This window comes from Varanus komodoensis, unplaced genomic scaffold (assembly GCF_004798865.1).
Source record: "Varanus komodoensis strain SLA01 unplaced genomic scaffold, ASM479886v1 scaffold29_1, whole genome shotgun sequence".
Classification (NCBI taxonomy): Eukaryota; Metazoa; Chordata; class Lepidosauria; order Squamata; family Varanidae; genus Varanus; species Varanus komodoensis.
In genome coordinates, this window is record NW_025335759.1 from 10096086 (window position 1) to 10165973 (window position 69888).

Sequence of the window (69888 nt, forward strand, 5' to 3'; positions counted from 1 at the left end):
TATAAAATATCACTCCATATAAAAAGCCCTGGAATTGTAATCCCAGCTGAAGAGACAAAATCACTCCCTTATAGGGCGTGTGTTCCCATATTAGTTTTCTTAAAAATACAAGCACATTATCAGCAAAATATCAAGGCACTTGGAAGAAGTGGAACACAGAGGAGAGCAGAGGTCAGCCTTGGAGGATCGCTGAAGGGGAGTTGGCATTGCTTGCTCACGCCCACATGCTTTGGCTTCTCCCTTGGCTGCCTCCCCTCCCCTCCCCTCCCCTCCCCTCCCCACTCAGCACTCTTCCCCCTCCCCCCACCACCCCCGGTCCCCAACTCCCCCCCGCAACCCCCCCCCCCACTCCTAAGTTCAGCCCCTTCCCTTCAAAGCTGGAATTCTACAGGGGAACATTCTCCGCAGTGGGCAAAATGGCCAACAGATAGAAGGCAGCAGCAGGTGGCCACAGGGGCCAAACGCAATTCCAGAGGAGGTCCAAGCAAAGAGGTGTGTGTGTGTCGGGGGGAGGGGAGCAGGCACTCCCCCAAGCCCTTCCCGCAAAATACCGCAGCAGGGATTCCCCCCAGCACCTTGAAGGTGCTGGGTTACTCACTGCCGGAGCGCCCCCTGCTGTCCATTTTGTGGAACGGTGTGTCACAAAACCGGCAGCGAGATAATCATGCACTACACTGAGCTGAGTTATTCCATCATTCTGCCCCAGAGCCCGATGGTCCCCCTTTATGCTGCATGAGTGGCACTCAGTTGCCAAGAACGCTTCTAGCACGAAGGGAAGGGGAAAGGGATCCTGGCCGGAACTGAGCGGAAGGCAGTTCCGGGGGCTGGCAAGTCTTGGACGAATCAAGATGCCCGACTCCAAGACAGGCAGGATTATTCAGGACTCACTAAGCAAACGGATGTTGCAGAGATAAGGGAATAGGGGGAGGACGGGGGCTGGGATCTTCTGTCAAGCAGAAGAGCTGCGAAAAGTCGCACGAAGACCAAGGGGGCCTTAATGAGCATCTCTGCGCATTGGCAAGGGTCCCGGCAATGCCTGCTAGGCCTCACCTGGAAATCCTCCCCCCTCAATACGCAGCAGTGGCTCCATCAGCAGCAGGGGCCGATGGACCTTTCCAAATGACAATCTGTCCACCTCTGCAGATTTTTCTCACTGAGGAACCCAAAAAACCCCAGGGTTGCCCTGAGCAGTCTGAAAGCAAAGCCACATCAGTCTTTCCAGACCGACAGCCACCTTTCCTCCGCCCTGAAACACGCGGCTTTTCTCTCTTCTGCAGAAGGCACTCTGCACGGCTGGGGCCACCCACGTTAGGAAAAGTTGCAAGGCCTCGCTCTGCTGTGGGAGGAGAGCACTGCGCTCCGGGAAGTGTGTGTGTTGCACCAGGGGAGGGGGGCCATCTCAAGTTCCGGTCAGCTGATTTAGCTGGCATAGGCAGATCATCACTGGGGGGGTGGGCGGGGGGGATGCCAGAACAGGTTTAGGACAAGGCTCCAACACAGAGAAGTGAGTCTGGCTGGGGAGACCCTTTGGCATCATTACGTGAGGCATCAAGGGGGAAACCATGTGGGATATCACCAGGAGGAAAAGTGGAGGAGGGGGCTAAAGCAGGGCCAGGAAGACAGAAATTTAGAGCGGACAAGAGCTTTTCCCCATGGAAGGTGTGGCTTCAACAGCAGCTCCATCCAATGGCTCTTCTCCTTTGTTTTTTGGAAGCACCAAATGCATATGGGGAGAATAAATCTACTGCAATGGGGAACACCCGCTGACACGTTTTACCACGGGGAGCTAAAGGTTAACAAATTGGGGGAGGAAACAGATATTGCTATCAAGCCCTCTTGCAAACTTTCCCTGAGGAACCGGGCCGGCCACTTTTGGCAGAAGGGACCACCAAGCGACACAAAAATTGCTCAGACATCAGCCGGGTCGTTTGTACGCCTTACAGCTCTGCGAAGCTCAAAAGTTCACTCACAGGTCCCCCAGTCTGTCCATCATGAAGCGATGGGCAGAGCCTAGTTTTAAAAGCTTGTCTCTCCTTGGGACCAACAGTACAAACTACTTGCATTGCTAAAGGAAAAAGCTCAGACACCCCAGAGCACCTCTTAAAACGGATGGAGCAGCCTTTCCCTCGCCCCTCGCGAAGGCTGCCCCACCTAAATGCAACTCTTCGGCTTCTAAATATGTCTCCCTATAACACGGTCTATGCAGAATGTATATAAACCCCAGAATCTCTCTCCACACTACAAATCGTCTATACAAGAAGCAGCGTAGGTCCCACTTGGTGGCGAACGTTGGGAAAGAACCCTCAGGCAGGAGAGCGTGGCTGGCACAAGAGATCTTCCATCCTTGCTGACGACAGGCCTAGAGAGGGAAGAACCACCGAGACATTAACACAACGTATCAAGAGAGAAGAACACCCAGCATCATCCTGACCATCCTTTTGGTGCCAGGCAAAAACCTTGTTATTCCTCCTATTTTAAGAACTAGCACGGGGGACTTTTTACATATTTATATCATAATATTGTTACTGCTGCTGCTGTACCGTGGGGCTGAATTTTTATAATTATTGGCCTGGTCTAGACTGAGCCCAAAGCTCCTGGTCCAAGCCAAGCCCATTCTGAATGCGTTCTAGGAAAGCGAGCTGGGCCACCTCTGTGGAGGAGCAGCCTTGGAGCCAGGGTCCCGGTCCCGGTCCCGCCCTGCCTCTGCTGATGCCCTGCAGAGGATCAGAAGAGCTGCAGAATGCAGTGGACAACACGGCCCAGTGCATTTCATTCCTTCTTTTAAAGAACTCACAGCCTAGAGAAGTGACAAAAATGGGGATGTATGAAAAACACTAACCCAGTACACTGGCAAGTGCAATTATTCCAAAACTTCTCATACGGCAGCACGCCTATTGCCCAACAAAGCCGGGAAGCCCACTCTTCTCTTGCACCTAAAGGCACTTACAAAGATGGGTCACTGCCCATCTAACCCTGCCCTTCCCCAACCTGGCCCCTTCTAAATGCGTAGGACTACAGCTCCCACTATCCCCATTAGCCATGCTGGCTAGAAATTATGGGAACTGTTGCCTGACACATCTGAAGGGCATTCACTGAAGGAAAGCTAGTTTGGCGTAACTTTGCAGGGCCACTGCAAGGATACAGAGGGCTCAGGTGGAGCCCAAGTGTCATTATGGCCCAGTTTGCACATAACAACAATCCACAGGTTGCTGAAACCATGGACTCTCGTGGCCATCGGTGAAGGAAAAGGTCTGCTGCCTCCACTTTTAATCACCAACACAGGCCTGACATCCAAACCAGGAAACCTGAGGGTTTTTTTAGGGACTAAATCACCCAGAATTAACCCAACTTTCCCTCATGAGGTGTTCCTGGGTTGTTGACTTAAAGTAAAGGCAGCAAGTGCAGGAATTTATTTATTAGTTATTTTATTTATTTAGAATATTTATATGCCGTCCTTTCGCAGAGTGGCTTACATAAATAAATAAGAATAATAAAACATGGTACTAATAAAATTCCAGATCCACCTTGGCTGCAGATTAAAACAAATATAGCTAATATTAAAAGTTATTAAAATGTTGTTGGAATAAAAAGGTTTTCGCCTGGCACCAAAAAACAAATAACGACGGCGCCAGGCAGACCTCTCTAGGAAGCGCATTCCACAGACTGGGCGCCACCGCAGAGAAAGCCCTCCTCCGGGTACTTTGCCTCCTAAGGTCTTTCACGGAGGGCTCCCGGAGGAGGGCCTCTGCTGCCGATCTCAGGGGGCGGGAGGGCAAATACGGAAGAAGGCGTTCCTTCAGGTATCCTGGTCCCAAGCCGTTAAGGGCTTTGTAGGTGATAACCAGCACCTTGAATTGAGCCTGGACTTCGATGGGGAGTCAGTGAAGCTGGCAGAGGACTGGGGTTATGTGAGAATTGTCAAGACATGTGCACTAGGCTCTTCTCTGCTACTCTACACCCTTGAGCCGTCACGCAGATGTGCCCAGTGTCTTCCCCAGGTACCCGAAATCCCAGCGTGGCTGACCTCCTTCCATTACCTTCCCGCTTGGCCGAGCTTCATGTGAAACTGGGCTGCTGAGATGCTGTGAGTTTTCCTATCAGCCGCTGCAGGCGCCAGTAATCCGTTTCGATATCCTAGTGGGACAGACAAACACACTGAGAAATATCCTCAAGGAGGATGGGGAAAGGGGGTCACGGGGAGTGCATGTGCGTGCGAGTGACCTTCAGGCTCTCCCGAGGGACCGCAGCAGCTCCTCGCATCTCAAGGATGGAAGGATTCATACCCAAAGCCCAAGCAACATTAGTGAGAATGTCGTGGAACTATTACAGGTATTAGCTGGGGTTGTAACTTGGGGCACAGGTATGTGGAAGGTGTTCATTCAAATTAAGTCTTCGCAGCTGGACTGTACGGCTGTTTCACGGGATTCTCTGCTGGAAGACTCCCCCCAAGACCTTCAGGAGAGACATGTCTGTGAGTCCCACCTCCTTCACGGTTGAGCCTGATGGAAATGCCGGAGCAGGTCTTCTCAGTGGCTGCCCCAGGGCTTTGGAACTCCCTCCCCAGGGAGGCAGGATCGGGACCCTCCCTGCTATGGTCCTGGAGGTAGGCAAAAGCTTTTCCTTTCCAGCAGGCCTTGGGGAGTAGTCTGAGCCTGTGAAATTGTGGGGGATGGGGGGCTAGCATTCTTGTTTCCACTGTTTTTACTGCTGTTTTAATTATGGCACTTTAATTTTAATATCATAGCTCACTTGCTTGCATTTTAACTTTTGCACACTTCTATTAATATTTTAATGGCACAACTAGCAACAACATGCCTCGGGTCTGAAGGTAGATGAGGCAGTCACCATGCAGAAGCTAAGCAAGACTAGGTCTGGTTAGCGCTTGGAGGGGAGACCCCTGGGAACCACGTGTAGCCACAGAAATAAATGTATTAACAGAACAAGCAAGAAGAATAAAGACTGGAGATCCTAAGCACATGGTGTGTATGTGGGGTGGGGGGGTCCTTACCACTTTTCCTTACCTTTAGACTCTGAACTGTCTCTTCTAGAAACTGCAAGTGATGTTTCACCCCATCAGATTGCTGGTGGGACAGAGCCATGGCGGATCGGGGCCCTGCCTTAGCCACGTGCTCCGAGGGCCACTCTGATTCTTGGGGACCATTGGGAGTACTTCCTGCTAGAGACAAGTGCTTTTAGTACTGCGAAACATCCGGCAATCTATCTTCGTACCTGCTTCTTCCCAAGGCCACACTAAGGATCTTTCCCAGAAAATCTCCTTTCCAACAAACCTGATGGGACTTCTTCCCATTCCCTTTCCCCCTTTTCCACTAGCATGCCTGGACCACCCACCCAAAAGCGAACCCACAATCTCTGCTCCAAGTGCCCCTCCCATCGTTCCCAGCACGCCTCTTCTCTCACCACTAGTTTTTCCCAGCATGCCTCTCCCCCGAGCCCCAGCACGCGTGTGCTGCCAAGCCCTTACCATGATGCCGCCTGCTGCCTGCCGGAGCCCCACGCCCCACGGCCCACTCCTCTTCCTCCTCCCCTTCTCGGGGGCTCCCGTTCTCTGGCGGACGGCCTGCAGGCTCTGCCGAGAAGACGACGTCCCCTTCCTCCGATCCCTGAAGCAGCCTTTTCAGCGCTGTGACTGTAACGGCACAAGCAAGGCCGGCCCAACCATTAGACAGAGCATCGTGATCGCCGCGGCGGGAAGATGCTAGGAGGCGGCAGCATGAGGCTGGAGGGCAGAGCTTTGTGCCACGCGACCCGCCCTGTGCCCTCCAAGCGCCTCCATGTGCAGGAGCGGATGCACGCCCAGAACCAAAGCAAGATTTGGCAGGTTCACGGCACAGGAGAGGGGCCCACTCAGAGCTTCGCCTCAGCCAGAAAAGCCCTCGGCACAAGGTCTGTGTGGACCGCTTTGCCTCCGAGCTGCAACTGAAGAGGCTGCTGGGCTGGGGGGCGCTGAGGAGGCGGAGAGTCTCGACAGAGAGGAGGGAGGAGGATACGCACTGCTTTCCTGGGCGGCCGACGCCAGGCTTCCGTGCCCAGTGGGACGCGGCTTACAGAGGGTCAGTATGTCATCCAGTAACTCCTCCGTCACCTTGCCCCGCTTCGGCTCGCCCACGGGGCTCCGTTCCTCGAATTCTGTCCCTTCCAGCACCCCGTCCTTCTCTCGTTCTGGCGCAGGAAAATGAAAGACTGCCCCTTAATACAGCGTGGACACACAACCCTTCCACCATCCCTACAGAAATACTTCCTTTCCCCCACTCTTCCTTTCTCTTTGTGTGTCATTGTCTTTGAGACGGTAAACCTGTGAGCAGAAACCGCTTTTCATAAACCTTATTTGCCCAGCATTTTAAAAGTTAGCATTGTTTTTAATACTGATTTTATATATTACAGTGATGCTGTGTCTTATTTTTGTTATCACCGCCCTGAGACACTGTAGAGGGTGGGATACAATTTTTTAAAATGAATGGATGGATGGATGAATACTCACCCTCGGAATGCAGTGTCTCCTTGAGGGAACTGCCATTTTCTGTCCCACCTGGCAGCCCCTCTGAGTAACTGCCAGAGAAACAGGGAAAAAAATATTGTAAGCATTGACTCGGCCTGTGCCAGAAAGCCAGCTATTCTCTTAATACTGTCTGAATGCCTGTTTGAAGGAAGAGATTCCTGCTGCCTCTTTCTGGACCAAAGAGGAGTCTTGCAGCTCTCCAGGCAGCTGCATCTTGAGTTCGGTATTTCATTTTTGGTCTGTGCCAATGAAGCGGCTACACAGAGCGCAATGCTCCCCGGCTGACCACGCCATCAGTCCAGCATCCTCTTGGGGGTTGGGCTTCTTTGTTTAGTTCCTCACTGATTTAGGGGCATCTGAGCCAGGGCAGGACCTAGATAAGCTTTTGGTTCTCCTTGTGCTTGGCCACAAGTGATGTACAGGCTGAATGCAAGACGAAAACCTGCCCAATAGGACTTGACCCCCTTAAGGTCTTGCTCCTTTAAGCTTTATGCCTTCCCCGCACCTAGAAACACCGTATTTCAAGGTGCAGACCCTCAGAGCACTGCTCCCAGCCGGGCCAATCCAGGATCCCCAAATGGCTGTGCCCCCTTTCCCCCACCCACAGTTTTTGGGTCCTTTGTGCCCATTCTCAAAGGTCTTCTCGGGCTCGGCTGCTGGCCGTGAGAGCTGAAGAGTCAAACTTGCCGACCAGTTCGGCCCCAGCCGCTTTGCCCCCACCCGGCAGCCCCCCAAAGTGCTCCAAAACGGAATCCAACCCTTGCACTTACTAGCTGGGGCTAGGCGGTGAGGTTCGGTTTGGCACCGAGAGCCGCGGTTTCAGGATGGTCGAGCCAGGCACCTTCAGGGAGCCAGCCGTTTCACTGATCATGCTGCACCAGCTGGAAGGAGTCAACGGGAGGGTCAGGGGGGACGGGACACACCTCAAGGCAGAAGTCAGCCGTTCTCTTAGCTGGGGCTTGAGCCGGCCTGGAAGCACAGGACTCCGAAGTGGTGCCCCTTCAATGCCAAATCTGCACTTGCCCCAGGCTCCCGAGCGCTTTTCTGGGATGCCCCCAAGGCTGAGAAATGGGGTAACACGCAAAGGTTCTTACTTCTTCCTCTCCAGGACCGTCTGCGCCACCAATTCGTAGATCTGCGCTCCGCTCTCCCAGCTGAAGATCACGTAGAAGGCCTTGGTATCTAACGGGAATCCACAGGCACTGACCATTCTGAGCAAGAGCCCAGCCAGGCTTTGCTTAATCAAACGTTTCTCACATAAAATAGAAAGCTTAAATTACACTATAACTGGAGTGATGCTCAGAGAGGTTCCTTCAGCCCAAGTCACTACAGACAGGGTTGTATGTACATTACAGTTCCACTGAAGGGTGGAAAAAGCACGGGAGGTGCTTCCTGAGAATCTTGGCTGTTTTTCTTTTTAAACAAGCTTCTAGTCCTTATTGTTGCAAAGAGACCCTGAAAACTCCTTGTGCTGTAATCTCAGAAAAAGGAGAGATGGCAGAATAAAGTTTCTGGTGTTCAGAGAACAGGGGTTAGTACCCTCCCCAAAGCTTGAATTGTGAAAATCGCTGCCACAGGATAGGAGGGCAAACTTACACCGCAGGGGTGAGGGCCAGAGGATTTAGCCAAAGCCCAGCAAGATGTGCTGCCCCTCCTGAAAAATGGGTGAGGACCCCCAGTTCACTGGCAGAACGGCCCCACAGTGGAAAAGCCAAAGCGAGGTGATGTCTGGGGGGCGGAGTGGGGGATGAAAGGATGATGACGTGCATGAAAAGGGGGGATGAAAGGGCAGCAGTGGAAGCAGTTACACCTGCCAGGACTCTACCTGGCACAGGCCTATTGGGCAAAATATCAGGAGGCTGCCACTGGGATGCTCAGGGGAGGCAGGGCAAAGCGATCTGGCTGGTCCTTTTAGGGCCTCCTTGTTCCACACAGCTCTCCTCAAGGTTGCGTCAAACGTGCAAGGGTGTAGAGGCCTGCTCCCACCTTTAATTTAGTGGGGGATTCTACCCTGGAGTCAATCCTGGGACCTCCTGCAGACAGGTGAGCTTTTCCGTGCAACAGGGGCTCCTGCAGCAGCCCTCGCTGTCCTGGCAGCGATTAAAGCAGCAGCTTTGAAAAGCAGGAAAGGGATGCAAAGCCCTGCCTTGGGGGAGAGGGGGCGCTGGCCGAAGCAGAGTTACTGGGCTATACCACTAGGGCAAACAGGGTGAGTGGCCCATGGCATTCCTGTGCATGGTGACGCAGAATTGCATGCAGGAGAAACATTCCCATTATTGGGCGTTCCTGGCTGCCTTCCCCCATGGGCACTGCTGCTGGCACATTCCGAGCACAGCCTCTGGCAGGGCTCCCGGGAGGTCTGTGGCGCTTGCCAGCGTTCGTTCCGTGCATACACGCTCTTCCCACCCCTCTCAGGTTGGGCACACCAGGGATGATCCGCCGGTGCAAGCAGCAGCTTTTTCCCTGGACCTGGCCAGGTTAGGCTCGCACTGCTCATGGTGCAGAGTCAGAGAAACTATGCAAATCGCCCGACTTCCATCAGTTTATGCAGGTTGCAGAAGTCCACGGGGGATTTCAGATCACCTGGGTGCAATCACAGGGCCTAGAATAAGCCAGGGAAATGCCTTCTGTGGCAGAATCAGGGGACTGCTTAAAGCAGGACTGCAGATACGGGGCCTCAGAGCCACAGGGCTTTGCTTTCGTTTTTCCTTCCCTTTCCAAAAGCACAGAAAAGCAAGACCTGCCCTGAGTTTAGCCCCGAACGATTCATACCGGCTGCAAGGATCGCTTTGTAAACATTCCAGCAGGCACTGGTGGTGCTTTTGCCAGGTTCCCCTCTTGGAGAAGCCCAAGTCTTACTGACAAGCTCACAGGCTGCCTCACTCAGAGAGGCTTATGCCACTTGGTGGGCAGAAGAGAATTCCTGGAGTAGCTGAGGATGCCAGAGGTCCAACCCTGGGCCGTTGGCATGAGCGCTGCCATGAACATTCCTTCACGCTTCCAAACCACCTTCGAAAAGCACGCTCCTCATTCTGCGCCTGTGCCTTCTCTACCGCACCCTCCCTGACCAGCGCCTGCTTGAGGCAGAGGCACCTGTCTCCAGGACTCACCTGTGGCCACTTCGCGGGTCATGGCTGAGTTGAGTCTGATGATGGGGCTGAGCATCTGCTTCCCATCAGGGGTGGGGGTGATGGTGCGGCTGTGACATTTGAGGACCAGGCGTTCCTCTTGCTTCTGCAGAAGGACCAGGATGTCATCCAGCAAGAGGACATGAACATCTGGAAGGGGACCGGGGAGGGAAGAGGGCATGAGGAGGGTGAAACGGAAGCAATGCTGCAGAAGGCTGACATAGACATTTGTTCCCAGCTGCAATTCCTGCCACAGCTGCGCCCGCTCTCTGCCCCAGAAGCCTTGCCCACTCAAACCCAAGCAAGGCCAACCGCAACGCATGCGCAGAGGCACAGCACAGCTGGTGCCAAAATGTAGCTTCTAGCACTCCTGACCACTGGCCAGGCCGACCGGGGGAGGGGGCAGTTTCAACCCAACACACCTGGAAGGCACCAGGTTGGAAGGGCCACTATAAGGCCGGCCCCAAAGTTTACAGGCTTGTCCACCCAGAACCCACGGCGGCAAGACAGAGATTCCAAGTAGGAAAAGCACCCAACTAACCTACTGATTTGTCCTTCGTAACACGCCACGTCAGGGGTCCCTCGTGCACGAGATTTTTCTTGGTAATATCAGTGTTCTGCAGAAAACAGCTGGTTAGACTCTGGGGCTTGCATACATTAATTCCACAAACACAAAGGCTTCGGCGAATGGGGCGGCATAAAAATGTTTTAATAAATAAATAAAATATTATGAAGCAGGAGACGGGGGGCATGTTTGGGGACCTGGGGACCCTGGAACTGATGGAAGACGCATGCACAGCTTTGAATCAAAGACGCCCTGTTGCTATCAAGATTATAAACAATTCCTTGAAGTATGAGGGGTCTTTAAAAAGTTTCTGCACTTTTATGTTTTATAAATATATTTTATATATCTTTTGCTGATGGCATTAAAAAGTTGGTACAACGCTGGGAAAAATGCATCGCAAAGGAAGGTAACTATGTAGAAAAGTGATGCAATTTGTTTTTGAAATTCTTGAAAAAGAGAGTTAAAAATGTGGAAACTTTTTGAAGAACCCTGGTACATGTTTTGCAAAATGAGCTCCTTTCCTCCCGATAGATCCTGTGCTTTAACAGCTGAGGATGACAGACTGAAACTCAACTGGTGCAGCTCAGTTGAGGAGCTGCAAGGCAAGGAAGGGCTGCAGAATTTGCTGAACTTTCTGCCACTTGTCTCTCTCTCTCTCTCTCTCTCTCTCTCTCTCTCTCTCTCTCTCTCTCTCTCACACACACACACGCACACGCGCGCGCGCACACACACACACACACACACACACACACACACCCTGCTTCCCCATAAGTTGATGGGAAAACCCGACAGGCCAGAACTCACCTTGAAATCACTCAGCAGGGGGTCTGTACTTTGTTTCAAGTTGGAGAGGTCCAAGCGACGCTGGTAATCTTTGAGTCTCTGAAAAGTGTAACGAAAGGTGGAAAACACACGGAGATAAGAGGCGGAGAGGGAGGAGGAGGGTCGCTGGTTGAAGGAAGGAAACATGCCATGGACATGTACTTCCCAAAGAGGTACGCCTGGCACCGAGCTTATACCCTTTTCGGTGCCAGCTCAAAACCCTTTTTATTTAAACGGCATTTTAAAATCAATAGTTTTTAATGTTCAGTCGCTCTTGATTTGTTTTGTGATTTACCGTGTATTGTTTTATACATTATTACAGTTCTAATTTGTCTATTTGAAGTTGTTGTTGTTTTAAGTTGTTTTTAAAGCACTGTAAGCCATCCTGAGATATTTTTTATAATAGGACGGCATAGAAAAGCTGTTAATAAATAAATAAAAATAAATATCAGCAAGAGGAAGGACACTTACCAGCAAGTTCTCCATGTTCCGCACCTCCTGGTTCACGTGGTTGAGGATCTGCCGGCAACATTCGGCGGCCTGCTCCACCTTCTGCCGCTCCTCGGCCTCCTCTTTTAGCGTGCATTGAGAAAGGTGGAAGGGCTTTAGATAGCCACCCCCTTAAACAGAGTCCGGGAGCTTCTCCAACTGCACTGCAGCTCAAATCGAGTTCTAAGTTTGGGCAAGTGGGAGATCTTCCCTCTGCTCACAGCAGAGTCAGTCATGCAGGCATTGGCAGGTTGCAGGCAACCCGCACTCAAGGGCTGACCATGGGTTGCCCTCAAGCCATAGGCTGCTGTTGTTATTAGGGTTACTGTGTGGTCTGAACCCAGACATGCTAACAAGCCACGCTGAACAACACACAGCTCAAAACCCAGCAACAAACTGTGGGTTCTTTTTCCAGTTGTCCATGGCTAACAAGCCTTAGCTTATTAGTGCTCCTGGGTTCAGAAATAGAACAACCCACAGTTCAACAACAACCTATAGTCCACCCTTGAATGTGGGTTCCTGTGTTGTCTGAACCCAGTCAGTCACTTGATGGAGGATCCCATTAGCAATCACAGAAAAGACAATTATATCGGATTGGGAGATATATTGCCTCAGATTTCACACCGCTGGCCTGCTGAGTAAACGCCACCTCCATCCAGCCCCACCTGGGCACCGTCCCTCCTCGCCATGACTCCCTACTCGCTCATACAGTGCGGGTGCTCAAAGAGAGGCTGGACGTGCACATGGAGGGCATGTCGTGAGCGGAGCTGGCTGGTGCTGGAGGTCAGACTAGATGGCCCGGGAGGCCCCTTCTGACTCGCTCTGTTTCTATATTTCTATACCTTCAGCCCCAAAGGTGCCACACCTGCCTATAACCTGCAAGGAGCAAATGGCTAACTAAGCTCTTGTAAGGGGGGGGCATTAGAGGCCGGAGTGACCAAGGAACAAGGCGGCTGCTTCTGCTCCATCCCCACACACACACACACACACACACACCGGCTCACCAGTGCATTTGGCGATGTTGTGAAGAAGCAGCGGGTATTTGGTGAGCCGCTGCATCTCGATGGGGATGATGTCCTTCAGCTGCAGCCGCCGGCACCGGGGCTGGCTTTCCGCCTCCTACAAGGAAAAGAAGAAAAAGATAGTGTGTTGCTTTGGGTTGGCGTCTGGACGAGATCCTTAAAACGGAACAAGAACAGGGAGAAAACAGGTGGAAAGGTGTAACTAGGACAATTTTAAAAGTTCTGCGTCTTAAAATGCCAAATTAGCTTGCCTAAAAGCCACAAAGAAAGGCTGATTTGCCATGCTTTGTTCTGTTTCTGCTCACCTAAGTCCCAAGGGAAGCCTCCTTCGGCAATTACCTGGATGAACTGGTTAAAACGGGGTTCTTTCTTCTGCTTGGCTTTCAGCTGTTCCAAGGCGAACGACTGGCGGCTGCAGAAACGGGCTGAGATCTTCTGGAACCAGGCCCCTTCGCTGCCAGCAAACTGGGGAAAAGACCAGCAGGCTGGTCACATGCAAACTTCCTCTAAAACTTCAGTCCTTCCCAGCCTCCAGGATAACCCCTGCCTTGCCTTGTCTTCCCCCTCCATATCCCATCACTGGCTGCATTCAAGAACTGTATGCGACTCCTCCTACCACAGACCTTCCCATCACTCATATCCAGGGATCCCCCTTCCGAATCCATTCGCATATTCAGCAGCAACCTTGCATGATGGAGACTGGAGTATGAAGTAGTCTTACGAAAACTCCTGTCTCAAGCTCAGTATCGGGCAAAATTAGACCCTTCAGAAAACTTTTATCCTTATATCTGGGTGAATAAGAGGCATCTGAGCAGTGACAGACCCCCCCCCCCCTTCAGAGGCAAGCCAGGAGACGCAAGCTCCACACACATGAAGTAAGAATTCAGTCACAATGGCAGGGTTTTTTTTTTTCAAATCTTTTGAGAGCATTTAAGGAGTTTCATTCTTGAGAGTCCATACACACCCAGGTAAGGCCAGGTAGCTTATTGTCCCCATACAGACTTGGAGGGTTGGGGCAGGGAAGGGAGACTCAAGCTGATAGGCCATGCCTTGATTAAGGTCAAGAAAGTTGTTCTCATATCTGAACTCAAGCCCAGTTTTGGATGCCACTTTTACTCACAGGACTCTGTCTTTCTACAAAAAACCAATCAATCAATGACATACATTGGAGGCAAAGGTTCCCAGCTCATAGCTTGTGCTTCTAACTAAGCATGTAGCATATTTCTCATTTGAATTATATGTATTTAAAATGGGATAACCCCAAATAATACCTAACTGGGCTTTCAGGCAGATTTAAGCCCATTTGTAACAAGCAAGCACTGCTCCCTTCTCAGACTCAGTACGCCACTCCCCTCTTCCTATGGATCATTCTAACCAGTCTCCCACCTCTGCTCTAAGGCCCTCAAAAACATCTTTCTGTGTCTTAGACACCTTCCCACGCCGTTCCCCTCACCCCGCTTGCTCTTACCCTCGCCAACAAAGTGCTTCCAATTTCAGAAACGACAGAATTGCTTTCCTCTCGGAGCTTCTTCAAGTTCTCCAGAAACGCTTCTGAGGAAGGATGAACACGGAAAGACATGATTCTGGTGATAAAACAAAGATGCGGCGACGACATCCTCCAAGTTACTGCATCCACCCCCACATAAGTGGGTTTACTGACAGGCTCAACGCTCCCAGCTTTCTAATTCCCCCCTCAGGTCCCTCAGCCAGGCCCTAAACTCCTACAGGCTGCAGCTGCAGACTCTCACTAATAACATCTGAGGACTTCGTGGCCAGAAGACACATACGTTGCCTTGGACCGCAAGGCGATCAAACCGGTCAGTCCTAGAGGAGATCAGCCCTGACTGCTCTTTAGAAGGCCAGATACTGGAGATGAAACTCAAATACTTTGGCCACCAAATGAGAAGGAAGGACTCCCTGGAGAAGAGCCTGATGCTGGGAACAATAAAAGGAGGGGACGGCAGAGGATGTGGTGGCTGGATGGAGTCACTGGGACAGTGGGTGTGAGCTTGGGTGGACTCCAGGGGATGGTGGAGGACAGGAAGGCCTGGAGGAGTGTTGTCCAAGGGGTCGCGATGGGTCGGACACGACTTCGCGACTAACAACAACAGAAAAGGGCCATACTCTCACAAGCACTCACGCGTTACCAAATATTATGCCGTATTTTAAAATGGTTGCCACAAGCAAAACAGAGCGCTGAGTTACTGGGTCTGCTACACAGGAATTCAGTAGATGAAACTTTTCCACGTAGGACGGAAACCAAAAATGGACAGTTGCCTATTTCCAAGAAGACAGCTCTTAAACCGAGCTGAGAGTAGGCTCAGTTTAAATAAGGAAAAAGGTGGAGATCCTTCTCAGAGTACTGACCATCCTTTTTCTAGAACCATCCTAGTTACAAGGTGCTTAAGTCTAATAGAAAGGTATCATCCAGCACGTGTTTATAAGCAGAGAAGAATGGGAATCTTAAATATCAAGATCAGGCAAGACTGTCTCAATTTTCCCACACTGTATGTTAAGTGGGCTGCCAGGGGAAGGGTCTTCACAGGGGTGGCACCCCAGTTCTGGAATCCCCTTTCTAGATACCTTGGTCTGCTTCCAGTTTATGACCATTGAGCTGCCAGGAAGCATAGCTATTTTCTCTTGGACATTCTGAAGTCAGTTTTATGGGTGTTTTTCACTCCTCGGTGCTCTCCGTTGTTACCTGAATTATTGCATTTATGTACGCTTCCCTTTGCAAGCTACTCTGGGAATTTCAGCAAACTCAAAGGCAGGGTATCAAATAAAACAATTAATTTGCGTTGCGAAGGACTGTAAATATAGAGTGGCGGACTGCCATCATTCTAGGTAAATAAGTCTGGAATACAGGGGGCCAGAGTGCCTCTGCCCTGCCTTCATTTCAGCCTCGGCAGCCCTTGCTTCCCAGTCTGCTCACTGTGTTCGTCGATCAAGTCCTCCAAGCTGGGGAAGATGTTTGCCACGTCCCTTTCTGAAAGGAACCCCTCGGTCTGCAACGGTTCGTAGAAAACCTCCTGCAGCACGCGGAGCATTCGCAGATGGGCATGTTCCGTGATGAACAGCTCTGCCAGGGAGAGACAAAAGATACGTCAAAGCAGGCATACCGGTCAAAGATGTCTAGCAGGTGTAAAATTCATTCCCCCTACATCTTTGCAGGTGCTCAGGTGCCTTGTGTCCTGCCCGCTGCTCATGAGCAGGATCCAATTTTGCGCAAATGCATGGATACGTATTTGCGCAAACTGGCACTCCCCGAGGATGCGCAAATAAGCAAATCCACGAAGCCTAATCTTGATTATTTTAAGTATTTTTTAGGACTACATTTGCCAATCATTGTGGAACATTTTAAAAGGTCGCTTGCAAGTCTGTGGAATCCACCTGACTCAGCCTGAGACTCTGCTGCAGAACCCACGGGATAGTCTCTGAGAAATGCAAGCTCGTTTGAGTCGGTGGCAGATTCCTCAGAGATGCCGGAGCCTCAGCCTGGGAGTGTTTCCAAGGGAAGCACTCAGTCAGGGCCTCCCTCCCTTTGAGCTCCCTTCCCCTTCGTCTCCGTCTCCTTCCTCCACACAGGGCCCACTTGCTCCGTGCACTTCCGAAGTGAGCAACCCGGGAAGCCTGGCCGCTGCATACCGTTGATGACTTCTTGCCGCTTCACTTCACTTTTCTTCAGCCTGAGGAGGGTGTCGGGGGGGACGAGCTCTCGCCAGTTTGGCGGTTCGAGCTCCAGTTCCGGAATGCGCGGCTCAGTCTCCTCAGACTGGGGAAGCAGAAAGGACGGCGGGGGCTCCCCTCCCCCTGCCCCTCCTGGTTCCAAACTGTATGGGTCAAAAAGAGTGAGAAAGACAGGGATATAGTAAGGGTAAGCCGACACATGTGTTCAGGGGCTCAATCCCAAAGAATGGTGGCTTCTTTGGCTCTCATGAAACTACAATTCCCATGCTTCCTTGGGAGAAACCACAGTAGTTATACCTGCACAATTCTGTTTTACATTTGAGAAGTATCTCCAACCACAGATGGCAGCAAAAGAGCTACCACATAATTGTCTCTCCCATCACATCAATTCTGCAACCACAGAATAACACAGAGCAAAAAAAAGACACCCCCGTGAAGCGCACTTGTGTACCCAGCCAAAATTCCTTGCTACCCAAAAGCCAAATGATCAATTGCAGCTCCTCTGCTTCTTACCTCTGCCCCGCCAAATTATTCCTATCATGCAAATAACTGGTATTAATACCTGCTATTGGTATTTTCCATTTATCACACAAATGTTTTATTGCTGGCATTTTAGCACTGGATAAGCTTCAGAGAATTCACCACAGCAGCTTTCTCCAACCTGGTACTCTCCTCATTTTGGACTTCAAAACCCATCAGACCCTGCCTGCATGACCAATGATCAGAAACGCAGGGAGTTGTAAACCAACACATCTGGAGACCCTCAGGGTGGTGAGGGGCGTGCTGAAGATGTGCCATCTAGATTTTCTTTTTTTAACACTTAGAACCAGTTTCCATGAATTTTGTCTATCAGCGGCTATTACTCAATGAAGCCCCCAAGGAAAGAAGAGGAGGGCTCTCTTTAAATGCCAGTTGTTGAGAAAAGAACAAAGAATGCATTTGGCTAAGTGAGAGATACCCAGACTGCTACACTTGCTAAACATGGTCTAATCCAGCAAGACTGTATACAGCCCGGAGCTGTTGGGTTCACACCTCGGACAATGGAGGTTTGTTTTTAAATTATAGCAGGGTTGGGTGGCTTGTGGACCTCCAGTTGTTTTGGCCTACAACTCCCAGCAACCCTAAGGCAGCATAGCCAATGGTAAGGGATGATGGGAGTTCCACGCCAAAACATCTGGAAGGCCAGAACTGCCCACCCCTGAATTAAACCATAAGAAGCTGAGGTCGCCAGGGGCATGTCACTGAAAGCATGAAAAAAATGTTGCAAATATACACAGGAGTCATGCAAAGCTATTTCTGTTTTCCTGGGCAGAAGAAATGGCTGGCTAGATTGGCCGTTTGACGGTCCCACTTATTCTTTGGTTAATTGGAAGGAATACGAGAGGTTTGTGTCTTCTCTTTTCAGCACTGCAGCAGAAGAAATGCCATTACTGGAATTCCCATGGAGCAGCCCCGGTTGGAAGCATGCAAGTGAATACTTGCTGTTGCGGTTAGCAACCAAGTGAACGGCCCCCATTCGAGAAGGGAGAGTGGGGCGAATCCTGTCACATTTCGTGCAGATGACGGATCTGCATCCCCGGGTTGGCTGCAAGGGGACGCTGCAACTTAGCCCCCGCTGCAGCCACCCCACTGTCGCTCCCCACTGGGGCGGTGGCCGGGGGAGCACCTCAGGTTCCCTCTTCACCTACTTGCGGCTCCCCTGCTTCTGCCGAGCCTGCGCTAAGGACGGCGTCTCCTCCAGCTCACCGGCACGGGCAGCAGCCTCGATGTCCACATCGCTGCGGGAGCGTAGCTGCTTGCCCTTGGCTGAGCCACGCTGAGACCGCTTCCGCTCGTAAACCCGCAGGCTCTCCGAGCGGCCCAGCTTCCCTGTCAGCCTGGCAACAGGTGGGGCGGGGTGGGGCAGGGCAGGGCAGGGGGGTGTGGAGCCGGGTCACAGACACAAAAGACGCAGACCAACCGGAGGGCACAGGTGGGGTGCGAGGACAATGGTTCGACAAGCCGGGTGGAGACAAGGAGTGGGGAGGCAAGCCACAGAACGTGGGAGGGCCACAGACCGATCACAAGAGACGGGGATGGGGCAGAAAGCCACACAATGTTGGCGTCGTACACCGGGAGGAAGGAAACGGCACGGGACACGACGAGTGATTCCCCGGCCGAACAAATGCCCAATCGCAGGGGTGGCAGACAGACGTTAGCGGCACATGCAGCAGTGGAAAGAGAAGGGGAGAGAAAGAAACATGAGAATCCCAGAACCAGTGAGAAACCCATGCGCCCAATCAGGGGAAGGTGAAGTGTGGGCTTGCGAGGAAAGGCCAGGTCCCCCATGCAAGGCTGGAAAGGGCCGGAAAGCACAGCTGTGGTTGCAAAAGTTGGGGAAACCTCGAAAAGGAGCCCAGCTTCTGGTGCCAATTGGCCTCTTCCCAACCCAGCAGGTGCTCAAAACAGGTGTTTGAAGAGGCGGGGGGGGAGACCACCCATTTGTCACTGTGAGTATGTATGGGAGGGGGCACCAAGCCAAGCAGGCCCCAGTCTTAAAAATGGCACCATTCCTCACACAACTGAGCTGGGGAAGGGGGGGCACTGCTTTGCTGCTCCAGAGAGCGGGGAAGAAAGTAATACTTAACTCAGTTTGTGTGTCTTTCCCTTAGGAAGAAATTCATGCAAAGGGTGGGGGGTGAGGATGCCACCAACCTTTTTCGCCTTCTAAAAGGGAAGAACAGAATATAGAAGGGTGATTATGTTAATACTGAAAGGAGAAACAGAGAGAGGGAAGGGGGAGGGAAGAAGGGAGGGGGTCTATCTGCTCATCTCCAGAAGGGGAGAGGATTTTTTCCCCCTAATATTGATATTGAGAAACTCTTCAGATCACAAGAGAACCACGAAGAGAGGAAGGAGGGACGACATCGCTGAAGTAATTCACAGGGGAAGTAGTGGAAGATCCGCAGTGATAACAGGAAGCTCAGCGAGAACTGTAGGGTTTTCTTCAACGGGGATATTCACAGGGTAACCGTGCGATCCTCAGAGGCAACCCCATTGCCAAGTCAATATGCACACCACACGCGGGCACGATGCAGCTGTCCAGGTGTGGGGGGACTGCTACGTCCATCAGCCCTGCCCAAGATGTGCTGGGATGGGGAACCCTGGACCACTCAGCCCGACAGCATCCGGCACGGGACAGATGTTCCCCTGCCCAGCAGCCTGAATCATCGAGAACCCACAACATGGAATACAGTTCTGGGGAAGCCCCAAACCACAGAGTGGAGAGGGTGCCATCAACTGATCTGCCCGCACGGCCCCTTCCACAACCCCCACAAGGCTCTCTCCCTGCCCTCCCCACACTCACCTTTCATTTTCTGCCCCTTCATCTACTGGGACCTGCTCCCCTGCCTGCGGCTGCTCAGTGACGGCGAAGTCCCCTGAATCTGCAGGGGGATGGCTGTCTCCACCTGTGGGGACCAAAGGATGCCCATCAGTGGGGCGGGGAAGCAGGCGCCTCCTTTCCTCCACTTGGGAGCTTCTTCCCCCAGCTCTCACCCTGCTCTCCATCATTGCCCTCCCCGGGCGGAGGGTGGATATTAACAGCCACTCCAGGGGCATCAGATGCTTGAGGAGGGGGCTTGCCCCGTCCCGAGCTGCCCTCCGTTGTTTTGGCTCCTTTCCTGTCTGAGAAGGGCGTCTTCTCACTTGCTGGAAGGAGACAAACAGGGGAAGGGAGAGGAACTTTAGAAGAGAAAGAAGAATCACATTTGCCCCATATGCAATGCAGGATCCTTTCTCTCCACCCCCCCCCCCCCCCCCCCGCTTTTAGTGACACTTCCGTCTCCCTACACCTGAGGGCTTATGCACACCTTAAGACTTCCACCTGAGTTTCAAAATGAGGAGGTCACTGTGCCATTTCGTTCTGGACAGTTTTCCCCCACCACCCCACAGCAGTGAGCAATCGTTCCGTAGAGCAGATGCAGGAAATTTCTGACCCATGGATCCAATCCAATCCTCCTCGGATCCCTCTGGGTTTATGGCCCACATTTGCCGGGTCGGGCGGGCAATCAAACTGCAGAAGCGCATAACCTGTGCATAAGCCTTCGGAGAAACGGACAGCCCTCAAGGGTCCAAATTCCACCCAACTCGGGCAAAATCTACCTCCCTCCGCCCCCCCAGACAGACAGACGGACACACAGCAAGCAGCTGCAGCATGCCAAGAAATTTAGCCGATAATGTGACAGTGTGATGGACTTGTATAGGGGTATGTGTGATACATATTAGTACATTATTATGGAGAGAGTGAGCAGACAAATATGTCATTACGTCAAACCATGAATACAAGGTTAGCGTCTGTAGTTACAGTAGGATGCATTAGTTCGTCTGCCTCCTCTGCAGTGAGGCAAGGTGGTATATGTGGGTGCCATGCATTATTTGGGAGTTGGTTTGCAGGGGGGAGGGGGCACTGGTACCTTCACCCTCGGGTTTGGACTGTCTGTAATCAGAATCTACAAAAAATGCAGGAAAAGAAGGAAAAAATGGAGGAGGAGGACAAGTGGACAGGGAAGAGGAAATATGAAACCAGTCCCCGCCCAGGAACTACACATGCCTGTGTTAAAAAGAAATTCTGTGGGGGCAGAGCGCGCATCAGATGCGCCTCTCCATTTTGGCTGGTGCGTGCAACTTGGCCACTGTTTTTCAATGTGTGTGTTGCTTCTGTCTGCAAAGCAGCAACAGGCACTGGACCTCCACGTGTTAAGAGGTTTGGGGATGCTGTCCAGATCAGCCCCAGGACAGAGCATGGCCAGAGTCCACACAGAGTCGTCAGCCAAGCTCTTTACAGTGAGCAGAAGGGGAGTGGCCGGGTGCCACGCAGGTTTGCACGGACTATCAGTTCTGTGGCCACTCAGAACAAGCACTGCTTTTTGCAGAAGGCACACGTGGCTGCAATTCCGATTCTTCCCTCGCCTCCCGGCACTTCTGGGAGGCGGTCAAGATTGAGCATATTCTCCTTGCGGGGAGGGGGGCTGCCTTCCTCTTTGATGAGATTATGCAATGGTCTTGTCTGTTGGTTTAAGTGGACTCAGGAAATGAAGCTTAGCACAAGGCAAAAAGCCTTCTGGACAAGGGCTAAGATAGATCGGCCCGTCAGTTCTGCTCCTTTCCCAGCTGCACACTTACAGTTGGATTCTCCACGGTTCCAGCGCGCTGGGTCCAAAATATTGAAGCTCTTTCTTGGCTTGGGAGCTTCCTCGGGCTTCTTGGTTCCTGGAATCTGGATGAGCAGGAAGGAGGGCGGGGGGGGGGGGGGGGGGGGGGGGGGGGGAGAAGGGGAATGGTGAATTGCACATGCATGAGAACCCCCTCCCAGGACGGGCTCTGCAGCACTCACTGCTGATAGTTCCCCTCCGCTAGGTTGAAACTCTGGACAAAGCAAGCTGTGCTTTTCGGGAAGTCAATTTTTCAGCCCACTTCTCAGCTGATCATTAGGAAATGGGGTGAGGAATGGGTTTCCCTGTGTTGTGGCCCTCACGGTACTTCCTTGTTGTGGTCTCGTGTGTCTCCACAGTCCAGCTACACCCGCAACACACTTTCCCCCAGTCTCAATCCTTAACTTACCTTCTTGCGGAAGAAGATGGCTTTGGACTTTTTGTTATCTGTCGATTTGGTCTTAACCCCCAGGTGCTTCATATATGTCGCAATGGCAGTGAAAATGGCAGAGCTGAGGGAGGAGAGAGAAAAAAGAGAAGAGATGGAGGAGTTCCAGAAAGTAACGGAAGAGGTCCTCAGGATCAGTTCATATGTGATGTTTCTTGCAACTCTAGAAAAAGTATTCCCGAAGAATAGAGAGGTGCAGGAAGAGGCTCGGAGAACCCTATTCCCAAGCACATTCCCTAAATATACTGGCTCACAGGGCAGCATTCCAAATTTCTACAGAGTGTACCATCCCGGTATTATTTTAGTAGCCCTACTGGCAGAGCAGCAAGGGATGCACTCCCTGTGGACTAGCCACCTAGAGCAAACCACCCTCAGCAGATGGAACAAGGGCATCACTGTGCTACAGGCAAGGCTTTGTAGAAAATACTTGCCTGCAACATTTCCTTGAGTCCCAACCACTGGGAATAGGCAGGATATAAATAAAAAGAATTAAATTTCTGGTGGAGAGGTTAACGAATTCAAAACTTGCTCCTACCAATACACAAAGACTTTGCAGAGTAAACCAGACCCTGCTCATGAAGAAGAGAAGAGGAGTAAGAAGGGACAGAGGGAGACTTCTTTTTCTAAGCCTATGGTAAGTGCAGACAAACAAAGAAAGCAGCAAGAATCCTTTTTGCTCCCTGCAGAAGCAAACCCTGGCATTTCCAGCTCAGAAGTAACAAGACTGAGAGAAGAATTTTATCTGAGGCACAGGACAGACAGAAATGGGGCCATATGATCAAGGGACAGATGTCTATAGGAAAGACTGGGGCCTCTGGGGTTAAAAAAAGCAGTTCCCCTCCACCTTGCCCACCCACCCACCCTACTTCCTGAGCAACGACAGAACTGAAGTTGCTGCAAGCCACATCCGGCAGGGCCGGTGACGTGGCACTCTGCAGAGGCTGCAGCGGAAAACAAAAGCCCGGCACCCACCTCTGCAAGCCGCCCGTTACGTACCTTTTCTCCTCGTCGACAGAAATTGTGGGGCTGGAACAGAGAAAAGGAACAGAGACAGAAAGAGATGGGCTTGTGAAATTCACATCAGTTTACTAGTTCTCGTTGTCTCCCTCACCTTGCCTGAAGAGCTTTGTCTTCGCTAGAGACCACAAAATAGCCCAGAAGTCACGCTGCTGGACTTCCCAGCTGAGCAAGGATCTGCACCTGGCTCTCCCGCTTCCAGTCTACCTGTGTCGCCTCTCACGAGGCTGTGGGGAGCAAGGCAGCTCCCCGAGCAGAAGCGGCTCTCCTTCCCAGCAGCCGCTGCCTTGCCAAGCCCTTCTCCTTCCTTCTCTTCCTCGACCTCCCACACGTCTTGCACATATAAACTCACCGGTGCAAAAGCCCCATCTTTCCTTGGTGAGAGAGCCACACACGAAAGGCAGATTGGCATATTCTGTGGCATAGGATGCTGGGAAGTGCCTACGGCTCAATCGTAGTTGCTGGACCGAGCTGGATGCAGCAACTGAGCTGGAAGGGGGTGCACGGGCGTTTATACACCCTACAAGGATGATGCAACAGGAGGCAACGTCCTGGGATGAGTGGAGGACGCCTCTCTCCTTCCTCCCCCACCGGCTCTCCCAACAGCTGGTTCCTATTATCTGGTAGGAACTTGGCAGGCGAGAGCTGGGGGGAGCCTCCAGTCAGCTCGCCGTGGCCACATCCCTTGTTCCTCAGAGATGAAAGATCAAGCAAGAAGCAGATTCCTGGCTTCGATCCCAGTGCAAGTGGGATCAGGGCCAGGAAACAGAAGCTCTGTTCATGGGAAAAAGGGGTTGGGGAGAGCGGGGCCTCCCTGCTCCGGGATGGATGGAGACATCCGTCTGGGTGAATACATCTTCCTGGTTTGGAACGGGAAGCTTGGACGGGACGGAGAGCTGAGCCAGCAGCAGGGGACTGGGCTGGTTGAGGTTAATTAAGACACTGCAGAGGCTCGTTCCGTTTAGATAAGAGCGGGAAGACACAGTAAGCAAAAAGCCCATTCTGGTTTTGTCAACTAGGCACGATGTGTCAGAAAGAGTATGAATATGGAACGGAGGGATTTTTTTTCTCCTTGCCCTGCCCATACAGCCTAGCAACGGATCAGCCTATCGGCATTGTTTTGAAATGCACACAAAGGAGGGAGCGAACCCAAAAGTGGGTACTGCAGCCAATGCTGCACCACAAAATGATCCCGTTCAGGGTTCCAGCCAGCCACACCCCTTGCTGACACTCCATTCCACCCCCAAGGCTCTCATCTTCCACCCCACCTGCTATTTCCCATTATTCCCCCCAACCCGAGGCAGCCAAAAGCTCAGTTCCCATTGAGCTTTTGACAAGGGTGGGGGCCGTTTTCCTAATTTTCCCCCCTTTCTTTACACTTTGGGCTCCCCCACCCCCCCGACCCAGCTGATAACCCTTCCCTGGTGCACAGACAGACCTGTTTTAGCTAAATAGGGACGGGCACATGGAGGAAGACTCCATAGGACAAGCTTGTAGGGCCAAGAAGGCCAGGCCCAATGAGAGCAGCTTGGGAGGAACCATTCATCTGGTTTTGAAAGGGGTGAAACGGAGCCGAAATGGGCAGGTTCATTGATCATGGCTTTGGGGGCGAGTGTAGAGATGTTTACTCACTGCATCTCCTCCAGCTTGCCCAGCAGGAGCTCTGCCAACTGCTTCTCCTTGGAATCACGGATGCTTCCATCTTTGGTCCGATAGCCTTCCAGCTCCAAAAGCTCTGTCTCCCCGAGTGTCATCCCCATCTTTCTTTTCTCCCTGCAGGAACCAAAAAGCGAGGGGTTAGGACTCTCTCCCAGCAAAAATACACACCCAGAACAAAACCAAGCACAACGAAAAGCACGTCTTCAGCACTCCCAACTCCCCTAGAGACTCGCCCAGCCCTAATTTGCATTCTGAATCTCTTTTAAGGCCAGCAAATTTCCCCAGTGGAGTTGCGGGATCCCTCAGGGACGCCTAATGAGAGAAGACAGGGCGCCATTACCGCCTTGTTCGACTGATGCACTTGCGCTGGAAAACACTGGACACATTTCAAGGCATGTGCTGCGCACTGACTGAACCACAGTGTGGCCCAGGGCTGCATGGGAATTCAGCATAAGATGTGCCATCCATGGGCTTCCAGGTTGCCATCCTGGTGAAGTAGTAGCCCACCCCAGCCTCCCATCCCATCCCATCCCATCAGGAGGCCCCAAGAGCCAATCCCAGCCCATGAGATCGCATAAAGCACCAGCCTCAGAACCTGCTGCTTTGCCCAAACAACCCATAAACTCCATTCATGTGTAACATTAAGCCAGGATTTACATTAACCATAGCTTATTGTTTTAGCCATACATTGTCTCTCCCATTTTACCAGCTTTCAGAGCAGTTTCCTTTCCAGACTGCTCTTGCTAGGTATGCCTTTGTTTGAGGTGGGATGGCGACACAAGCAAGCAAGGGATTCGCCACAGTTCCGGGTTCAGGCATCGTGACAAACAGGTTTAGGCAAGCCAGACCTCATAAGCCACAACAAATCACACCTTCCATTGGCTAACAAACCACGAAGTGTTTATGGGGATGGATTCAGACACAAGAAGTTAGATTTTAACACAGCTCACACATAACAAAACCCATATTTATTAGCCATGGTTTATTGAATGATGAGCTACTACATGTGAACCCAGAGTTATGGTTTAACTATGGATTATTAACTAGGAACAAACCATGAAATGAACCCATATTTTGCAGTCAGACTGTGAACATGTTGCTTAAAGCATGGGTTTGCTGTTACACATAAACCCAGAATGGTGGGTTGTTCATGGGTTGTTTCACCAAGCTTTACAGGTGGAAGCCAAGAGCAGTAAACTAAAATTCCCAGCCTCTTTACAGCCCAGAGCTGCAGTGCTGCAAAGGCAGCTGGGATACAAAGAAGAACTGTGCAAAAGGGGAAACAAACCACAAGGATTTAGAAAGCAAACCATGGTTTGGTTTCATCTTCTGCCAGACATGCTAGGTACGGCAACAAACCATGGTTTAAACAAACCATGGGTTAACATGATGCGTGAATGAGGCCTTGGTAAACCAAGTCACAAATACCATCAGGACAGTGCACATCACTTGCTCCTGCTGGGCTCCACCTGTTTGATTTTGGCTATACATCTGCCACTAGCTTAACCCAGTTCTTGTTTTCTGCTCTAGAACTAGTATGTTGCCCTGTTTAGGACTAGACACCTGCTTGAACATGCCTGGGCTAATGCAGTCTGCTCCCCTAGGACCGAGAGTCTGGCCATCCATATCCTAAGCCTTTCCCCACCTATGTTAAACCCATTCTGGTTTCTGCCCGCTCCTCCTGCTCCTGCCACTCCAAGCCCAGGAACCAGACCTGAAGTCCTCGAGCTGGCGAGCAATCTCTGTTTCCTGAAAAGCTTGGATTTCTTGCAAGTACTTCCGCTGCAGGTCGTCAGAAAGCAGTTCAGGTCGAGTTCGGTCTGCAAAGAGAAGATGAGAATGGACTTACTGGAAAATGGAGTGGGGGGTCAGGTACCAAGAGGAAATACAGTAACCATCTCTTAGGCTGGGAGGAAAACTGAGAAGACATGAGTATTCGAGTCAAAGCTTGCTTTTCTTTAGTCTTAATTAATAATGTAGAGTGCCCAGCCTGTATTACCTCAGTCATTTTTGCAACAACCCTATAAGGAGGACTGGTAATATTATTTCCACCTTGCAGCTGGGTGGGGAGCTGGTCAAAGGCCTGCAATTTAAGCTCACCTAAATGAATTAATGTCCAAAGCAGAATTTCAGTCTGGGATTTCCTGGCTCATAGCTTAGTCACTCACCTTTTCTACCATGCTATATTACAATTGTCACTCGTCAGGCTGACAATTTCCATTCTGTGTTTAGCAAGCAATCTGTCCCTTCCCATGTTCTTTAAAAAAACAAGCATGTGGATGTTTTTGTTACTGGATGTTAAAAATACACTAGGCATGAAGGAGGAAGTGCCTGCCCAGACGGGTGCAAGTCATAAGGAGTAGAATCTGGAGTGGTGGGGCATTAAAAGGGAAAACCAGGTGGTCTAAATTCTAGCAGCTTCAACATGCTTCATTTCTTAGCAGGGGGCAGGGCTGTGACTGCACACCTGCGCCTCTTCCTCCCATCACAGCAGCAGCGTGACCACAATTTCCAACTACTGGTAACATCCTCACACTAATGACATCTCTGGGTTGCTGCAAGAGCATCTTAGAACCTTTCTCAAACCCAAGTTGCTCTATGCTTCCTTTCACAGATTGCATCCTCGAAGTACGGAGGGTAATTCTTGTTGCTATATTTGTACGAAAGGAAAAAAAGGCACTACACAAACTCAGAATAAACTTCCCCAAAGCTCTCCAGCTGTCCTGGCAGCCAGCCCTCCAAGATAAACAAAAGGGACCAGCCTGCAGTTCTGACTTACAGACTCTTGGGGGGATGGAGGCCATTCCACGGAGAAGCACCTCCTCTGCTAACAAGGCATTTGTTGCCCAGGCAAATCGCCTGCCACTGCTTTGGTCTGTGCCCAGCGGGCTGCCAGGACACGAGACGCTTCAGCAGCAGACCACGTGGGCCTGGTGCTACAATGCAGCCATCTCGGAGGTGGGGGCGACTTTCCTCACAGTGCCCTCCAACAGAGAGCTGGAGGAAGCCGCAGCTGTCACTGGGTTCCAGGCAGCTGTTTCCCTTCGCAAGGGGTGCATGACGCAAGGCCCTGCTTGCACACAGAAGGTCCCAAGAACACCGCGTCTCTCGAATGGCCACGGTCTGCCTGAGACCTTAGGGCAGCCTTGCCCAATTTGGTGCCCCTGCCGTTGTGGTGGTCTGCAACTCCCAAAATCCCCAGCCGGGATGGACACTGGCGGGCCATCACGTCTGGAGGGCTCCAAGTTAGGGGTTAGAGAGATCCATTCACAATCGGTACGAGCAACACCACTGTAGGTGAACCAATTTCACTAGTGTGACTTGTGGGCACCGCTTGGAAGTGTGCATACGCAACAGCCCAAAATGCGTACGAAAAGCCACTGGGAGGCATCTAGGAGGCGGGGACCAGCCACTTAGATGACACACAAGCTTCCTGCATTCAGCACATTGCTGACTGCAAACAATTACTGTGGGTATCTTAACCTCCACGTCTTTTTAGGTTTCTAGTCCTTATGGTTCTAGGGCCATGCTGCGTGAAATCTTGGAAGTGAATGTGAGTTTGGGAGCAATGGGGGAAGGTGGATAAACTGGTTTTGAAGTGTGGGATCTTGGAACTCAGCTGCTCCAACCACAGAACCTGGGTTACACCAGCAACAATATTTTTAATAAATGGATTGATTTCTATAAGGTCCAATAGCTGCAGCTCTCTGGCAATCTGGAATTCCTCCCCATTGCTCTTTGATGCACAGAGTATACAGCTCTCGGGAGGATGCAGAGTTTTTCTGGGCCACTGCTAGGTCAGACGGCCCCTGCACTTCCCCTTTCCTCCTCCCGCTCCCCGGTTCCGAGAACAAGCTTGCCCCTATTCAGGTGGGCAGAACGGGTGGAGCAGCAGCCACTAGGTGGTGCCATGAGGCTGTGGGCCCAGCTGCCTCGCTGGCACCCCGTCCCACCCACCCCTCCACCCACCCCTCCACCGTGGCAAGAGAGGCCGGGCTGCTTTGCGGCTGCGGATGAGCTAATCTATTGGCGAGCTAATCTGTTGGCCGGGGCAGCCAGAGACCATGAGCCCTCCCCAGCTCTCTTCCAGCCCTCTGACTTCCTGCCTTTCACAGCTTCACCAGCTGGGTGCGGTCTCCAACAGCTGCAGCAACGCTAGGAGGGACGGCTACCGCCCCCCCCCCCCCCCCAGAGACGGGCGAGCAGGGCGGAAGGGAACTGGGGAAGGTGGTGGGGGAGGGATTCTGGCTCAGTCTGGGGTAGATTCTCTGGCAAGGCAGCAGAACTAGAGTGGAAAAAACAAAGGATCCCAAAAAGGTGGGGTGGGGAAGGATGGTGATACTGCAACATGCTTTCACGCGCTGCAGGAGCAAGTCCCCCTCTTTACCTAAGCCGGTATACATATTTGCTCGGAAGCAAGTCGATTGCGATTGATGCACTAACTTCCAAGCAAGCGAACAAGCATGCAGCGAGTGCAGGCCCCTCTCCGTGGGCCCTGCACTGTGCAAACAAGAGAGTGCAGCAAAGACACGGTGGTTGGACCCGCTCCCGTGCCGAAAAGCAAGGCGTCCTGCGCTTGCCACAATTCCAGGCCCTCCCCTGGGGTGACTCTCTTCTCGTCCTGTCAGTCATTCAAGGCCTTGTGTGTTTTGCACACTGATACATTCTTAAGGCCTCACCAAAAAAAGCTGAATGCTGCAAGCTCGAGATAATGCAAATTACCGACAAAATGATTAATAGCAAAGCTCTTCTGACTGTAACATTCATTGGTGCAAAAGATGTGAAGTTTATCCCCTGTCAAATTAGAACATGCGCTTTCTCCCTCACCGCTGATGGAGATTCTTACCCAGTTCGAATTGTACATGTGATGGAACAGGGACCCTCAGGTGCTGCAGAAAAGATCAGAGACAATGCTTAGATGCAGGCGAAACTCTGCCCTAGGACGAAATGTTCACAGAGGACAAGCCACAACCATCAGCCACAAGAGGAAAGCTGCTTGCGCAGGCGCCGTCTTAACACACGTCCCCCACTTCCGATGCTGGCACACCCGCAGAGCAGCCGGAGCGCATCAGGCACGCACCAGGAGGGTTCCAACAGCCGTGACCCCCAAGCCAGTCCTAAATCAGAGGCAGCTATGCAGATCCACGTCAACAAACCAGTTCGAGCAATTGTTGCTCTTCCGGGAGCAGGTCTTTTGTCAAGTGAATAGCGATTTTTAGCCAACCAGGCTGGTGCGTTCCAGAGGGGGAAAGGAGGCGGCTGGGGCCAAGAGGCTCCGGGACAGCTCACTGGCCCTCCCCACCTCCCCCTTTCCCAGGAGAACAGCCTGCATGGTCCTTTCTGCAAGAGGGAGAGGAGGTGTCTCTCCAAAGAGGGGAAAAGTCCTACAATTCCCAGCATGCCCCAGCGAGCCGTGCTGGCCGGGGCCGGTTGGGCAATGCGCCTCTTTTTCTGCTTCTACCAGTGCAGGATTAGCACCTCCAAAAATGAACATGGGAAAGATGCCCGGAAGCAGACTGATCCCTCTGCTCCAGGAGTGGCAAAGCAGTTCGGGTTGGGGATGGCGCCAAGACGGCCCCCAGAGCTTCACTCACTCCAGCTTTGTCCAGAAACGTGTGGCAGAACTCCACAAACTGCTTCTTCGCCTCCTTGGGTCCAAGGTGAGACAGAATGAGGTCCACGTGTAGGTAACAGAGCTGCAAGAAGAGAAGGCAGCTGAGAGAGGCACCGAACAGAAAGGATGGAAAGGCAGGTTCCTTTCCTGCTGATTTCCCCCACATCCTGAGTCACACTTCACAACTAGGGGGCGGAGGACTTCAGCTATTGGGTGGCATACAAATTAAAGCAGCAGCAACAACAACAACACAAAAACTGGGGCCTGAGTTTGTTTTTGCTCTCTCCCTTGGCATCCCTTTTTGAGTCAATTAATTTCAAGCTTTCCAAACCAAGTATTTGTGGAGTGCTTCATAAACGATAAACAACATTAAGCAGTAAACTGAATGGGCTTATGAGCTTCTTCCTTCCCCACTCCTCCTTTGTTTAGTCGGGAATCAGTGGGGAAGGAGCTGGCCTTTTCTACTCTTTGTACAGCAATGACAATATTATTAAATGCTTAATAAATAATAATGCATCTCACTGCCCAGAGGACTGAAAGACCAGCCCAGCTTGCAGTTTTCCCTAAGTTAAAGGAGCTACTTAAAGCATGCTTTCCCAACCTGGCACCCAGCCAATGTGCTGAACTACAGGTCTCAAAATGCACAGCCCCAGGGTGTAGAAAGACACCCAGGGGCTTATGGTAAAGCTGAAAATTCAGAGAAAGTGCTTGGAACATTCATGGGGTCTCTTGGCTACATGTTTACTTCCATAAGTATTTTTCACAGCCACACAATGACCTGGTTTACAACAGGACAACCCAGAGTGTGGTTTGTGCGTGGGTTGTTGCTGAACTGTGTTGTGTGAACCCAGTGGCACTAACAATGGTTTGTTAATGACAAACAACCCACAGTTCACATCCCTGCCACCAACCACAGATTCTCTCATAAGCTTAAGGAACTGTTGTGAGGTGTCAGCTCACAGTATAAATGACCCACACTTCAGCAGGCCATAAAACTGCGGTTTTGTGAGCCGCCCTGAGGCTTTATTGTGATGGGGCGGCATAGAAATGTTTTAAATAAATAAATAAATAAATAAATAAATAAATAAATAAATAAATAAATAAATAAATGAAACTAAATCTTTTTATTGCTACTTATCTGCAAGATTCACAACGCTACAGATAAACTCTACTGCAATGATCTTGACAAGTCAGTTGCTACCTCCTTAGTGACATCCCACAGGGAACCCACGTGGGATTAGCTTTCCCTGTCCCACCTCTTCCCCCTGAGGTGGGACAAAGCTTCCTTCTGTTCCAGTCGGCGTAAGCTGCATCTGAGAGTCGGGCGAGTCAAATCTATCCCGCCTCTTGCGTCTCCTGTATCTTGTTCAGGAGACTCAGCGTCGGGAGGAAGGGGGGCATCCTGCCCACACTCTTCAGGGGCAGAACGTGGGCCCTCGTGGCCAGACTGAGGCGCGGCTGTTTGCCCAAGGGGTAAAGGGTCAGGATGAGGGACGGCTCTCTATCCAGCTACTCCCAAGTCAGGTTGTGCAAGGGTCGCCTGGTTACAGGGCCTCAGGTAGAAGCCCACCTGTTCTGATGTCTGATTCTCTGTTTGGGCGTTTGACTCTTCCTTGTGAGGTGCCGCCTTTGTTGAGGCGTCAGGCACGACAGGAACCATGGTTTGTTAGTGTGCCTGGATTCACACAGCAGAACAATCCCCGATTCAACAGCAAACCATGCTCTGGCTGGCTGTATTGTGGAAACCCAGCCAACGCGAGTGGCCTATTAACAGGAATGCCTCTAGTCAACACTGAAAGCTGGGAGAGAACTCCCCGAGGCACTTGCTGTAAGGGAGCATTGAGTCCCCTGAAAGCTAAAACTGGGCAACCCAGAGAAAGGAGCACACTGAACATGCAGGGTTGTGCATAAACAACATCCACATTACAGCACATGAAGCATCTGTTAAATAGAAGTTAACCTTTTGCACCGATGCAGCTCAAGGAGGCAGACTCAAGCTCAACTTAGCTCGCACTTCCAACAGCTCAGAGGGAGATGTTCACACACAAAAGCCCCTGTACTTCAGGGCTGACAGCGCCAGGCAGCTGGCAGTACGATGCAAGGGCACTAACAAAACATGGATGCAAGAACGCCCCCCGCTCACCAAGGGGCTGGAGTCAAATTGCAGCACCACATGCTGGACGAACACCATCAGGTAGGCAGGATGGGTGGTCAGGAGCTTCAGGTTCTGGAACAAGCAGCTTTGAGCATCTGGGTTCTGCATCAGAGAAAAGAAAGCCAAGCGGGAAGATCAAGGTCATTTAGCTTCTTGGCTACCCCTGCCCACCCTTTGGGACTTGTCCCGGCTCCTTCCATCTCACACCCAGGGCCCTATTCCCTCCTGATGTTGCCACTCTTCTTCCTGCATCCCATAATGCTCCTGCAGATTCCCACTTACAGGCTCAATATCATTCTCAAAGTCTTCATCTTCTGCTCCGATGATTGCCATGGCTGACCCACCTCGGGCACTGGGTGCTGGGCTCTGGCAAGGAAGACAGGAAATTCCACCTTATTCCACCAAAGAGTCCACAGCTTTGGGTCTCCACTGCTCCCTCCCCCGCCCCACAAGTCTTCACACATCACAGGGGCCCAAACCTCTCTGCATCTTTTCCCTTCTTTTCCCAACCCTATTTTACTTCCTCATTTGTCATGCAGGAAGCCTAATTCAGCCTCCTGCCCCCCACAAACTGGCACCCCCTGGAAGTGTTGGACTACAACTCCCATCAGTGGTCATGCTGCAGTCCATGTTACCTGGAGGCTGGGGCAAAGTGCAGATGGCTCTCTCGAAGGCAGCCTTCCCCAACCTGGCATCTCCTACATTTGTTGGACTACAGCTCCTATCATCCCCTGCCACCAGGGGCAAATGGTTCAGGCTGCTGAGAGTTCCAGCCCAAAGCCCTGAAGGCTCCAGGTTCAGGAAGAGCTGCTCAGAGGCCTGGACAGTCCTCTTGCCTATGGCCCTTTTTCTCCCTCGCATTTCTCCACTGCCTTCCACCCATCCCGTCCCTCAGTTACTCACTCCATTGTACGCCTCTTCCAGCTCCATTCTGCCCCCGTGGGGGCAACCGCAGCCACCAAGTCAAGCGGCCCCACCGCTCAGGATCTGCATAGATCTTTGTGTGACACAGAAAAGAAAAATCCGTGGCTGAGATTGGGAGAATATAAAATCCACGGCTTCTTTGCAGCGCCAGATCGGGGCCGAGGGGGTGAGCCGCCTCTCCTAAAGGGGTGCAGGGCAAATAGACCAAACTTGCTTCTACTCAGGGTGAGCGATCGGCAGCAGGCAGCCCCAGGAATCAAACCCGCTCCCTGAAGGGTGCACTTAGGTCGAATGCGAGGAGGCGGCATGTGTGTTAGTATGTACACACGCACGCATGTGCGCATGCAACTGGGGGATTTGTGAGCAGCTGGTATGTGTGCGCAAGCTGGGGTCTTGCGTCCAGCCCGGCTTGTCCTCATCATGTTTTCAAGGTGGCAGTTCAGTAAAATACATCACAGACTTCCATTTAATCTTGTCTCAGGTGGCGAACCTGTATCTGGATTGCTCCACACCATAGTTCAGGGGATGGCCAGGGAGGGGGAACTGACATAATGCATTGGGACCCCACCTCAAAAAGAAATAGAAGAAAGCTGCAACATTCTCCCATTCACCTCATTTTCTACATGGAATGGTTCACCGGGTCAATCACCCCCCCCCCCATGGTCTGAAATGGAACAGCCCAGATAAGGGTTATACCCTCAAACCAAAGATGTGCGGGGGGGGGGGGGGTCGTCCCTGTGGAAAGGACAAAGGCAGGCAAAAGGAGAGGGGTGGACAACTTGCCGGCTTCCAGATTTCGGGCCTGCTACTCCTATCAGCCCTAGCCAGCTAGGCAACACTGAGGGATGATGGGAGATGTAGGCCAAAATATGGCCTACAGGCCTACAGGCTCGTATATATTTTGTGGTCCTCTAAAGTAAGAGTCCAGACAAGGCAGATAAGAATATGGGAGATAGGCTGGTACCTGTGTGTGGAACAGGAATTGCAGGAGGAGGCTGCAGACAGAGGAGTATTCAAGCTACCAAGAGCATCCTCCCATCACCGCCCCCCCCCCAATTACTCAGAAATTCCTGCGCTAGGTGGAGGTAGAGCGAGGCATGAATACCAGCTCTGTCACCTACAAAGAGGCCTCAGAGTACGATGCCAGCAGGAGGGGAAACTCCACACCCCGCAGACAGACTGACTCATAAAGGGCATCGTTCCAAGGGGCTGGCACTAGGACATGGAATTGCTGGGAGAAAAATATGGGTCAAAAACACCCCATTGCAACATCCCGCAGACACTTTCCTCTCCACCACACACAGGCTGAAACCCCAGAAAAAGGGAGACTTGAGTTATCCGACTATTAAGATTTAGTTCCAAACGCCATCAGCATGGCACTCATTTGCTATCAAGCAGCATGCAACCCAATGTGGGAAACTGAAGTTTGGGGTAATCTGGGGTTAGTGCCTGGGCTTCCAGTTGTGGCAGAATGCTGAAAATAACAGTTCATTCGGTATTTTGCACTTTGGAACTTCCTGAAGAGCAAAGGGAAATGGATTAAAATTCACATAAAACAAGTGAGATCAGCTTGTGAAGCCCCTTAAAGACATGTCTGGCCCAGGATCATAAAAATCCCCTCACTCAAACCCCTTGAACAAGGGGGAACTGCCCACACAAAAAGCTCAAATAGATTTTAGGTCATAAATGGCTAAGAAAAGAGACCCAGAGAAGAAGGACAGTAAACTTTGAGGACTAGTAGCTTCAGAGCAGTGATTGACATAACTGTTTGGTGAACATCAGTTTCAATTTAGTTTAACTAACAGAGACTCTGGTGTTTGAATAGCTGCCTCTCCAAAGCAGAAGTTCAACAGGGACTCCTCTCCCATCATGGTGTCTGCCGGACGCAAAAAAAAACCACAAGGGCATTGAATTTTGGTCTGTGGCACAGCAACTAGAAACACGCAAGTTCGGAGGAAATATGATAATAGTGCTGAGAAGAGTGAGAGAGGAGTGCAGCAACTCTCCAGATGCACCAGGCTATGAACCTGTTTGTGCTGTCTGGGGGGGGGGGGGGGAGTTGTAACTCAAAATGTGAAGGACGCCATAATGGAAAGGCTGAGAAATGGATTACGGCCTTTAGGTTCCAAAGATTAGTACCATTTTAGTGGGAAACTGTGGTGAAATATCTATCTATATATACAGATGTAAAACACAAACGAATTCATTAAAAAAGAGGAACCACAGAGCAGAAATATCTAGCGTAGACGGAAACCAGCCGTGTGGTGCTCTCAGATAGGGCTGAGTTGATATAGAAAGAAAACGGCTGAAAACCTCAACGAAAGCACTCGCACTTCAATAAAAATGGCTGCCAATCGCAGTGCGGCAGATATGCGAACAAGAAGTTGGAGGTGATTGTGTAAGAGCAGCAAAATTATAATTAAAAAAATTTCACTAATTCCATTTTTCCCTTCAAAGTACTTTAATTTGTTCATAATAGCTTAAGAGGGAGGTGCATCTGGGGGGTATTGTCTGCATGTATGTTTGCATGAAAAAGTGTTTTGCATTATCTACAACATTGTATTTTTAAGGCTTTACTCCTTATGTACTGCCCAATTTGGGGAATATCAAAATGTCATAAATGAAATGAAAAAAAAAAATCTGCTCCACCATAAAATATGCTGGGCCCCTGTCGTGCCTGACGCCTCAACAGAAGCAGCACCTTACGAGGAAGAGTCAAACGCCCAAACAGAGAATCAGACATCAGAACAGGCGGGCTTCTACCTGAGGCCCTGTAACCAGGCGACCCTTCCACAACCTGACTTGGGAGTAGCTGGACAGAGAGCCGTCCCTCATCCTGACCCTTTACCCCTTGGGCAAACAGCCGCGCCTCAGTCTGGCCACGAGGGCCCACGTTCTGCCCCTGAAGAGTGTGGGCAGGATGCCCCCCTTCCTCCCGACGCTGAGTCTCCTGAACAAGATACAGGAGACGCACGAGGCGGGATAGATTTGACTCGCCCGACTCTCAGATGCAGCTTACGCCGATTGGAACAGAAGGAAGCTTTGTCCCACCTCAGGGGGCAAAGGTGGGACAGGGAAAGCAGGGAAACAAGCAAAAACAGAGCGAGCAAACAATACAAAAACTCACAAAAACAAAATAAAAAGATATAAAGCCAAACAAAAAAAATACGAAGGGAAACAAAAGTGGGTCGTTTCAGCCCCGCCCCTCATAGGAAGAGGAGGAAAATGGGTGACTCACCTGCACACTGAAACAAGATTGTCGAGAGCAGAAACAGCACACACACGTGCAGGAAAGCGACGTGGCACTGCTTACAAGATGAACTCTCAACTGAAGAGGGAAGCGGCACCATGAGCGAGACGGGTGAGCTCCAGCCCTTGACCCCACGCTTCTGCCTGCTACCCACTTCGCACCTTCTTCCAGCCACTGCAAGGCCAGGAATACGGGCAGGAAAGGTGACCACAACAGCCCTACCACCAGCCCTGTCTTCCCGTTTTCCTTGGCGGCCTTCCCAACAACGGGGCCGGGGGCTGGAAAAGCCCTGCACTGGGACACCTGCATTCCTTTGCTGGCGCTGCCCCTTTCCTTATTATTCCTATTCAGAGGCCAGCTTTTGTCACAGACAGGTTCCAAAACAAAAGAAGCAACCAACGATTTCCTGACACAGGAAAGGATGCAAGTGCAGCCACCACACACACACACACGCACACCCCGCTGCAGAGACACATACTTTCTCAAGAGGCTGCATCACCTTTGGGAGGGAAGCCAACTTTCACAGGTTTCTGCAGCAACCACCTCCTAAGAAGGGCCCTGCGGCACCAGACTGCATCTCTCTGCAGTACCTGTCCATCTGCTTCTGATGGTGGACAGCCAGAGGCCTCTGGAAAGAGCGAAGGGCAACTGCCACGGAGCCCAAACCCCGAGGACTGCCAAGCCCTGCCATCAATGGATTTAGTTCTGCCTTCCCCAGCCCGACACCTCTGGACCCAGTAAACTCCGGGTCCCATCTGGACAGCCCATGATCGGGAATCCTGGGACTTACAGTCTGGAAAGCAACATGCCGGGGGCGACCACATTCGTTGCCTTGCCTTCACTTACCCCAACAGCTCTTGTCCTCGGGCTGCACCAGCCAACTCATCTTGCAGGGAGAAGGTTCATTTTCTTTCCCAGCTCAAAGCTCTAATGATGGCCTTCCCAGGCCCAAAATGCAGCCTCTCCTCCCCCTCCGTCATCTTTCTCTTCCTTATGGGAATTGTGGGAACGAGCACGTCTTCTCCTGCCCCCTTGGCGTCTCCCTGAGATTCCTCTTCCAGATGTTTATTTAAGGAAAGAGGGAGGGGGAAAGGGCACGGAGGGCTGCGGGACCCTATCAGAGTGAGGAATCTTGTATGCATTAAAGAGTGTGGGGGGGGGGGGGAGGTGTCCACAGCCTTCCAGCTCCCCTTGTCCGAAACATGTCTCCGGCACGTTGCCTGCATGCCGGCATGTCTGTCCTGGATGGGCTTCCCTGTCCCATTCCTTCCCACCATCAGGAGCAAATGGAGGTCAGTGCAGTAGAAAATAAAAGGCAGCTTGAAGCGAATCTGAATGTTTGGACGATAACACAACCCAACCAACTGCCCAGGAACCTCCACCAACATCACCCTGTGTTCTGTTTATTTATTCATTGGATTTATATCCTGCCCCATTAGCCAGTCACTACTCTCTGCCCTTTTCATCTTCACCATTCCATGACAGTTTATTATCTTTAAAATCTCCTTTTCTTGAAAGAGGACATCGAGGCAGGAGAATCAGTATACTGGGATCATAAGGAGCCCCATAACGACTACTCATTACTACTAGTAACACTTTTCACGTGCTGTTCCCAAGTCAAAAGCAACATACCTCTGAATACCAGTTACAGGCAGGCAAATAAAAGCACATCTGGGTTCATATCCTGCTTTTGGGCTTCCCAGGGACACCTGCCTGGCTGCTCTGGGACATCTTAGGTTATGCCCTTACTAAGAATCACCTTTCCCTTGTCTGCAAATACTTCACTCTGCTCTGGCTTGTGCTGCTGCCTGAAATATTGCGGGACTTACAGTACCATTAACCTTGTGGAACACCCTTCCTAGAAAGACCCACCTGTCTTGAGCACTGATCATTTTTAGATAAGAAACAAAAGCCTGGCTTTTTCAGAAGGCCTTTGAAGTAGATTGTTTTGTTTGCATTGGGTTTGCAGTGGTTATTGCTTTGTCTGGCTTATTTTGCAGTTTGATGCATTGTGCTTTTATTACTTCGATATTGCTTTTTGCATGGAGTTATGGCATTATTGGTTAAAGCCACTCTGCTTGCTTGCTTAAAAAAAGAAAACAGCCCAATATCAGTACAGTAAACAATAAGGAAGAAATGACTCTGGGGTCACTTCTTTTGGTCTTCCAAGCAGGTGGAGGCCACGTGAAACACCAGCCATGTTGCTTTCCAGCTCCTTCAGCCTGAGAGGTGCATCTCTCGCCATGCTGAGCGTCAGCTTTAGAGGCCAACACAGCTAGAAGCATTCACAATACAAGCTGCCAGGGACAGGTTGAGAGTCAACACACAAAGCAATTTCCTGATGCAAGCACAGGGCCACGTGATCGGTTCCCATTTGACCTGGCTACTTGTTCATGCTTTCCTTTCGCATCCTGTTCAACCGTCAAAACCTACAAAGAAACCCAAGAGGTGCTACATGAAAAACATACCGATACTTGGAGGGAAGCAGGTTGGGGACGGTACCTTTTAGGAGCTGCCTTAGGCAACTAACCTAAGCTTGTCGCACAGAAAAAGAAATCTGGAATACCAGCACTGGCCACCTAGCATGAGTGGAGGAGAATGACGAGTCGTAGGATATTTTTCTAAACATGTATGGGATTGCACCCTAATGCAGATAAGAGGGTTGGTTTTGCTTCTAATTATTCTTTATTGTTAATTTTAACAAATTTGAGCATCAGCACGGTTAACTGATAAGGGTGAGGGACCAGGACTCAGGCAGTCTGGGATCTGGGATCTTCTGGAAACCTCCCTGAGGCCTGACCCCTTTCCCCCAACCACACAGCCCCTGGCATTCACTCTGCAGCTGACCTCACAGGCTCAAGATGCTCCCTCGGCTCCCTGGCCATGGAGCCAATTGGGTGACTTTGGGCCAGTCACAGAGACTGGTTGTTGTTGAGGGAATAAGCTGCTAGCAGGAGAATTATGTAAGCTGCTTTGAGTTCATTGTAAGGGAAAAGTGGGATATAAATCTCATAAATATGTACATACAAGCCAAGCCAAGCCATGCATTCTTAACTGCTGGGGTTAACTACAGCAAAAATAGATTTTAGCTCTCCACTTTAGTGAAGTCCTCAAGTGGCCTTGTTCAACCTCCTGTGCAGGTGTATGATTGTCACTCCTTTTTATGGGAAACAAATAAAGCAACTATACATAGAAAGTATTATTGTGGTAAAGGCAAATCTGTCCTTCAGATGAATTTTTTTGGGGGGGAGTGGATGCAATGGGTATACACAAGTACACCACATTCTTTCTCTGCCTCTCACACCCCACACAGCAGGTTCAAGCAAAGAGAAGCCCTTCCTTCCAACACACACACCCCTTCAGAAGGCATTTTAGCAGAAAATAGAAACAGCTTATTATTTTAATGATTGCTTTGGGGACCCTTTTCCCGATGCATGCAGCTTCTGCCTCTTCTCACAGAGCACAGCCTAATCAGACAGTTGAGGAACTGGTTGTAGGTGGATTATTTGTACTATATTTTACTCTGCAAGGGGAAACAGGTTCACACACACTGCCTTTGATCCACGCAAGTCAATCAAACTGCAGCGCTCCTTCAATGGGGGCACGGAGGAGGAGAGGAAGCGGAGGGAGGCTGCACATGCCAGGCCTCCCTGGAGCTTCTGGAAACCTCCCTGAGGCCTGACCCCTTCCCCCAACCGCACAGCCCCTGGCATGCACGCTGCAGCTGACCTCACAGGCTCAAGATGCTCCCTCGGCTCCCTGGGCAGGAAAAATGTCTGGCATGCAAAAGCTGGCCGAGGGCTGGCGGGCAGGGAGAGGTGGGGACGGCTGCAGCTGGAGAGAAAGACGGGCCTTGCGAAGGGCAGCAGTTTCCACATCAGACTCAGGTAAGGTAGGCAGTCGCTTTTCTGCCCTGGCACAGGACAACCTCACAGGAGTTCAGAGGTACCATATTTCAGGCTCTGTCACTTCAAACGGCTTCTTGATTTTTCCCGTTCCTAGTTTCGGGTCATGGGAAGCAGAGACTGGAGTAAGACAGAACACCTGTGCTCAGAAATTGTGTAGTGTGGTTCAGTGCAGCCTCATTTAACCAGGTGCCTTTCAGAAGTGTTGGACTACAACACCCAGCTGTGCTGGTGTGGGCTGATAGGAGCTGTAGTCCACACATCTGGAAGGTGCCCAGTTGGGGAAAGGATGGCATGATAGATTCCAGGCATGGATATGAACAGCAGAGCAATGCTGATTCGATTCTGAATTTCGTTTCGATTCAGTGGGAGAGAATGAAGTACTGCAAAAAGTAAGGATTTTTATATGTATATATACATTTCATGCATTAAAGAGGAAAAAACAGTTCCGCCTACCTCCTAGAATGCTGCTCAACCAACACTCCTGCTTTCCCTGTTTACTTCCAGCCTGTGGTAGACAAAAGAGCAAGATTAGGTGGTGTCTTGTGGCTCCTTGCAGCCTTCGACAGTCAGGGATGCCGTGAATTATAGCCCATCAACAACTACAGCCTCACAGGTTAGACTCACACACTGACTCTACCCTATTTCACAAAAGCCAGTTGTATGGCCCCACCAGGATGAAGATACAGGCACCATGTTTTCCCTTTTAAAAACACAAACAGATCATCTTTCTTCTACACACCTAGATCCATTTCTGAAGCAAATATTCAATAAAATCCAGCAATCACATGAATGTCCCATAAGCCAAGCACCAGTTCTGGCCTAAAAGGATGTCTCGAAAAGCCCTTTTCCAGACTCCAGGCATGTTGATCTCCATTGTAAAACCTTTTAATTAAGCAGCCACCAGGTACCGCATTCCACAGATCATTCTTCCGCCACCCACATCCCTCACCTCCAACCCTCTGCTTCCTAGAACAACACAGGCTTGTGAAATAATTAGTTTGTAAACAGGGATGGGGCGGTTCTGGCCCCTTTTAGCCTTAGCTAAATGCAAATTTTATTGAACTGCACCGGCAGATCACAGAAAAGTTAATCACTGTTGCCACGCAACAATGCCTTTAATTCTCCAGCCTCTTTTCCATCTCTTCCAAACCTAGAACCCACCCTTCCTGCTTTTCTTTCTTTTTTTAAAGAGGCAAAGCCGTCAAACGTGGCTCCCTCGACCGCTTCTTTTTCAGTTTGCTCCTTTGTTAGGGAAGTAAACAGTGCCCGCATATGTGCTCCCCACCCCCAAAAGCCGAGATCGGCGAGGTCGGCCCCAGCTCCGCGTCCAAGCCCAGTCCCGGAGTAACGCAGAAGAGCGACCACACGTCTTGCGGCACCTTCGAGATGAACGAAAGCGAGCTGGGACCGGCGCCCCCACATAAGCTTTCCCCAGCCGGGCACCCACGAACGCCGAGCCACAGCTCCCCTCCCTCCGCAACGCTGGATTTTGGGGGCGCGGGGTCGACGGTTGCTCGGAGCGGAAGCAGCGCCCCAGGCGTGCGCTCGGAGGCGCCCCGTTGCCCGCGCATCCGGGGCCAAAGCAAACCTCGCCCCGCGCCCCACAAGCAGCACCCAGGCGACAGCGCCCAGCCGGCAGCGAGCGCGGTTTGGCGAAGGCGGCGCGTCACCTACTCGGGAGTAAGCTGCTGAACTGCGGCCAGACGGGGCTTACTCCCGAGTAAACCTCTGCAGGGCAGAGCTGCGAAGCGCTTCCAGTCCCAAAGCAGGGCTTTTTTCCCCCTTTTTTTCGGCGGGGGGGGGAGCGGCCGACGCCGCGCGCCGCGCTGCGTGCAAACAATGCCCGGCGCTGCCGGCCGCCCGAGGCAGGGCACGTCCCTCTCCGCGCCGCGGGATCCCGCGGGCGCCGGTTGGGGGGCAGCGCGGCGCTGCTCTCACCTGGATCGACCTTGCGCTGGGCTCCCACCTCCGACGCAGGGCCCCGGGACGCCGCTGGCGGGGGTTTCCTGTTGCAGGCAGAGGGCGGCTCCGGGCGGGGGGGCAGGAAGCCGACTGCATTTTCCGGCGGCCTCCCAGCCCTCCCGTCTCCTCCTCCTCCTCCTCCCCGTCCCCGCCCCTCCCTTTTCGCCGTCCTTTTGCGCGGCGGCGCAGAGCGCTGCCGGCTGATCTCTTCCGACTTGCTCGCATTCCCTTTGCTCACGAATGCGGCGCACATCCGGCAGGTAGACACGTGCCGTGGGGGCGGAATGCATGTCTGAACGTGCGGAGTGGCGGGGGCATCGAGGAGCCCAAACGTGAGCGTGTCTCCCCGCAGAAGTGATGGGGTTGTTCTCCCCCCCCCCCCCGGTGTGTCCGGGCGGGGAAGGAAGGGAGAAATGCATTAAGTTAAGGCAGAACAAGCCGCGGCTCCCGCCCTCGCGCGTGCTTACTGGAAAGTACGCCCCTTTCTGCCAAATCGAATTTACTTCCAGGTAATTACGGCTCTCGGCTGCGTAGCTGAGCAGGTTTTCCTGACTGAAAAGAAAATGCACTGTAGATGCAAGGGGCTTGTTTTCACATCGAGCCAGCCCCTGCTTGCAAAGCTCTAAAAAGAGAGACCAGAAATTCTGTAAGTTTCTGTAATAAGGGACCGAACCTCCCCCCACCCCAAGCTGCCGCTTCCATTTTCACTGCGGCTGGAAAGGTGCCTTTATTTCCCGGGCCTTGTCTTCCTCTGCCTTTAGGTGGCGCTGTGGTATAGCTGCAGTCTTGCGGAATTGCGCCTTTACAAGTGGCTTTCAGCTGGTTTGTTCCAGATCCTTTAGCCAATGTCGTGATCCTCTGCGGTTTCACCTATATTTAACAGTTGTTTTCACATCTTTATTTTTAGAGCTGAGACAATGAGCTATTCTGTCTTGTAATCAAACATTAGGAAGTGCTCATGAAATTTTGCCCTGTGGCTGTATCACAGATCCTCCTTTTGCTTGTGAAATGGTATACAAAGAAAACAGGAACACCAGCCTCAGAAAAACAGTGCAGTGAACATGGGTATAAATAATACATAAAATAGGTAGAGATGCCCCTTTTTCCTCACAGCAACCCTGCAAGGTAGGTCAGGCTGAGCATCAACGACAGGCCGAAAGTCAGCAGTAACCTTCATGGCCTTATGGAACCTATGGAATGCGCTCCCCAGAGAGGTCTGCCTGGCGCAGTCATTATTTGCTTTTCGGTGCCAGGCCAAGACCTTTTTATTTGAAAGTTATTTTAACTGTTAATTTATTATTATTGTATTTATAGGTTTTAATATATAGCTGAGATGGTACCAGTTTGTAAATTATTGATTGTATTTTTATGGATGTTGTGAGCTGCCCAGAGGCTTTGTTGCAATGGGGGCGGCATAGAAATTTTTTTAATAAATAAATAAATAAGAGGACTAAAACCCAGACCTTCCAAGTTGCAGTCCAGCACTCTAATCACTATAGCAACTATCATATTTTAATCCAAAATTCAGGCCAAAGTGGCTCATATCAGTAAATTCAATATGCTTTGCTAGTATTGCACATATACGTCAAAGAGACAAGTCCCCTGCCATACAGCCTATAAATAGGTCCTATCCACACTTACCTCAGAGTAAGCCTTGTTTGGCAGTTTGGGACATCTGAATAAATATGCGTGGGACTGTGTGCAGGAAAAGACAAATGCCAAAAGGAAGGGAAGTGAGATCAGTTTGGCAAGGCCAGAACAGAGCAGTGAATTTATAACAGGCATTTAGATCTAGTCAGGTGTGGCGAGGCTGATCTTAAGAACTGGCTAGTGGGCACAGGGTGGGGGGTGGCCAGGTGCAGAAATGGAGAAGACTGCTGCCCTTTTAACAGGGAATTTCAGGCAGTGTGACTTGCATGATTTGTTGTAAGCCGCCCCGAGGCTTCGGCGAATGGGGCGGCATAAAAATGTTTTAATAAATAAAAAAAATAAAAAAATGATAAGTGAATGTGCAGACATTCCTGCTGCTGCTCTGTTAAAAGGGCAGCCATGGAACACTGGGTCATACCCTCTTTTCCCTTACTGGTGATCTTTCAGGCATGAAAGTGGCTAAATACACAGCCATTCTTAGCCTCTTGGTAATTCTCACAGAATCCAGAATGAATGACCCATCAACAATGCAGCACAAGACAGACTGGTTCCTTGCAACTTCTCCTTTTGTGGAGCTGAACTGGCCTTCCTCTTGCACAGTACTTTTACCAGGCAGAGTAGAGGAGGGGAGCGCATGGGGTAAACGCTTGCAAAACTGTCAAGTACTTTTCATTCGGTTGAAGTGTTTCTCTTCCCTGTTGTCCCAATAATTTCAACAGCCCTGTATGGTTGGCCAGCATAACTATTGTATTACGTGCTCTAAACACTTTAGTGTAACTGTCTTGCAAGTGAGACCTAAACCAAGACTTTGCAGTGCCGTGATTCCTTGTTTCCAGCCAGCCATGCTCTCTCCCAGGTGCTCCATTCTGTCCCCCTCCCACCAGAGGCTGCACTATTCCATGGCCCCGGAGCATGTTCATTCTTCATCAGGCTTGTTTTGGGAAAGTTAGTAGGAAAGTCCAAGGCTGGAGAAGAAGACAACAACCAACTATGAAATGCATTGAGGGGGCAAAATGTGAGCCAAGGCCCCTGTGTTTTTGCACGCAGGCAGCAGCTGAAGTCATGATCAGGCATGAAATAGGAGTCTGCAGCTTTCTAGACTGCAACCCAGACTCTTAACTACAATGGATTGTAGTCCCTAACTCCTAGTTCATTATGCCAAAGGAGTCGGAGTCTGAGAGAGGGAACTGAAATTTGCTTTTCAAGTAAAAGACGAAGTACAGAGGGAATTTGTGTCTGGCTGGCATGCAAAACTCCGGTTTCTTCTTTACATGCAGAGCTCTACAGGAATCCATTGTGAAACCGTGTTATCTAAAAAATTAAAGCAGGATATAATTTTAGGGACTGTCCCCAGTGATGCTTGCTTTGGGAAGCAGAAGTGTGCTCTCCCACCTGAGAGAAAAAGGAGTCAGCCAAACACAAAGAAAGCAGAAGTTCCCTTCTTTAGACAGATCATAAAAGCAGATGATTTGGTTTGCTGTTTGCATTTACAGGTGCTTAACAAATCCAGGCTTAGCACTGCTGGCCAGAGGTGCGCTCACCTGGTACCAGAAAGTGCATCGAGGCAGTATAAATACTTAAAGATAAGCCTTGCAGAATGTATAGCAGATGGATGCTGGTTTTGAGCAGGATGCACAGATGATAAATCATATCCCTGCTTTCCCATAACTCCCGTAATAAAAGTCAGCAGTGGAAGTAGAAAAGTTCTCTGGTACTTCTTTAAACAAACATGCATGAGGTGTATAGTAAAGCAATGCATCTCTGAGCATGCACAGAGTGCCTTTCTCTGGGGGTGTCTGCACAGAATTAGAATTAAGGGCAACAGTGGAGCAGATGTTTGGGAACTGCTTGACATAAAAGATTTTTAAGGCACATCTGTAGCTTTTGAGAATCCCGAGTTCCAGTACCTCCCCTTTTACTGATTAATGGTGGCTGGAGTATGCTGGGAGTTAAGGGTTTTTTCTGTCAAAGCAGGTATAGGATTGTGCCTTTAGTCCTGTTGCCACCGTCTTCCGACAATGCAGTCCCTCCATTAATACAACCAAAAACGTTTGAAAAATGGCCTAAAGCTTATGGGATATGTATTCCTCATTGCTAACCTGAGATTACTTATTTTCCAAACTGGTAAGAATGAGTTTCTCCTTTTCTCCAAATAAAATGCTAGAAATTATGGCCTTCATCTAATGAAGTACAAAGTATACCTTCATACAACCAGGTGTTTTCAGCTTTTCTTGCAGGTGGAGCCATCTGAAACTTCTAGACTGCTGTCAGCTCCGAACACCCCATTTCACGGAAGACACAGTGATACTCGGAGAAACACACGGCAAAAGGACAAGCAAGAGAGGGGGGTCCTGTCCCCCACATGCGGCTATTATCCCTTGGCCTTTCTTTTTTCCCCTCTGGGCAACAGGGCGTGCTCCAAAACAGAGCAGCGGGCTGTTTGGCACCAAACTTTCTTTTCTAGGACCAAGAGGCATTCTTTGAAATAAAAATGGTGTTGGAGGCGGCGGCTTTACTTTGCAGCTTGCTAGACACCCCATTAAAAGAAAAATCAGAAAGCCAGATTATGTCCAAAAAGCTCTGTATGCACATGATGGTTATCATGTTGCTGGACTTAATTAGCTCGTGGAATGGATTCCATCCATGCTGCGGTCATTACTCCTGGCTTTGGTTGTTGTTATGTGCCATCAAGTTTTCTCTGACTTATGGGCCACCCTGTGAATCCATAAGGCAGCCTGCCCTGACAGCTCCGCTCAGTCCTTGCAAATTGCTTCATTTCGGATGGATTCACATGTTAAGGTATACACCCAGGAAGAGAACTCGTGGCTTAGATGGCTTCAGAAGGACTGGGCAGAGGGCCGCTGGTCCTGCTGGAACCTCTGTGCCACAGTATGTCCACCCACTCTTCATTCCAAAAAGGCCCCTACAGCGGGTCACAGACCCTCGAGCTTGCAATCTGAAAGATGCGACACAAAAGGAAATGTGACTGGGAAGGAGAAGGGAAAAAAACCCACTTCAGGCACCAAATCTTCGTTTCAGAGCTGAATGCCTGTTGCAGGGGAGCAACAGTGTGCGAGACGGCTTGGCTTCATTCCTGGAGACACTTGTGAGAGGCATAATGCTGTCTCAGAGGGACCTTTGGTCCAATCCAGCAGGGCTTTTACACAATAGTTGTAACAGGGTTGCTTCATCCATGTGAGATTGGGCAGCAGTGGCCAATGAAAGCAGCAGATCAGTCCAAAAGAACATTTTGTAGCTTCCTTTCCAGGTGGGTCAAAGTAGCTTCAAAATGCCCGGCTATTTATTTACACGGGTGATCAGGCCAAGATGTGGAGGCATGTGTGGAAGCCATCTGTGAAGAACTGAACCGAGCAGTACTGGGCTGAACATTCCCACTGTCTTTCTTGAACCCTTGCCTACGGCAGGGGTTCCAGGCCAAGTCTCTGGTGCTTTTTCACCCAGCTTTGAGTCATAGGGTTTTCCCTCTGCTGGTGAACTAGGGGCATTACAAAACTTGATTTCCACATTTCAGTCTCAATCCCACCCTGATAGAAAGCACAACTGTTGATCCTGAAATGTTTGGGGTGCAATGCCAGTTGTTAAATCTGAAGAATGAAAAAAAATCCTAGCTTTGTGTCCAATGGGTAATGAATAGCCAGTATTAGTCTAACTGCTATCCCATTGCTGTCCATGGGCAGATCAGCATCAAGGGCACACACTGATGTGCAGCTGACAAAGGCCCAGGCCCCAGCAGGGGCTCACTGAAAACAGCCCGTGGGAGTTGCGACACCATTGCAAGCTACTTCCACTCCCTGCCCCAGACCACGGTGGTGGTAAGAAGGAGAGGAGCAGAAGCTCTCCCAGCCCTGCCGGAGCAGACCAAAGAAGCATCTAGTGCAGTGCTCCAAACACACAGTGGCAAACCAGCTGCCCACTGGAGCTCTGAAGAAGGACGAGGAGGTAGGCAGGCTCTGGTGAAGGAGCCAGCAAGGCTAGTAGCCCCCGATAGCCGCCTCTTCCACGAATCTGTCCAATTACCCAAATGGGTGGCCATCCCCATTTCCTGTGGGAGCAAATTCCATAATTCAACTATACATCTTGTGATAAATTCTGTCCTAAACACCCCACCAGTCATCTTCATGGGATGACTCCGGGTTCGAGTGTTGTGGGATAGGGAGAAAAGTGGACACTCCTGTTTTAAGCCGTAAGAATTGGTGCTGCCTTTGTTTTCCAAGCTGTGCAGGAAAACAATACAGCAAGTGAGGAAAAACCGTGGAAGGTATAATGGGGTTGGGGCATGGCAGTGGGTCAGCTTTGGACAAGATCCTTGGTATCAGAAGCGATGTTGCAAACAAATTTCTGCTTGCAGCTGTGCAAAGTTGGAGCTGTGCTTTGGATGCCCCTGAGGAGTTGCCAGTGCTTGTGTGCAGAATCCGGCAGCGCTCGGTACACCGCCCTATTTTAAAGGGGCGGGATAGACATTTCTAGTGAAAACTGAGGCTGCTTGCAACAACAACAACAAAAACCACTCATTAGCTTAGCTGGGTGGAGCAAGAAGGCAACGGGGCGCATCTCCTGGTATCTGTGTAGAAGAGAGAGAAAATAAGCCTATAAGTTAAAAAAAAACAACAACCCAACAGCTGCATTTGTCTGCAGGCTGAGGAAGGACTGGCTAATTCTGAGTGGCTGATAGCAGGATGGAACGCGGCCAGTTCCAGCTCTGTTCCTTGCTGCTCCTGAGCCTGCTTTCAGGTAGGAAACCTCTGGGGCTGGAGGTTGTGACAAGGCAGGGCCTTAGGGTGCCTCTGGGTGAGGTTTCTGTTTTGCAATTTTATTAGGTGTTGTAGGAATGAGCAACCTCTTTTAGGTGTAACCCTCCTAGAGGCAGCCAAAGAAAAGCACCATTAATGTGCTGGACTTTGGCAGCATCCGGGAATGTAACAGTTGAACAGGTGTGTTGGTTACTTGTCTCCATGCCAGGAAAAGCATCACCTCTTTAAAGTGTGTCAGATTGCTTGTCGTGAAGCTGTTGGCAGGTAGGTTTGGAGAGTGCCGGAGGAACAGCAGCTTAATTCTCTTCTGTCTACTCAGAAATAAGCCCCATTGAATCCAACTGGACTTTAGCTGAGGCTACTGTTTATTGGACTGTGTCCTACAGTGTGAGCTTGGCAACTGAATTTAAAACAAGGCCATAAGTGTTGGGAAAAACCTATACTGAAAATCATTTTTAAGAGCAGGACTGTAAGTTAAGTGACCAGACATGGTTATCTTTTCAAGGTAGTTTGGTTCTGATGCAATGTAGGATCTACCCGATAATGTTATAGTACAACCTGCCCCATCTCCTTCATGATGGAACTGTGCCGACTAGAAGTGATGGGCGGTGGAATCCAAGACATCTAAATGATGCCATGTTGAGGAAGTCTGGGTTATTGCAATGGAGAATGAAAGAGAAAATGTGAACTGAATTGTGGTATTATCTTGTGCTTTATGCTCTGGATATCCGTTAAGGTTCAGTGGTATATCATGTGTTCGGAATGCAAAAGGCCCCAGACCCAATTCCTAACATCTTTAGATAGGGTAGGAAAAGTTATATGCAAGGACAGAGATGTACCGCTGGCCAGGGAAGATGATACCAAACAAGGTGGATCGGTTGAGATCGGTATAAGGAAGCTGCTTATGTTCTTCAATATTTCAAAGGCACTTTTATTAAGTTCTTAATAATATAGAAATCTCATTAAATGTATCTGCTTGATTAAAAGTGATCAATCAGCTAAATAGTCTTTATTTGATTGAAAACCTTAACTATAACCTTCCCCGATGCTTTATAGTAAAGTCATACCAAAATATCACAGCTACATTGAATGTGATCTATTTTGATCTTTTTGCCTCTCCAAAGGAATAATAAACATAGAAAACTTTTGTGCTTAACCTGTGTTGATTCATGCTTTATGTATTTTCATTAAAGGGATCCTCAAAAGGCACTGGGGTTAGTTAGAACCTAATTAGGGTGGAATAGAACAGATGTTAATAATTCCTGTCACACACCTGTAACTGTCTTCTCAAAAGTACATTACACTGTGTTTATTTCCAGGTAAGTGGGTATAAGATTGCTGCCTGGATATTTAATTCTGGAGATCAAAATGACTCCAGCATGATAAAAATGACACAGAAGATGCAGCAAAGGATTTAGGAATTTAGCATTGCTATTCTAATTCATACTTCTAGGAGGGCTGCATATCAGACAGATACTAAGTCTGCAAATTTATAACGTAACACTCCTTCTGCAATATAAAAAGCAGTTATAAAAAGAGTTCTACATTTTACATTAATTTGGAGGTACTTTCAAACACTAGTCAAATTTCAAACAATTAATTGGAGTTTATTTGACCTCAATTTCAGATTAGTAAAAAGTTTTTGTATAAACATAGGAAGACTAAATGAAGCTGTTGGAAAAGGCAACCCCTTTTGCATAGCATCCCATGGTTTTGAAAATATTGATTGGATCAACCATATTATATATAAATTAGGGTTATGTAAGTTTACCCAGAGTTAAGCACCACTAAGTTCAATAGGGCTAATTCTTGAATCATTGTCTAAATGATTGTAGCCTCATGACATGAACTAGTGCATATCTACTTGGAATTAAGCCCAACCAAGTCCAGTGGAATTTACTCCCAGGTTAACTGTGACCTTAACCTCTGCATGGATTTCTTCCTAAAGCAGGTTTATGGATTGCCACTCTTCAAGCTGCTTTGGCAAGTAGGAATAAACTGCAGGTGATTAAGCAGGGATGATTTTGTAAAATGGAAAGCAGTTGATTCTTTTTAGCTTTCCTTTTGATGAACTTCAGATGGCAAAATGCACAGAGTGCATTGTTTTTCTAGAGGCTTTTCATAGACTGACTTGTCATTCAACCTGCTGCCCATTCTTGCCAGCTTTTGCTAGCCAAGATCTGGATTTTGTGAAGACACTAAAGCTCGTGTCATCCTGTTCCATGGCGGTGGGCATTCAAGCCCTACCTGCCCCCCACACACCCACTTCTGAACATGCAATGGCCTATTTTAGAACAGCTGCCCCTAGAGACTCGTTATATAAGGCTCCAAACCATCCTGTAAAGCCTCAACTTCTGCATCCTCAGAAAGGTAAGGCTGCAAAGTTCACTTTAGAAGAAAAACTACCCCGCTTCTGTTTCCTGTCAACAGTGGCAGGAAAAAGGAACTAAAACCAGCACAATACCCTCAAGGGGTGATTGGGGGCATTTTGTGCGGAGATGTGGTTCGGTGGTCTGACCAGCGGGGAAGGAACTGTGGAGAGATGCAGAGTGCTTGTTATTGGAAAGGTGGTTAATACATCGTGGAGTGGAGAGCAAGTGGGTTGCTGCTGCTGCTTTTTTTTTTAATACTATTCCTGTACCTGTCAAGGGGAAATTAATCAGGTGTCCACTTACCTCCCTCTTAGGAAAAGTTTAATCTCTTAAATGTCTGCACATTATGTATTGCCTAAAGCATGACCTTAAGGGTACTAGCAACCATTTTACTCTAAAGATGGAACATATGACATTTCTACTGAGTCTGACCACTTTTCCTGGATTATGTACCCTGACTGACAACAGTTCTCCAGGATGTTCCAGATAAAGATACCTTTATCTAAAGATAACATGAGCTCATAAGATTGGCTTAGCTGGAAAGTTCTGCCTGCACTAGTTTTTCCGTACCTTTTGAACCCCACCTGTACTGTATTTCCAAGAGTGCTGCCATGTTGGAAGAGGATGGAATCCTAGCCTTGCCTTTCCCACATTATGATGCCTAGACCTGAAGATACAGAACTCACACGTTCTGTAGACTAAACATTCTCCCTTCTCTTGTCCCCAGGTTATGTTTGTGAAAATAAGACCACACCTGCAAATGAAACCATTTCAACACCCAAACCACGTGATGTCACAAGTCACAATATCACAGCAAAGGAGACAACTTTGCAGACTGAGAAGGCTGGGACTGTGAAAAATAAAAATGTTCAGGACTTACATCTGAGAATGGCCCACTATTCCCAAGAGAAGGTGATTGTGGAAGCTGGACCGCCTTCTAAAATCCTTACTGAAGGAGAGCATGCCACGCTAGAGTGCAGGTTCAAGGCGCCAGGAGGGGCCAAAGCCATGTGGAAAAAGTCTTGTTCTCCCAACTGCAGCCTCAGCAGCGAAATCTCCGAGACCTACGAGACCGATGTCAACTACACTCTGGGGTTGGCGAAACTCTTCTTCAAGAACGCTGAAAGAAATGATACTGGCATGTATTACTGCTTTGTGCATACAGAAAGCGCCCAAGATCATTCATGTGGCACTTACCTGTGGGTCCGGAGTAAGTGTGAACTTTGTGCTCCTATGGGTTGGAGTGATATCTGTGTATCAATGGGGTGGTCCATTTTGCTCTAAGGGAAAGGGCTACCTTCGGATCTCCAGTTAGGCAGGCTGGGAGGAAGGCACAGACCATCCGTGGTTGCGTAGGGAATGCTGAGCGCTGTTTCCAATTTTTCATTTACCTAGCTACAAGCATTTTTTTCAAAGATGGGAAGGAAAGTGACTGTGATTGGCCAATGTATGTTAAAAGGGAGTTACAAGACAAAACTCAAACTCACAGGAGCCTGCTCTGAAAAACATGGCTCTTAAATTGCTGGGCTAGGGAACCTGCAACCTTCTGGATGTTGGTGAACTACTCTTCCCATCATCCCTCACTGTTGCCCAGGATGGCTAGAACTGATGGGAGTAAGAGCCCAGCAATATCTGCAGGACTGCAGATGACCCAGCCCCTGTCAAGCAAAATTGAAATACAGGAAATCTGTTTGTTCCTGAAATTTGTCAATATTTCAAGGTTTGACTTTTTTGAATTTTGAGCATTTTAAACATTACTTTTGAGATAGAATCATAGAATAGTAGAGTTGGAAGGAGCCGTCAGGAGCAACCCTCTGTTCATTGCAGGACTCCAGGATAAGCATCCTTGACAGATGGCTGTCCAGCTGCCTCTTGAATGCCTCCGGTGTGGGAGAGCCCACCATCTCCCTAGGTGATTGGTTCCATTGTCATACTGCTCTAGCAGTCAGGAAATGTTTCCTGTGATCTAGCCAGAATTCGGCTTCCTTTACCTTGAGCCCGTTATTCCATCTCCTGCACTCTGGGATGATCAAGAAGAGATCCCGGCCATCCTCTTTGAGACAGCCTTTCAAGTACTTGTCAAGTGCTAACAAATCCCCCCTCAGTCTTCTCTTCTGATCCTTCCCCTGGCTTGCCTGAGTTTTGAACAGAAGTGGGTGTGGTAATTCTCACCTTATCCCTCAGAGGGAAATACACAATCATCAGTTACGACTCAGTAAATGAATGCACTCCCTGTATCAGAAGTAGAGGGAAGAGAATATCGTATATATCATTTTGGTGAAGCAGCTTGGAATGTCAGCTTTGAGATTTTTTTCTCAGTCTTAGCCAGGCAAGGTTCCTGAACAGATGCTTTACGAAGTTCGTTGGTCCTTCCAGATGAATGGGAGCATCAAGGATAAGCTATAGAGGAACTGAGGCTGGTACAGATGAGTTCTGGGCTAGTTAGGATGTAGTCCAATGCAAGACATTACCTTTTATTCCTTCCTTTCTCCAATAGGCTTAATTCTTCCCTAGCTCAACTTTTATTCTTACAACCTTATTCTTGTGAAATGAGATACTCCAGTCGTTATCTCTCAGTGTATCTCAGACAAGATGTTGTAACTATTCTCCAACCTTGCACATGCTGATCAATTGAACTTTCGTTTCCTGTCTGAAAGTTCTGTTGGCCTGTTGACTCACCCGACATGTAATGTGAAGTTTTTAAACTGCAGAAAATGTTAGTGGGATTTCAATGCATCTAAATAGCAGTATAGTGCATGCTGTTTCTATATCCCATGCTCATGCTGCCCACATTCCTAGGAAAAGGATTCCACGTTTTGCAAAAATGGCTATCACACCGAACTCCATAGAACAAATTAATATACACATTGGCGATTTTTGCCATTTTTCAGAGTGCAAAATATGCATCGATTCTTTCGATGGGATCAGAAGAGAGCAATAGAATGGGGAGGTCAGAGAAGCCATGGGGTTTGTGGATCAAACAGGGACTCTCCTGCTTGCTCTCTTACAGGACCTCGCCCAGTCTCCTTCTTGAACATGGATGAATCCATCAAAAACAAGATCATCACCGCTGAGGGCTTTCTCCTGCTCATCTGTGCCATCGGTCCTGGTCTTTTTCTGCTATTCAGGGTGAGCTGTTTTTTCCCTCTGCCCGTCATTTGCACGCACACAAATATATAGCATGACCTGTTCTGAATACATCAGCCTACAGTTTCCAGTCACCAGATCTTGTTCTGCTTTTGATGGTATGTTGAGGAGTGCTCTCCTGTCCCATGGAGGCCTAGCAGACAAGCTGTCGGAGAAACCAAGCTGTTTTAAGTTTCTCATTTGGAGGTTTCCCGAAGACCAAATATTGCACCTATGTTCTGGAATTCTTCCCAACACCCTTTTCAAATATTCGGCCACAACATCTAGCTATCGACCCAGTTTGCATTTAAATGACTAATTGTGGATTAATTAAGTGGGGTCATGCAAAAGAGCACATGCTGTCTCACTTCGTATTTGGTTTAGAATATAACCCAGGAATGGGTTGTTCAGTGTTGCATGAAAATCTGGCCCTCTGTGCTGTTCCAGGGGATAAATCCTGCATTTTAATCCAACACCAAACCATAATTTAAAACTCTAGGTTCTTTTCCCTTCAACAGCCCAGAGTGTTATGGTCATAGGTCACACCAAATGGTTTTTCTAAACCAGATGCAAAGCAGAAGTACGAGGCAACATGCTTGCTTGCATCCCTAGCCAACCATTAGTTGAACATTCCATGGGTTGTTGTTACATGTGAACTGGGCTAATACATTTAATGCAAAAATTCCCCCAAATGGTAGTTATTAGAATCTCATGGGCAGGCTACCAACAACAAATTTTGGGGATAGTGCACAAAGATAAAATGCTGTTGACCATTTAGAAAAATATTTGTGCAATTTTATTTGCTATTTATATCCTGCCTTTCTGCAATGATGGGACTCCAGGCAGAATGCATGCAGTCTTCCATTCAGATATTAACCTCATCCAGATGGTTTAGTTTCAACAACTTTGCAGGAACATGGGCCTGATACTCATCAGAGTCCTGTTGCTGCATCTACATTACTTACCAAAGGGTACTTCACAAAACTTCAGCTTGGTTGTGTACAGGTGTTCGTGGAATTAGCTATTGGATTCTTCAATTATCCAGTTATCCAGCATGAGGCTTTCACCCCATAAGACCGAGTTTACATAACTGCATTGCCATATGTCTTGGTTAGCAGTAACATGTACTCAGGTTTACCTTGTGTTAATTCACTGAGAAACACTTTTGTTTGGTTTTATTTGGCCCTTATATTGTCTAAATAAATTAGTTTAAGTGTCATAACTTCTTCCAGTCAACTTCCATCTGACTCCCATCCATAAAAAGCATACTTTTCCACTTTACTGGTAATTAGTTAACCCACTATAAGTAATGGCCTCATTTGTTCTCTATCCCTTTTGTTCTGCACAACCAACGTATTAATTAATATGGTGAGCATTGTGACAAACCTATGAATACCATTCTAAAAATAGGGATTCTTGGACATTCTGTATTTGCAGTTGCGAAACAGCCACCAAAATCTTGATGGATGTGGTTGCACTTTCTCCTAAGCATGGTGTCATTTCATTTATTACATTTCTATGCTGCCCAGCAATGAAAGCACTCTGGGTGATTCACAGCAATAAAAGAAAGCATACTAATATATCCATTGCAGTAAGTACATCATTACAATAAGAAACAACCCAAACTGTTTGTTTGTTTAAAACTTTTGTAGACTGTCCCATTACCAAAGTCTCAGGATGGTTTAACAATAAAATAGTATTTCATGAACACTAGCATTAGTTACAGGAAATGCAAGATCAAAGATGACCACATAATGTCAATTATCATTAAGCAGTAATCTGTAAGCCAGGACCAAATCCACCAAATAAACTTTTCCTATGCATTGAGGCATTAATACACAATACAAACTGCAAACAGCTACCCCAGGAATACAAAGTGCAACAAGATTTCTTATTGCCAGCAATAGATGCTCTCTTCCGTGCGTTGCTCTTTCATCTTGGTGCAATTCTCAAAGCTTCCTTAGTTAATCTCTTCCAGACTCTTACTTCTCTGCAGTCCTTGATTCTGACCTGTCAAATAAACCACTGACCCCCCACAGAGTAAAAATTTAAGTAGGTATGTAAATAGCTAGGTGTTGGAGGATTTTGTTTTTTACTTGAAGCAGCAAAAGGTTTTGGGCTAGCCCTGCTAGAGTCTTGTTGTCTTTCTTTTGCAGAAGCGATGGGAAAATGAACGCCTCTTGCAGGCCAAGAAGGCAGCTTATGAAGAGGAGAATTTATATGAGGTAACTGCAGGAAACACATGTGCAAGGGAATATAGGCAATTTTTTAATCAAGGGAGGTGTGGTGATGCTTGTACTCCTGTCAGTGGAAGCAGGAATCCCAGCCAGCCGGCCCATTCTATTACAGTTTACTACAGAAACTCACACAAAAGCTAAATGAGAGAGCCATATTGGTGGGAATACCAGCCCAAAATTAGTAGATTTAAAAATTTAAAAGTTCTTTGATCCAAATAGGAAAGGCAGTCAACAACATTACCATTCCAAAAAAAAAAAAAAAAAATACAGTAGATCTAAGACTATCTTTCCAGTCCAAGCCTGTGACCATGAAATTCTGCTTTGGACTAGTTCTAGAAGTACCAGAACTTTTTCTTGGAGCAAGACCTGAAGTATGTATAAAGAGGAAAAAGTTGTTTGCACTGACTGACCATTCCTCACTTTATATTCCCATGTCCCCCTCAGCTCAGTAGGACTTATTTCCTGATAGTCTTATGTAAGATTGCAGTCTAAAACTCCTCACACTCCTACAATGTAAGCATAGTACAATCTTTTTGTTTTTCTCTTCTTTAGGGACTGAATCTGGATGAGTGTTCCATGTATGAAGACATATCACGTGGGCTGCAAGCCACGTACCAAGATATAGGCAATGTCAAAGTGATTGATCTGCAGCTAGAGAAGCCAGAAAAACCATGATGGAAAGGAACTTGCTTTGCATTCAGCTTTTCAGGAGCCTACCATAAACAGCTGTTCTGGATTACTGAATAGTCTCTTGGTTTCTCTGCAGATAATGTGAGGTAGAAATTCTGCTTTCCTGCCTCTTGGACATTGATGCCTTGTATATATACTTTAGCTGTATAATAAGGAGGTGGATAACTGACTGGTTCTGTATTGTTGAAGATCTGGCTTTAATATGAGAGTAAAATACAGAGGGACTTCCCTAGCATTTTCATTTTCCAAGCAAAATATCCTGATCTGTACTATTTTTACTGGACATTTTCCTATTCTGTTTTCCATTTTTGACATCCAATATGTTGGAAAGGAGACTTTCCTCCCTAATTCTGGAGAAGGGGATTCTGAGACCTAAATAATTCTAAATGTTCTATTCAGTGCTTTTTTTGTAAGAAAAAAGGTACCAGAACTCATGAAATTATTTAACTTTCGCGACCACACAACCAATCACAAGCTGAGCAGCGCCACAAGCCGAGCAGCACCATCACAACCAGCGTGGACGAAGCACGCATGCATCGGATTCGACACGCAAGCAGCCCGCATGCACCATTTTAATGATTTTGCCTCCGACCTGCTACGCTCGACAGGGCAATCAAATCCACATGAACCAAACATCAAATTTTGAAAAGTTGCTTTTAAAACTTGGAAAATCTGTCAAAAAAAGGTGCCGGAACTCTGTTCCGGTGTGTTCTATGCCAAAAAAAGCACTGGTTCTATTCAATTATATTCACAGAGGCTGCAATTAATTCTTCCAGAATTTGTGCTTGTTTCTGTCTTATCATTTCAATTTGGAATGAAAAGAGTCATGGAGCAGCAAGACTAGTTTAGAAGTGTCCTCACTATGTTCTGTAAAAATGTCTATTTTCCTCTCTAGGACTAAATACTGAAAAATAAATCTATAAGTTTGTAATAAAACCAGGCTGTGGGTGGTGTTATCTGGGTAGTGCTTGTATTATGTCAGTCATGCATATTGCGAAGCCAGGAAAAAGCTGGAATCACAAGACGGATGAAGAGACTACTGCAACTTCTGTTTCAATATTTCTATCTTCACCTTTGATCTACCATTTTTATAATTTCATGTTTTTGAACAGTGGAATATACAGCATTGTTAGAGTTGTAGGGTATTTAGGCAGCCCCCTCTATTAGCATCCTCACTTTCTTCAGAAGCCAGAGGTATTGAGAAATAGGGCTGATAGGCCTAATTTGTAGATTAAGGTTAGTGCCAAAGCCAAAGAATTTTGGTTTCCATGGGGCTCAGATAAAAATGACAAAACTATAGGACTTGATTATTTCTGTAAATAATAGGCTTATCTTTTTAATGCAACATACAACACTCTGTTTACTATAGTAGATAAAGGCAGGTGAACTATAGCAATACCTGCTAATTGAGACAGAGACTTCACAATAAAATCTGCCAGAGATGAGTTTCTAATTCTATGCTGGTATAACCACTGACTAAATTTCCTTTGTTCTTAATGTTTTGTGAAGCAAAATGTTAATAAAATAACCAAATCTTTAATTTCATGATGTAGAATCCATGTCTTTGTCATGACTATGACACAGAGTAAATGTGTTGTATTCATCTGATCCAAAGATGTTCATAATTACTTAACGGAATAGTTGGGTCAGAAGGGGCCATGAAGACCAACAAGCCCAACCCTCTGCTAGTCCGGGACACCAGTCACACCATCCCACTCAGATAACTGTCCAATTGCTTCTTGAAAGACTCGAGTATGGAAAAGCACAAAACCTCTCTTGGCAGCTGGTTCCACTGTCGTACTGCTGTCAGTCAGGAAATTCTTCCTTGTGTCTAGACTGCACCTGGTTTACTCTGTTTTCATTGTTGCATGCCCTACAATCTGGGATGAGCAAGAATAGGTCTTTTCTTCTTTGTGACAGCCTTTGAGGGTTTCTGTCCTTTCTTAGCCCTCCCCATGCACTGCTTCCTTCTCTTGTAGCAGTGCCTGGAATGAGAGCAGCCCTCCCCGTAGACTCACCTACAGCTTGGCTTTTCATTGTTGCTGTTTTTTAAACTGGCATCACTTCATGCAATACTTTTTAAGTAACTGAAGTCTTTAGATTCCACTTCACCTTTTAAGCCTGATATGAAGAACAATTGTTAAGAGTAGCCTGGGCTGCTCCTGCTGTTTCCTTCTATTTCATTCCAATGCTTACATCCCTAAGGAGACATAAGTCCCCAGATTACTTTCATTAGCTAGTGAGATCTAATTGCCTTGAGGACTAAAGCAGACAGGGTGTGCAACATCTGTTGGCTTATTTAAAAGGGTAAATAGTAATGTGGGGGGCATCAGGTTTACTGCACTGAGGAGAAAATGTAACCCTCCCCACATTCCCACTTGCCCCCCTCTCTAAAGGCATTACAAAGGTACTACCCGAGCTGTCTGTTTTGCTTGGAGGGCATGTAGCAGGTAATATTCACTCAGATACCACTCCCACAGCACTGCAGCCTCAGTCAAAAACTTACACAGACATACACAATAATTCCAGAAAATATTCTATTCTCCTCCTATGATTAGTATATTTGACCCTGATTTTTTTCTGGTTGAGTTTGCAGATGGGAGCATAGAATTTGACAAATGTGACCATTTGAAATGGTTTAGGCTGAAGTATATGTTTCATGCAGATGCATGTAACAAAAATCTATGTGGTTGCTCCTTCTGGGCAAAAGGGCTTTGACAGTTGCAATTTGTAACAGAGCATCTGAGAGGTTATTTGTGCCACTGACACTACTTTTCTCCAGTATATTCTCCCCATGCTTCTTTTGTTCCTGTGCATTTTTAGACATTGGTTTCCAAAGAAAACACCCTGGTGTGGATCTTGTCCCTGCACCCCAGGCAGAATGCCCTAGAAGAAACCTGTGGTAGAAACAAGAGTTCAGCACATGACTTTTCCTTCTGTTTTGATTTCAGATTGTCTTCTCACAAAGCTGACTTGCCTCTTATTATAAATATGGCCATGAATCTGGCCAAATCAGCTTTGTTATAAATATGTAAATCAGCTTTATCATAAATATGGCCATGTCTCCATGGCCATGAATGACATTGAACCAATCACTGATTGTCAGTCTGATCTACAGCACAGGTTTGGTGTGAGAATTAAAAAAAGAGGAGGATTATATAAATTGTCTTGGGTACCTTGCAGGAAAAAGGTGAGATAAAAATAATACATTCTGCTGAATTTTCATTCCTGGATCCTTAAACTATATTTATCTATGCAAGCAAATAAAACTATACTTTTTGTTAGCCAAAACTTAAAAAAAAAGTCACTATAGCAACACTTAAAGAGGCACTAGGTGCCACTGCAACTCTTGCTTAATTATTTTTCCTTTGGGAGAGAATCTAACCTTTAGAAGCCAATGTTAAATATACATATGCACTTCTTAAAGTTTAAGAAGTCAGCTTTTATAAGTTTTTTTAACCATAAGAATGAAAGAGACCATAAAAATGTTCATGACTTGCTACATGAAAACTCAGAAGATCCATACCTAAGCTTCTATGTTTTAGGAACTCTGAGCCAGAGAGGCAATATTAGCCCAGCAATCATCACTGTCCAATTAGTCATCCTTAAGATGTATCTAGCAGAATAGTAGACTAGACTAGTTCCTCCCACTCCGGTGGGAGAATGGACCAGACACTACTAGGACAGTTACTTTATTGACATCTCCAAGTCCACAAACTACAGTTCATATCTCTTTATTATGATGAACAAATGCAATCATTATGATGAACTAATGTGGTTTCCTTCCTGTGTGCACTCTCTTGTGTCGGACTAGGAGTGATGACCGGCTGAAGCTCTTCCCGCACTCCCTGCATGAATATGGCTTCTCTCCTGTGTGCACTCTCTTGTGTTGGACTAGGTTTGATGAGCAGCTGAAGCTCTTCCCACACTCCCTGCATGAATATGGCTTCTCTCCTGTGTGCACTCTCTTGTGTTGGACTAGGTGTGATGAGTAGCTGAAGCTCTTCCCGCACTCCCTGCATGAATATGGCTTCTCTCCTGTGTCCATTTGCTTGTGATTGACTAGGTGGAAAACCTTCTTTCTATTGCTAGCATGATTACTATCTGCCTTTTTGTTTGTATCTTTTGAAAATAATGGTTCATTGTTATCTTTGTTTACATAACATGGAACTAAGCATTGCAGCCTATTACTGTGGGGAGCACAATTTGTGACTTTGAACACAGTTTTCTCTAGGGGTAGATATTGTTTTTCTTCACCCTGTATTCCATACGTAGAATGTTTCCACTTCATGTGTCGGCTGAGGTAATTTTTGCAAGTGAAAGCTACCTCACAGCAGGGGCAACAGTGATAGGTTGTATCTTTCTTCTGCACCAACTGTAAATTCTGCCTGTGAACTATTTACAAACAAAAAATTCTAAATAACTCTACTCCAGCATTTGAAAGAATAACAAATTACAAAGCCACATAGAACAGTTTCACTCAATAATGTTCTATCAGTCAGAATTTCTACCTATGACGCTTCCAGGTGGAGGGTTCCTGGCTATCACTGATTGTGCAGCTACACTGCTTTGCCCTTTCTAACAGATTTTCTGTGGTAAGAAACACAGTGAATTATAAGTAGTAGACAAGAACATCTAGAACCTCTTGGAAAATTCCTCATGAAGCAGGGTGATGGCACAATAAAAGCCTCACCTGGAAGCACTGCTTTTAGACAATGCAGAGATAAAGGCAGGATAATTTGATATTTATGACTAAACCCCTTTCCTACCCTCTGAATCAATACTGTTCAGTTTCAAGTATGTTCTGCTACATTTGCTGCATTCTTCATGAGTTTTTCCTTATTTCCTACAACTTTTCTGAAGTGTTGATTGCTTTTAACAACTTTTTTCCTGAGAAGCAATCAAGCTATGTCAACTGTTGAGTAAAAATGTTACCAAACTATGTTAAATTTTGAATAATATTTAACTATTTAATATTTCATCCAGTGAAAAGGCTACAAAAGGGAGAGAAGATGGGAAGAGAAGCCACTTTTTCATCTTCTCTGCCCTTTCCTATCTCATTTGTAACATGATGTAGGTCTGTAGGCAGAGGCTGCCTTGTTTTTATTGATTGTAGTTGTTCTGGAAATCTTTCTGGCTGAGGCACAAAATAAAAATGATTTAAATACGTAAAACAATGAAGGGTGAGTAGGATTTAGTAGAAAAAGGATCCAGCGCTACAGTCAAAATCCTTCTCTGACTGATGATATTAGCAGCAAATTTGTTGTTTCTAATATTATTGAAAGCAGCAGCATTCTTTCCATCAACATATGGTGGCCAGATACAAAAGAGGGCATGGCTCCTGAGTTCCTGGCCTTCTGTTTGATAGAAAAGGTGTAAGCTGGGCACTGTCATCCACTACAAAGCATTAAGATTTCCTGCATTGCGTTTTAATTATCTTACAATGGAGAACTTCAACCATATTTTATTAGGATAGGCTACAGAAACAAATGTAACTCTTTCAATATGGTTTAAACTACCTCCTCCAAGACAATTTCCTCTAAATGAAGATCTCCTGCCACTAATAATTAGAAGGCATTGTGCAATATTCCATCTTTTCCCCAGCTGATTTTTAAGGAAAAACAACAACAGCAATAGGAAAATAGAAGAGAGCTATGAGTAGAAGATGGCATCATCTGGATCCAAATAGCATTCTGTGAATAAGGCAGGACTATGATATGATAAGCATCTTATCTATATCATACGTGAGAATTGAATTCAGACTTCATCTTACTTAGAATAGACCCACTGAAATAAAAATGTAATCCTATGCAAACAGGAAACTAGGCACACTGGGCAGCTAGAGTCTCTTCCCCTAAAAGCACTAGTATTTTGGTGTTCCTTTTTAACATGGGAGAATATTAAAAAAATAGTACCCTCTATCTATTTTACCCTCTAAAGTGCATGGGAAATGATATTCCTGAAAGAGACAACCAACAGCTTAGGGGACCAAAATGAGACAACTATGACAAGTGATGGATCTTGACTGCTATTAAGGGAAGCAAAGTGGGAAACAGATCTTATATACACTAGACAATATGCAAATGTGTTCTTCTGTAGTACCATTTGAAATTGATGAAATATGCAGAATAACCTATTATACTACATTCCCTCTGCTAGAATCATTTTAATTTTTTTCATTTTATGTACTTTTTAAAAAGTTCTCCTCTGTTCTTTCACTCAAATGTGGAGTGCTCATGTAACAAATATAATAAAGAATGCCTATAATAAAGAGTGCCCAGAGAGGTCTGCCTGGCGCCATCGTTATTTGTTTTTCGGCTCCAGGCCAAGACCTTTTTATTCAAACAATATTTTAACAATGTTTAATATTTATAGGTTTTAATTGTGCAGCCAGGGCGTTTCCAGGTTTTAATTGTAATTGTTATTTATAATGTATTTATTTATTTCTGTGAGCTGTCCCGAGGCTATATAGCAAGGGGACGGCATATAAAAACTTTAAATAAATAAATAAATAAATGTTGAACTATTTTGTAAATGCCTTTCCTTAACACATACACATATTCTTAAATCTCTGCATCATACTCTCAGGGTAGTGTACCTAATTCTATGTTCATTTTCTCACTCACACCCCAGTTAGACTTGCAGCATTAGGGAAATTCTAATTAATACATAATGCATTGTACCTTTTAGTGATTTCCATCTAGATCCCCACTTGATGCCAAGCTCCTTCCCATATTCTTCTCCATACCAGACCAGAAGCTCAGAGTGAAGGAGGATTATCTTACATACTCTGTAATAGATTTTCCCATGATATTGGAAGGCAACAAGGTTTTGCTCTTCCTCATTCCTTGCACAGTTAACATACCTGGAAAGTCATTGTTAAGATAAGAGGGCTCATCCCAGGAAGCTGGAAGCCAGAAAAGCACTATAAACTACGATGCAGCCGGCTCACAACTTAATTTCAAAAGTGATTCCATTATTAAATATTCCCAATGTATTTTTTGGAATTAGGAAGAGAGCATTAAATGTATACACAGGGGAAACTGCATATTACATGATAACAGTGTTGCAGTGATCCCCTCTTTTTTTTTTTTTTTAAGACAAAGCAGCTTCAGGAAGAAGTGATGAAGAGTAGCAGAAAAAAGGGGGGCACTAAGCTTTTCCCATTATCTTTCTTTACCTCTCCAGCCTGATTCCCTAATATGATATCATTCAAAACAAATGTTCACAAGGGCAAGCACAGATTACCACTTCGGGATCAAAATGGAACATAAAACCTGAAAAGTAAATGACTAACAAAGCACCCTTCTATCTCCCATGTGGGTTTGCTCTATATTCCCTCCTTCTCACAGAAACTTCATTTAAAAATAAATTTGGGGGATGCAAATACTATTATGAAAGTACACACTGTAGTCACAAAAGGCAATGAGGTTCAAATATTCTTAACAAGTCAAATGTATAAATGAAAATCATATCCCATTATCCTCTGCAGTACACAGGAAAGACTGATTGACAGGTTGATAAAAAAGCAGCTTCTGATAAAAGGTGAAAATAATACACCACCTTGCAAATCTTGGTTAGACTTATCATTTTGCTGTTCTTGCTTAGTGTTGTCTGCCTAATGGACTACAATTGCTAATTAATTCTGATTTGCTTTAATATTGAATTTTCCATATGAACAGCAGAATACTTTTTATTATTTTGATTAAAATCTATGTAATATGATAAGCTGCAGTTTTAAGCTTATTTAGCTTGAATTCTCATTGAAATCAATGGACTTGACTAGCTACACTAATATTAGTTTAGTTAGCACAAAATTATTTACATCAATTTGTAAGCCATTAGCCTCCTCAGCTGTACAAAGACACTTGTTTAAAAAGCCTCTTCCTATTTAGCTTCATCAAGATATTTTTTTTACCTCATCCAGTTGGAATTAGTTTCATCCTTTCCATCAATATAAGTATAGTAATTTTGCCCTCTGGTAATCTGTAATTAAGTAGGCACGAACCACATTCATCAGTATGGAAAGAACACAACAATATGCATAGTAAAAAGTTCTATTTCTGATCTAACATATTAGCTCAGTGCCAAGCTCAGCTCTAGTTCCTAGCAAATGAGAGAAGTCTACCATAAATGGCCAATAAAAATAATGTTGAGGTTTATTTAATCTAAGTCTCATAAAATATTGTTTTGAGCTTGTTTATATGTGTGATTAAGTCTCATAAAACATAGCAGGGTTATCTTCTGAATAAATATGCATGGAACTAGACTGCATGGTTGAAAATACTTGTTTGCCTACAAAGTGCTTAACATGCAAGATTTTATTAAGCGGTTTTAACCATTTTAAAGTCATATGCTCAAAACTGGTAATACAATATCCTTGCCTCAGATTATTGTAAACTTCATCATTATTATATTTATAAAGTGTCTAAAATCAACTATACAATAAAGATTATTCCTTCCCTACAGGCCCACTATCATTTATTGGATTATTTTGCACACTGCCTTTCTACCAAAAAAGGCATGCAAGAAGGCAGCTTACAGAAATAACTAAAATGGAACAATGATCATTCATTCATTCATTCATATCAGTTTTATATCACGCCATAGCCATTGCTCTCTGGGCAGTTTTCAAAGAGGTAAATAATACATGTAAATACAATAAAAATGTAGAATTACATATTTTTTCAAACAATATTGTTAAAACAGTTCTCAAACCAAGAGAGCCCTTTACCAGCTAAATGCCTTCTTTAACCAAGATTTGCCAGCCTGCAGAAAGACAGCAGAGTGGAGAGCAAACCTAGTTTCTCTTAGGATTGCTGTTCAACAGCCTGGAAAGAACCACAGAAAACATTCTCTTGAGTCCCTCCTAAACATGGCCTCTCTAGAACAACTGGCCAGGCCTGGGTATGAGAGAAGGTGGTAGCCTTGTGGCAAGCTACCATACACTCTTGCACTTTGTTCAATAATAGAATACTACATGGCACATGTTTGTCTTACCCTCCCCTGCATTTCACTCAAATTGCCTAGCTGTTGTTTTAAAATGCTGGGTGAATACTGATCCTTTTAGACTCCCACCCTTCATCTTATTAAAAACCTGGAAACATGATTATGGAGGGTAACCACTTGGCTTTTGTTGCTACTTCTTCCCTGGAGAGGAAAAGTGTTCCTATTGAACATGTTCATGTCATTTCCATATCAGATTCACTGCTGAATATGTCTGTATTGGGTCCCAGATTCCTAAGAAGGGGTACATTTAATGTTAGATGAAAATGCAACATAATTTCAATACATGTACTACCTTGTAGCAAGATTGAGAAATGTTTGGATAAGACTGAGCAAAACAGATGAGTTAAAAGTGTCCCTAATCATGCTAGACACTGTGAAGGTTTCACAGAACAGGAGATGGAGTATTTGCACATTAATCATACGGAATCCTGGCTTATTAAATTAGAATGAACACCTTGATAGTACTTGTGGCCTGTTCACTCCAAATTTGCTTTTTATATAAGCAGGTAAACAACTGAGGCCAAGATAATTTAGCATGATTTACAAACCTGGGATTATAGTTCACTGTGACCCCTCCAAATCACGATCATAAACCAGCTTTAAACTGGGGTTGTTGTTTTGGATTGTAATCATGCAGAATGGAAGTAAACAGCCTATATGAACCAATATACTGTTATTCACTTTGTGGCTTAATCCAGGATGTCTGGGTTGTTTTTATGAATGAATACAGACTCTATCATGTGTGAACACAAACACCGTGAGCACCATTTTAGTAGTAGAATAGCACTAAAATAGAAGTGTTATAAGTAGTAATTTTCTATTCTTTTCCTCCTTCTCTCTTTCTCTTAGTTTTATGATGCACTGTTTTATATTGCTTTAATAATTGTTGTTTTATTATTGCACTACTATAATATTTTACACTGTGTAAGCCATCCTGAGTGCTTGTCAGAAGGACAGGATATAAATGTTTGTAATAAACAAATAAACAAATAAATAAATAAATAAATAATCAATCATACCATCCATGAGTAACCACTGTTGGCTGCTTCCTCTTCCTCTGACATTCTCCCTTCATAGGGCCCAAAATGAATTCCTGGAGGCAGAATTTCTCCTTCATTCCAGACTCCCTGACCAGCTTTAGGGATACCTGAAGGGCCAATTCTCAAACCAGGAGGCAAAGTAAGGGTTGCTCTCTTTTCCAGTCCTATTTTTGCTATGGTATCTTCAATGAAAACAGGAGGACCATGAACTGAACATTCATCAATAAAAAATATCAGGCAATATTCACAAACTAGAAAGTGAAAAAGAGAATTGAATGCTGAGTTATGAATAATGCAGCAAAAAGTATTCTTTTCACACCTGAGTCAGCTTTTCAGATTTTCATACAAATTCAAATATTTCAAGTTGTAAAAGTTGCAGAAGTGATGTAAATTGGAAATTTGGATTTACTGTGAAGTGTATTTCTGGTCAGCGAAAGCTAATGCTGACAGGCAGTGTGCCTACCTCTTCCATTTTCACCATCCAGCCCACAACTGGGCTATTTATTTATTTATCACCCAACAGCTGAAGCTTTCTGGGTTATGGTTTTACCCTGCTAAGCAACCCAGCAGTCTGGGTTCACAAGTCCTATTCCACAACTTATGAAGCAACCAATCATGGGTTGTGGAGTAAAGAGCAAAGAGGCAAGTATCCTAAGCTAGTCTTTCCCCCAGGTCCCCTTCCAAGCAGATAAGGACAAAAGGTTTTCTAATTAAAGCCTTTCTAGTGATAAAGCTGCCCAGGCATAGGAATGGGTGTCATAAGTACTTGTTAGGGGACAAGTGGCTGGAGAGCATCACTTGTGAAAGGGATCTCAGGGTACTGGCTGACTGCAAGCTGAACACGAGTCAGCAGTGTGACACAGTGGTCAAGAGGGCAAATGCCGCCCTTGGTTGCATAGCCAGAAGCATGGCTTCTAGATTGAGAGAGGTATTACTACCACTCTATACGACTCCGGTGCACCTGCAACTGGAGTATTGTGCTCAGTTCTGGGCTCCACATTACAGGAAGGATATAGCCAGGATGGAGTCAGGGAAAGCCATGTGAGGTGAGACTGAGGGAATTGGGTCTCTTCAGCCTGGAGAAGAGGAAACTCAGAGGGGATCTGTTGGCAACATATAGGTATGTGAGGGGGTGTCACATGGGGGTGGGTAGAGACCTGTTCTCCCCTGTGGAGGAAGGCAGGATGTGCTCCAATGGAGCCAAGCTCAAGGAGCCAAGGTTCAACTTGTATGCCAGGAAGGACTTCCTGACAGTTAGGACCCCAGGGGCATGGAATGGGCTTCCATGGGAGGTGGCTGAAGCCCCATCGGTGAAGGTGTTCGAGGATAGGCCAGACGTGCACATGGGAGGCATGCCATGAGCAAAGCCGGCTGGAGCTGGGGGGTCAGACTAGATGGCCCAGGAGACCCCTTCTGACTTGCTCTGTTTCTTTGTTTTTCTTGTTGTTACATGGGAACAGGAATAGGGTTGTTGTTGTTGTTAATTACTTCTCATACCACATATATTGGCTGAAACAGGGAACTGCATTCTACATCAAAGTTAGTGGTTGTAATCCAGGAACTTCTTGCAGGAAAGACTGATTTGCCTTCTTAAAAAATGGAGTGCTGTCATAAAAATTCGATAAATTTAATAGGGCCACAGGCTAGCAATCTATAGATGCATACTGATATATTTTTAATTCTGCACTCTTCAAAAAGGAAGCATAAAATACTAGTTTACCTAACACAATGAATTTTATTCAATATATGTATAATTTAAAACCTGAAAAACTTGCCATAAAATGAAAAATAAACACAGATAAACTATTAATATTTTTCTAAAAAGGTCATAGGAACTGAAGATGGAAAATGCTGATCAGAAAAGATGTCACTTACACAAATAATCATCATCACTAGGTTCATTTATTTCCATATAAGTTTTTCTTTCTCTCTTCCGCAAACTGTATGTGCTAACTTGTCTGTGCTGCTCAATTTTCCTTTTATCTTTTTCTCCACATTCATTTTTACTCTGGAAATCTGCAGATGAAAACATACTAGCTAATTTTTAGTGTATAAACATATGGAAAGCAGCAGTATGAGTAGAATATGAGAATTTCAATTCAACCATTGTTATGTTAAGATGCATGTAGAAAAGCAAGTGTTAGTTCTAGTCTTCAGTGACACTATTTACTTGCATTAAAATATATACTGAATGTGCTGTCTGTGTCTAACAAGTCATATAAGGGGCAGGTATCAGCTGAACACTTCAGATGAGCACATCAGATGGGCACTAAATAGTTAAAGGGTGCTTCCAGATGCGGCCTTCATAACCCTGCCTCATTTACTGAATTTTACACAGACTCCGGATGACTATGTCTTCAATCATAACCTCCTGTATTTTCCTACTGCTTCTTCCAGCTTTCCCCATACTACAGAAGAAGAAAAGGTAGCATTGCTGCACAATGCCTAATGATAGTGCTAGAATCCCTCCATCCAAGAAGTACCTAAAGTGGGGATTGCTGTTGGTATAGTCAGATGGCATAAATAATTAGCATCAGAAATGTACAGATAATATCTGATTCGTGTTGCTATTAGAGCAAGAATAAAAGATACTTTTTGACTAGTGTTTTCCAACTGACAATTCAGCACTTGGT

General features: G+C 47.4%; 3 protein-coding genes across 9 annotated transcripts in view; 1 reads left to right on the forward strand and 2 right to left on the reverse strand.

The window, feature by feature from the left end:
* Positions 1 to 332: 332 nt before the first annotated feature.
* ARHGEF1 (Rho guanine nucleotide exchange factor 1) lies at positions 333 to 42451 on the reverse strand. Of its 5 annotated transcripts, XM_044434882.1 has the most exons (35): positions 42336 to 42451; positions 40851 to 40902; positions 40219 to 40514; positions 33219 to 33312; positions 32598 to 32681; positions 32304 to 32417; positions 30141 to 30242; positions 29393 to 29435; positions 26261 to 26366; positions 24520 to 24660; positions 22867 to 22896; positions 21832 to 21934; positions 21394 to 21487; positions 20685 to 20720; positions 19768 to 19920; positions 19577 to 19679; positions 18925 to 18936; positions 17919 to 18107; positions 16189 to 16373; positions 15476 to 15622; positions 14012 to 14094; positions 12883 to 13008; positions 12526 to 12640; positions 11504 to 11604; positions 11015 to 11092; positions 10187 to 10262; positions 9628 to 9795; positions 7612 to 7699; positions 7288 to 7398; positions 6500 to 6567; positions 6013 to 6180; positions 5483 to 5647; positions 5022 to 5176; positions 4038 to 4134; positions 333 to 2359 (listed from the first exon to the last, which is right to left on the reverse strand). In XM_044434882.1, the coding sequence occupies exons 4-34, from the start codon at positions 33243 to 33245 to the stop codon at positions 4057 to 4059; spliced, it is 3249 nt and encodes a 1082-aa protein (XP_044290817.1). In that variant the 5' UTR covers positions 33246 to 33312; positions 40219 to 40514; positions 40851 to 40902; positions 42336 to 42451; the 3' UTR covers positions 333 to 2359; positions 4038 to 4056. The 5 variants fall into 5 exon arrangements, with proteins under 5 accessions (XP_044290817.1, XP_044290818.1, XP_044290816.1 ...); XM_044434883.1 differs by lacking the exon at positions 40219 to 40514 and having other exon boundaries at positions 5022 to 5173; XM_044434881.1 differs by lacking the exon at positions 40219 to 40514.
* Positions 42452 to 42565: 114 nt separating this feature from the next.
* On the forward strand, positions 42566 to 57699 carry CD79A (CD79a molecule). Of its 3 annotated transcripts, none has more exons than XM_044435191.1 (6): positions 42566 to 42868; positions 46235 to 48761; positions 51881 to 52363; positions 54164 to 54282; positions 56436 to 56504; positions 57069 to 57699. In XM_044435191.1, exons 2-6 carry the CDS (start codon positions 48707 to 48709, stop codon positions 57189 to 57191), a joined length of 849 nt encoding a protein of 282 aa, XP_044291126.1. In that variant the 5' UTR covers positions 42566 to 42868; positions 46235 to 48706; the 3' UTR covers positions 57192 to 57699. The 3 variants fall into 3 exon arrangements, with proteins under 3 accessions (XP_044291126.1, XP_044291128.1, XP_044291129.1); XM_044435193.1 differs by having other exon boundaries at positions 42587 to 42619; positions 46247 to 48761; XM_044435194.1 differs by lacking the exon at positions 42566 to 42868 and having other exon boundaries at positions 44367 to 48761; positions 56439 to 56504.
* Positions 57700 to 63133: 5434 nt separating this feature from the next.
* The window catches only part of LOC123026063 (histone-lysine N-methyltransferase PRDM9-like), a 10415-nt gene continuing 3660 nt past the window's right edge, over positions 63134 to 69888 (reverse strand). Inside the window, exons 4-8 of the mRNA XM_044435298.1 lie at positions 69131 to 69271; positions 67235 to 67506; positions 65125 to 65192; positions 63890 to 64071; positions 63134 to 63165 (exon numbers count right to left, since the gene is read on the reverse strand). Of these exons, the coding sequence (XP_044291233.1) occupies positions 63134 to 63165; positions 63890 to 64071; positions 65125 to 65192; positions 67235 to 67506; positions 69131 to 69271 (695 nt within the window). The remainder of the gene's footprint in view (positions 63166 to 63889; positions 64072 to 65124; positions 65193 to 67234; positions 67507 to 69130; positions 69272 to 69888) is intronic.

Excerpts from the sequence above, each read along its gene's own strand:
- ARHGEF1 (XM_044434881.1), bottom strand. The coding sequence starts at position 33,245 with ATGGAGCTGGAAGAGGCGTACAATGGA. Across the intron at positions 14,095-15,475 it reads GGACTTGATCGACGAACACA|AAGCGTTTCTGGAGAACTTG; the intron begins GTGAGCAGACTG and ends ATCCTTCCTCAG. Across the intron at positions 10,263-11,014 it reads CCCTGCTGAGTGATTTCAAG|AACACTGATATTACCAAGAA; the intron begins GTGAGTTCTGGC and ends TGTTTTCTGCAG.
- CD79A (XM_044435191.1), top strand. The coding sequence starts at position 48,707 with ATGGAACGCGGCCAGTTCCAGCTCTGTTCCTTGCTGCTCCTGAGCCTG. Across the intron at positions 52,364-54,163 it reads CACTTACCTGTGGGTCCGGA|GACCTCGCCCAGTCTCCTTC; the intron begins GTAAGTGTGAAC and ends GCTCTCTTACAG. Across the intron at positions 54,283-56,435 it reads GTCTTTTTCTGCTATTCAGG|AAGCGATGGGAAAATGAACG; the intron begins GTGAGCTGTTTT and ends TTTCTTTTGCAG.